The 72,089-nt window shown below is 39.6% G+C and overlaps 4 protein-coding genes across 5 annotated transcripts in view; 3 read left to right on the top strand and 1 right to left on the bottom strand.

Annotated features, from left to right (window-relative positions):
* The window catches only part of LOC120291183 (receptor-like protein kinase 5), a 4,139-nt gene extending 205 nt beyond the window's left edge, over nt 1-3,934 (top strand). Inside the window, exons 1-2 of the mRNA XM_039308222.1 lie at nt 1-2,569; nt 2,699-3,934. The exon at nt 1-2,569 is cut by the window's left edge and continues 205 nt beyond it. Coding sequence (XP_039164156.1) covers nt 1-2,569; nt 2,699-3,129 — 3,000 coding nt within the window. The 3' untranslated portion in view covers nt 3,130-3,934. The remainder of the gene's footprint in view (nt 2,570-2,698) is intronic.
* A 31,183-nt stretch (nt 3,935-35,117) lies between these two features.
* LOC104436227 (receptor-like protein kinase 5) lies at nt 35,118-38,705 on the top strand. The gene is made up of 2 exons (XM_010048952.3): nt 35,118-37,865; nt 38,013-38,705. Exons 1-2 carry the CDS (start codon nt 35,234-35,236, stop codon nt 38,441-38,443), a joined length of 3,063 nt encoding a protein of 1,020 aa, XP_010047254.2. The 5' UTR covers nt 35,118-35,233; the 3' UTR covers nt 38,444-38,705.
* Nucleotides 38,706-45,494: 6,789 nt separating this feature from the next.
* Nucleotides 45,495-49,291, top strand: LOC104436226 (receptor-like protein kinase 5). Its single transcript, XM_010048951.3, has 2 exons — nt 45,495-48,295; nt 48,387-49,291. The coding sequence occupies exons 1-2, from the start codon at nt 45,646-45,648 to the stop codon at nt 48,815-48,817; spliced, it is 3,081 nt and encodes a 1,026-aa protein (XP_010047253.2). The 5' UTR covers nt 45,495-45,645; the 3' UTR covers nt 48,818-49,291.
* A 346-nt stretch (nt 49,292-49,637) lies between these two features.
* On the bottom strand, nt 49,638-54,991 carry LOC104436225 (hexokinase-2). Of its 2 annotated transcripts, none has more exons than XM_010048950.3 (9): nt 54,397-54,987; nt 53,288-53,438; nt 53,007-53,189; nt 52,148-52,222; nt 51,764-51,919; nt 50,987-51,085; nt 50,773-50,900; nt 50,604-50,685; nt 49,638-50,247 (listed from the first exon to the last, which is right to left on the bottom strand). In XM_010048950.3, the coding sequence occupies exons 1-9, from the start codon at nt 54,705-54,707 to the stop codon at nt 49,906-49,908; spliced, it is 1,527 nt and encodes a 508-aa protein (XP_010047252.2). In that variant the 5' UTR covers nt 54,708-54,987; the 3' UTR covers nt 49,638-49,905. The 2 variants fall into 2 exon arrangements, with proteins under 2 accessions (XP_010047252.2, XP_039166336.1); XM_039310402.1 differs by lacking the exon at nt 49,638-50,247 and adding an exon at nt 50,368-50,436 and having other exon boundaries at nt 54,397-54,991.
* Between the last annotated feature and the right edge of the window lie 17,098 nt (nt 54,992-72,089).

Raw genomic sequence — 72,089 nt, 5'->3', positions numbered from 1 at the left:
TTCCTCTGCTCCCTCTCCCATGTTGCAGAGTCTCAAATCCCGGATCAAGAACAGCAAGTCCTCTTGAAGCTGAGGCACACCTGGCAAGACCCATCTTCCCTCGATAACTGGGTCCCCTCCAATTCAACCTCCCACTGCACATGGCCCGAGGTCAACTGCCAAGACGGTTCAATCACCGAGCTCAAGCTTGCCAACCTGAACATAAATTATCCGATCCCCCCATTCATCTGCGACCTCAACAATCTGACCAGGCTCGATCTCTCCAACAACAATATTCCTGGAGAGTTTCCCACAGTTCTCTACAACTGTTCCAAGCTCCTGTACCTCGACCTGTCCCAGAATTACTTCGAAGGTCCAATTCCATCTGATATCGATGGCATGGCCAATCTTCAGGTCCTGATTCTCGCCTTCAACAGCTTCTCTTTCGACGTCCCGGCGTCAATCACGAGGCTGCAGAGGCTGAGGATCCTTGACCTTCAGCGGTCTGAGTACAACGGCACTTACCCTGAAGAAATTTTTGGCCTCTCCATTCTTGAAGAACTGCGCCTCGGGTACAATGACAAGTTCGTGCCATCGCAGCTGCCACAGAACTTCACCGCCCTGAAGAAGCTGCGGTTCTTCTCGATGCCGCAGACGAACCTGTTTGGCAGAATCCCGGAGACAGTCAGTGATATGGAGGCTCTCGAGCACTTGGATTTGGGGAGAAATCCACTGACAGGAGAGATCCCGGGCAGCATTTTTGCTCTGAGGAACTTGAGCGAGTTGTACGTGGACCAGACTAATGTGTCTGGGTCGATCCCTCAGGCAGTCAGCGCCACAAACCTGAGCGTGATCGATCTGTCTGCTAATAATTTGATGGGGAACATACCTGAAGTTTTCGGGAAGCTCAAGAATCTATACAGCTTGAATTTACAGTTCAATCAATTGTCAGGCGGAATCCCGGAAGGTATTGGGCGTCTTCCCGCTTTGTCTGATGTCAGGCTGTCCAACAACAATCTATCAGGCACGATCCCCCCGGACTTTGGCAAGTTTTCCCCGCTCAGAAGATTCGAGGTGTCCTTCAACAACTTGACTGGCGCATTGCCAAAACAACTGTGCCATGGCGGCACGCTGTTCGGGTTGGCCGCTATGGACAACGATCTCAATGGGGAGTTGCCGGAGTCACTTGGAAATTGCAGTACTTTGTCCGTAGCCATGTTGAACAACAATGGATTCACCGGCAATGTCCCTGGAGGACTCTGGATGTCACGGAACTTGACAGCTTTGATCTTGAGTGGTAATAGATTAACCGGCGAGCTTCCCCAGGAGCTGTCCCCTAACCTCACTCGGATCGAGATGAGCAACAACAAATTCTTTGGCAAGATTCCGAGCACGGTGTCTTCGTGGAGGAACATGGTGGTGTTGGATGCCAGTAATAACCTCCTCAGTGGCACGGTTCCAACTGAATTGACCGAGCTTCCTAAGCTGACGATGCTTTTGCTCGGTCAGAACGAGCTCTCCGGGATTCTTCCCACAGACATCGTTTCATGGAAATCCTTGACCACTCTGAATCTTAGTCACAATAAGATCTCGGGACCGATTCCAAGTGAAATCGGTCTTCTACCCGTACTCACGCAGTTGGATCTGTCTGACAACCAACTGTCCGGCTTGATTCCTCCTGAAATCGGCCAACTGAATGTGAACCGTCTCAATTTATCATCCAATCGCCTCAGTGGACCAATCCCGGCCAAGTTAGAGAACGCCGCATATGACGCCAGTTTCCTGAACAACCCCAGGCTCTGTGCATCCAATTCGTTCATGAGAATCAATGTCTGCAACGCCCAATCCCATAGATTGAGCAAGACCAATCTCACCTTGATCGTGATCTTGGCCATTGCGGCAGCGATATGTGTTTTGTTGGTGGTGCTATTCACGATCAGAGCTTCCAGAAAGAACAGGGATTGGTTTGATTCAACTCCGAAACTGACTTCATTCCAAAGTTTGAATTTTGCAGAATCGAATATTCTGTCGGGATTGAAGGAGGATAATGTGATTGGAAGTGGTGGATCAGGAAAAGTATATCACATTATTGTGAATCCTTCTGGTGACGCCGTCGCTGTGAAAAGGATTTCAAATAACCAAAAGTTAAATGAGAAACTGGAGAAGCAATTCGTAGCAGAAGTGGAGATACTTGGGAACATTAAGCATCGGCACATTGTCAAATTGTTGTGCTGTATTTCTTGCGAGAAGTCGAAACTCCTAGTGTACGAGTACATGGAAAATAGCAGCTTGGACCGTTGGCTTCACAAGAAGAAACGATCATCGCCCATCTCGGGTGTCTCCAACAATATGATCTTGGATTGGCCCAAAAGGTTGCAGATTGCGCTCGGAGCAGCTAAAGGACTTTGCTATATGCATAATGATTGTTCATCACCCATCATCCACCGAGACGTGAAATCGAGCAACATTCTCTTAGACTCAGAGTTCAACGCAAAGATTGCTGACTTCGGCCTTGCAAGGATGTTGGCCGAGCCTGGGGAAGCTGTTAGCATGACAGCCGTTGCTGGTTCTTTCGGCTATTTGGCACCAGGTTCGTCTATTTACTTAAACGTGAGTTCATTTCAGCTTTGCCAGTTTGCTTCCTCATACTTTACATATCCTACCAGCAGAAATATTTAGCTTTGTCTTGCCTTTTTTTTTTTTTTTTTTTGAACAACAGAGTATGCTCATACAACAAGAGTCAATGAGAAGATCGATGTCTATAGCTTTGGGGTGGTTCTCTTGGAACTAACCACTGGGAGAGAGGCTAATGACGAGGACGAAGACATGTGCCTCGCTGATTGGGCATGGCGTCACATCCAAGATGGTAACCTGATATCTGACGCATTAGATGAGGAGATCAAGGACGACTCAAACGTAGATGAAATAAGCAATGTTTTCAAGCTCGGGATCTTTTGCACTGCTACTCTGCCTTCCACGAGGCCTACTATGAAGGAGGTACTGCAAGTGCTGCTCAAATGTAGCGATCCACTGTACAATGTCGAGAAGAAATCCAGACACAAGTTTGATGTCGTCCCACTGCTTGAAAATTCCAAGCACGAGGAAACGCCACGCAGTGATTTTCATGTTCTTGAGTGCAACACTTACTGACTGTTAGCACTAGAACAGTTGCAAGGGCTTAGTGTAGGGCTTTGGACTCCCAACTTTTGGGAAACTTTTCCAACTTGTCCTACAGAGAGACAAGCATCAAACGATTTGTCTAACTATGTATTAGTGATCCATGCCTAAGACTAGTTTCCGAATGTATCCTATAAAATGTATATAATATAAGAGATGGATATGTCAATTTGAGCTAGATACATGGACTTCCAAGGAGATAGTCACTTCAGCAACAAAGTATGGTACAACGAGACCCAAAGAGACCCAAATTATATGCTCAGAAAAGGGTCACTTTGTCTCGAGGAATTGTGAATGAGAGGCCATGAGAACGGCAGCTCCAATGCCCGAGTGATCATTCGACTGCACAATAATTGTGTTCACAGAAACTTCACACTTCAGGTCCCAGCAACTCCCTGCGAGTGGCCTCCGCGCAGCTCCACAATTTGGTGTAGTGCTCTTACAGCCCTCCATTTAATGCTATAACTGATCTCTGCTTGTCCCCGTCCCCAAGGGTATCTCTTCCCAGCTTCTTCAAGATGCCAGATATCCTGGCAGCAGCAAGACGAGAACCTCGAGAGGCAACTATGTCGCATAGATCGACTACAACTTTACTCATTCTCAAGGAGGTGTCGGATATCCAAGGACGGACAAATGAGCATTAACTATAGGGGGGCTCAGCAATTCCTAAAGTTGGGCACTGAATTTAGGAAAGTGAAGCATTAAATAGGGATTTATGGATTCAGCTTTAGATAATTGCAGATAAGAGAAAACAGAACTATCTTTCATTGTTCCAGAAACATGGGCCATCAGATTTGCATTTGAACTCTCCGAATATCCAATCGTCAGAATCAATCCACGCTGTAAAAGTAGAATTTACTGCACAACTGATTAAATTAGAGAATACTTTTTCATTAGTACTAGTCAGAACGGGAGGGAAAAAGCGATGCTATTAGACACCACAGGTATACTATTAAGCTGCAGATGGACTGATACCTCCGAGGAGTCCTGCAAATTTGGGATGGAAGTTTGAGGAAACCCAACCATCTCGTTTTCATATGTAGAAAGCGAGGATTAAATTTATAATTGTCCCCTAGTATGCAAGGAATTTTCAGCTTCATTGGAACGATATCACCCAAAAATGCCGACTCCTCAGCCATTCTCAACAAAGCTATCTGGACAATTTCTCCGAAGTACATGTCAGAAATCAGCTTCTTATAGAGTCTACCGATAAACAACAAAATGACGTGGGACATCTTTCTTAAACTATTTTTCCTTCCATTGTATCTTTGAGCAATACAAGTAATCACTTTTTAAAAATATTTTTCAAATTATTTATTTTTCATGAACCAAATAGAACCTTGCTTTGTCCACTGGTGAGTTGGATAATACATGAAAACTGCATTAACCAAAACAAACTGGTTTTCCTGCCTTGCAACTCCTGAGCTGTGTTTTTAGCCTTTGTTAGGATTTGGATTGTCATGAGTCCACTTTCTGTCCGGAGAACTGAAAAAATTTTCAGGTTCTCTGCAGTCAGAATCATTGTGTGCAGTGTTTAAAGGTTTCTTTTGGTCCACTATTGAAGGAATCGATCCTTGTCCTGTCGAATGTCCAGCTGAACCGGCTTATATCTTCCATCATTGGTCAGTCCACACGACGCTTCTCTCTGTGGCCTAGTCCGTATCAATTCTTAATCAGCGCCGAGGTTAATAGACATCTTTGACTACAATATTTTCACAAGTTTTACAACTTCATTATATAAAACAAAACAACAAAAGAAAATTGGAACTTAATTACATCTCATTCATCGATTTTATAATTTTGGTGTGTTTATCTTATCGTTTTTTCCTTAACATATCCTTTGGGTTCTTAGAGTTTCCTTGCATATAGGAATTTATTAGATGGTCTTACTCAGCTCCAATTCCAAAAAAGAGCTACCTGAGCTGGTGACCGAATTAGAACTTAATCCGTTGGAAAACGTTTAGAGCTTATTTAATAATCATTTTGTTTCTAAGAATAATTTATGCTTAAAAATGTTTTTTTTTTTTAATTATGTTCCATGAAAAAGTTTTTGAACATTTGAATGTATTTGGTAACTATCCAAAATTTATATTCCTAAGATAGAAATGTATTTGGTAGTACCTCAAATTTTTTTATGAATTAGAATTTTTTATTTTCTTAATAATTTTATTATATTTTTCTCTTCTTTCCTTTTATTCTTCCTCTTCTTTCTCTTTGGCTAACAACCTCATTGAAGTGTTGTTGGCCCCCAACAAGGCTGAGTCTCATTGGTCGAGCATCCCTGGTGGTTAGGTGAGGCTTGGCTGGGTGAGTTGGGTCTTGCTAGATCTAGGTGAGGCTCGCCCAACCAAGGCAAGGCCGGGCCTACTCTAGCTACCAACAAGGCTTGCCCTCGTTGAGCCACCGCGAGGTGGTGTCGCCCGGCCTTGGTGAGGCCGACCTCACGGTGGCGAGGTTGAGCCTTGCTAGGGCTGGGCGAGCTCATTCTTGCTACATCTTAGTGAGGCCAAGATCATCTAGCCGAGTGGGGAGGGCCGGCCTCACCGGGGGCCGGCGACACTCGACAAGGTTGCCGGCCCTCATCTAGCCGACCACCAATGACAACTAGGTTGGCAACCAACCAAAGAGAAAGTAGGGGGAGAAGAAAAGGAAAAAAGAAAAGAAGAAAACAAAAAAAAGGAAAAAAGGAAAATGAACTTGATACTAGAGTTGTTCTCGGATAAAAAAATAATTTTTCTACTTTTTGATTTTGTTCCAAATCTATTCTCGGGAACAAATTTGATATGGGAACAAAAAAAAGCTACTAAACGGATTTCCGTTCTTTTTTCGAATAATAAAAAAATAGAATCATATACTATTTGGCAATTAACAAATACACCTTAATATCCCAACATAAATTTCACAGTAAGACTTAATCATGAGAAAGCCATTCTTAAGAATATCTAATCTCAGTTAGTTTCAATGCAAGACCTAATCATGAGAAAAATAATTCATAAAAATCAGGGAGATATGATTAGCAAAACCATTTTACCGGGGAAAAAAGGAAGGGAGGGAGAAAAACATAATTTAAATATCTAAGGATGCGTTTGTGGGAGCATTTCCAAAGTCCCTTAGGCCTAGTTGAGGCGTTGATTGACAAAATCGCAGAAGCCTTCAGGCGAAAGTTCAGCTTCATAATTGCCGAAAAGCCCAATCCAACTTGGGACTAGCATGGTCTTTCGTCTTTTTAAAATGCCGCTTTCAGGGATTAATGGATTTTTTTTTCCCCGTTCTTGCCTTCATTAAATCTCGTATGCATGTATTGCCTCTAGTTACAGTCTCTCCTTCTCACAGGCATTGTTTCGCTCCATATCTGTTCGTCGATCGACAAGGGTGGACAGTCACCGGTCGCGAGGCTCGCCAAAGCTCCAGATCTATACTAAAAGTGTTCATTTGTAGGGCCAGGGACCATCTCTCTATAGAGTCTATACGCTCCACGTGTGTGCGGTTAGGATCAGATTTCTATTGCCCAATTTAATCGAAGCATGTAATTGCCAATAATTTAGACTATTACGATCATGCGAAATCTTATCATTTTTCCGATAGTATGCTGATAGTTTGAGAGACGAGAATTTCGGTAAACATCATTAAGTATCCACTACTTGTTCGGTGTATGGGTGATTAAAGATCCTACTAATAGGATTGCATATAGATAAGCTCTATTTTTGTAGACTTACGTTTATCTTGTTGTACTATTTTCCAATATCCCTCCAGAAAAACAAATAATAAATATGCGAAATACATGATTGTAACTTTATGGATGGATGGATGGGGTTTTGCCTGTGCCGACAAATAGTATTCAATTTTCAGCCACACTACTACCTAATAATGGAATGATTCGCAAAGTTCTATAGCTACTTCATTTAACAATAACGTAACTGCAAGGAGCTCCGTATATTTTGTTTTCAATTTTAAGTTGCAAGTAACTTATCTTAAATTTTAAATTCAGATTTCAAAAGAAGATAATGAGAGTAGGCAATGAATACTCATATTTAGATTTCAAACCACCGCTGTGAACTTGATTGACTTCTTGTTGTAGCTCAAGCATCTTTTTCTTCCTTTGCATTTTCCTCTTCTAAGTTATGGACATGTTATCCCTTGGTCCTTGTATCTATCTAGCTTCAAACCAATGCACATCTGGCGAATTTTGAGTTATTTTAAGGTTATGTTTGGTTGTCTGGATTTCTAATCAAGATAGGAGTAGATAAGATATAATATAAAATTCAGGAATTTTGCTATATCCTATCTATTATTTGATGATTGTAATAATAAAATTGGATATATTTAATTCATATTATATACATTATATGGTATAAATGGCATATTAGTATAAATGAACCAAAAATTTTATAAACAAAAATAGTAAAAATCTCTCGTGACACTCTTGCCTACTTTATTTTATTTTGTTTTATTTTTTATTTTCCTCTTTTTTAATTAATTCCTTTTTATTTCTTTCTTCCCCTTCCATCATTCTCTAATAAAATTTTATTGAATAGTAAATAGTAATAATATACCTAAAATACTAAATGACTAAAATATATAATAAATGTACCTACAATTATAATAATATATTTATATTTATATATTGAAATTATATTATAAAATAAAGATTAAATTAAAAGAAGTAAATTTTTATTTTTGTTATTTTGAATTTCTTATATTAAAAATCAATTTTTGAAACATAATTTTAATTTTGTTAATTTAAGAAATTTGTTGTTCTAGAAAAGTAACTTTCTTATTATAGATATTATAAATCATATTCACTTTTATACCATCTCTCCTATGAGATAATTTTATCCAGTCTATATTTTCTTTATGTTTAACTTTATATTGTCTTTGAGCATGCACCAAACGTAAGATAAGATAGATTTTATCATATTCTAAATATTATTCTAATTACCAAACGCAGCCTTAGGTTCATTGATGAGAGGGTGTCGACTAACTAGTATCTTTAGGAGATACGTCATCAAACTCTTCACTCCATGTGGTTGGAACAATGCCTTGTGGGTAAGGTGATCAACATGCGTAACTAACATAATACTCAATATTACCACTTGGCTCTCCCATTATGTCAATAGTAGGATCTCTTCTTCAAACCTTTGTTTGAATGACTTCTTCTAAAGTTACCCCCTAGGGAATACAACTCAATCAAATACTTTGGGACGACTTGTTTGACTGATATGATTAGGAGTGTTGGTAGAATTCATTTGACAACTATACCTTATATTTTGGCCAGGGAATCCTCCTTGTGGCATTTTTTCTTTACGCAAGGTATAGTAGCTTCGACCTATTTCCTGCTTGCAACGAGCACACAATTTTGGTTATCGTGGCTTCTTACCTTTTGCTTCACAAACACCACAATCATAAGGGGGAACGGTCAACATCTATCTCCACTGGAGCCTTTTCTTTTTCATCGGTAAACTTAATCTTACCTATTGGAATTACCTCTTTGGATATTCTTTCTAATAATAATGCAATTGGCAATATTATGGCTCCATGAGTGGCGCCATTTACAATATTTCTTGTTTTCAAATTCTTTTCTGCTTCGTATGGTTTGGCCTTCGATCAGTTTTATCAGGCCATCGGCTAGAAGCAAGTAAAAAGTCTCATCCATTTTGTTCACCTGAATTGAATAATACCAAGTATCTTTCGCCTAAAGCATGATGTTCTCCTTCAACTTCTCTTTTAACTCTATGCTGGCCTGAATACTTGACAAATATATGACTTGTCAATAACCATATTAGCTACTGTTATCTTAGCATATTCTCCTTGGTCTAGATCATCCCTAGGTCCATACCTCTCCACGAAGGTCACATCATGTTTGTCCCGCTTCTTATCTTTCTCCTTCAACAAATTTTCATACCTAATTTTCCTTTGTTGCTAATTGGAAAAGGTCATTGTATAGTTGCCCTTCCAATCTGTCCCTTAACATGATTTTCAGGCTACTAAAAGTTATTTCAGCAAAAGATATTTTTTTCAGTGTTATAAGACATCGATTTCTTGCTCTTTTGAATCTAGACGTAAACTAGTTTACCAATTTATTGTTCTGCTATTTGAAGCAGCCAAATCTGCGATAGACACATAGTCAGCATCTTCTATATTTAGTGCTACTTCGTCACTCATGATGAAGCTCGAATTGAAGACACTTGAATCAAAATATTCAGCATCTATGGACTTCCGAAACAATTGCCATTATTCACGCACATGAAGTATTTCATGTGTCTTTTGATATAACTCTTTGGTGAGTCAAAATAAGTTTGCCACAGAAGCATTAGGAGTAGTAAACAAGAGTTCCTCTGTTTCGCGTGTCTCCATGTGCTTGAAGCACGCCATAGGCATTGTTTCTGTCTCTTGTTGAGATCTGTGATAATCTTCTCCATAGGCTATGATGATATCTTCTGTCTGAGTTCCTCTGTTTCGAGTGTCTACATGTGCTTGAAGCACGCCATAGGCATTGTTTCTGTCTCTTGTTGAGATCTGTGATAATCTTCTCCGTTGTCTATGATGATATCCTCTCTCTCTCTCTCTCTCTCTCTCTCTCTCTCTCTCTCTCTCTCTCTCTCTCTCTCTCTCTCTCTCTCTCTCTCTCTCTCTCTCTCTCATCAAGGAGTTAGTGAAATCTTATATTTTCTGGTTAATGATTTGTTTTGACTGTATTTGACACTAAAATCAATTTTCTCAGACTCGTTCTTTACTGCAACCTCTCATAGGAGTTCGTAGTCTAATGTCCAAAAGCACTCTCTTAGTGGAATTACTTATCGTTTTACCCTCATATTGCGATTGAACTAGAGTCTATTGCTGAATACCGAGTTGGATACACAACTGCTGTTTGTGGAGACAAAGGGCTCGTTTGTTTGTGTTTACTGTTCAAAAAAGTGTTTAAGGGAACAAAAAATAGAAAAAATTATTTCTGTTCCAAGGAACAATTTTTTAGGAAAAGACGCGTTTGGTAAACTTGGTTCGGGAATAAAATGAATAAAAACACGTTTGATAAATTTATATTCTTTTTTTGTTTCTTTTAATTTTTAATATTTTTATTTTTATTTTCTTTTTTTTTTTTTTTTTTCTTCTTTTGGCCGGTCGCCGACCATGATGAGGCGGCAGCCAGCCGACGGGGCCAAAAGCCTCGCCCAGCCACGGCGAGGCTCGCCGGCCCCCGGCGAGGCCGAGCCTCGCCGTGGTTGGGCAAGGCTCGGCCTCGCCAATGGCGGGCGAGCTCGGCCTCGCCTTGGCTGGGCGAGCTTGGCCTCGCCAGGATCCGATGAGGCCGAGTGTCGCGGCCCCGGGCAAGGCTCAGCCCGCCGGATTTGGGTGAGGCCGAGCGTCGCCGGTGCGGCGGGCAAGTCGAGCCTCGCCGGGGCCGGTGATGCTGAGGTCGGCGACCGGCCAAAGAAAAAAGAAGAAGAAAATAAGAAGAAAAAAAGAGAAGAAAATAAAGGAGAGAGAAAATTTATTCTTCAAAAGTATTTTGGAACAAAAAAACAACTTTTTGTTGTTTCTTATTTCCATTCCAATTTTGTTCCAGGAACAAAAAATAGATTTTTTTGAAAAACGCAAACAAACGCGTTTGTTCTTTTCTTTTAGTTCGGAACAAAAAAACAAAATTTTGTTGATAAACAAGAAAAAAAGAACATAAACATGCACGCCCAAAGTATCCAATCTCAAATCTGGAATTAGTTCAGATTCCACTGGAAACTTTAGCCAGAGATGGATTTTTTTATGGGAAATCATGTCAGATTATTGGCAACTTTAGACAAACAATAGTATGACCACCCAGCTTTAGCAAAGAATTTGTTGCTGCCGTGTTTGAAATGAGAAGTTCAACACTCCTGTTCTCCGTGACTTTACTGCGATTGGATAATAGAATTCCAACTATCTTGACTAGCACAAGAGCGTGATTGTTGAGCTCCATTACGCATGCTTGGATGACGAGCGCAATAATTAATAGTGCGTGAGTAGATACGTTCTTTGATCTTTGCTGGGTTTTTTCTGCTTTAGTTTACACTAGATGCTCATTGTCTGTAACATGTTAAAATCTTGAAATGCATTTAAGCGTACCTGTGTTGACACAGGTAACATATTTACATGTTTAACTAAGCATGTCTGAGCATGTCGATGATAGTTACTTGTGTAATATGCCTTGGCAAGATTCCTAGATGTGTTGGCAACTTTGCTCTGACAACTCCTATTGAATTAGTAAGTGTGCACTGCATAGAAGGGAAGCGTATGATATGGTCCGAGATGAATTCCTTCCGTGCATCGGGCTCATTGGGACCATCAATCACAGACCTCACGATGCGCTGGAACTAGCGATGAGGATTTTTTTAGTTCAATGATGTGGGCTCGATGTCACCAAGTTTTATCTTCCTTACTCATCTAGAAGGCTCGATCTGTCATTGCTGGGTCATCCTGTGGAAAATTTGCCCATGCACTCAACTCCACCAAACGACCAATTACATCAGGAAACTAATCAGAAGCTGTACCATTGGAGAATAGGAGGGCACGGCGAACATTCATTGTCTGTCACGTACGAAAAGTGAGGGCGTTGCAACAACTCTAAGCACAAACGTTAGTGTGTTGCAACGACTCCAAGCACAACACGCTAATCTATACAACAAAGACTTCTTTTTCATGAAGACTAACGAACAGAGACTTGTTTTTTCTGCTCGAGTAGAAGTAATAGTCAAGATAGAAATGAGTAAAAAATAATCATGCGATCACTCAGGACACACGGACTTAAAAAACACCCTTGACTACATAAATTTCAGCTAGTTTTAGAGCCTCATTTTATTAATCATAATACAAGAGACACAATGAAGAGAGAGTAGGGAGTGAGCAAGCTTGAGATCGAGTAAGGGCAAGAGAGAATAAAGAGAGAGTTATAGATTGGGTCTAAATAAGTTGTAAACCCATTTATGAATATTTTAATATCCAAACTATGTTTAAGTTCATTTATAACTCATTTACTAAATATGACTTAACTATGTAACAACTCATCCCATCTATATGAGTTTATGACTTATTTTGATAGGTATAATATTATGCAACAATATCTGCAACCCAATCACATCTCTTTTATTAAATTTTAAGATTTTTGCTGAATTTTATCTTTCTTTTCTTTTCTTTTTTTGGCTAAACATTCCTTTTCGCTCCAAGAATGTCCTTGTCCATAGAATTTTATTAGACAGACTTGCTCAGCATTGATTCCGAAAGTGAGCCAACTTGAGTTGGGGAAGGAAGGGTTTTGCAATAAGGAAGGATTATAACCATTAAAAATTCCAAATTGATGCCTTATGACATATTTATTTTCAAACTAAATTATGTTTCACAAATACTCCTAAATTGAAACTTATGACATATTTACCTTAAGCTAATTTTTCGTTACAAAAATGAATTCATATTGGTACCCTAACTCAAATCTACCATTGGCTAATATTTTATTCAATATCCCGTTAATATGCATACATGCTAACACACGTCATTTGCGATTGCAAGATGGATCTCATGTGGCAAACAACATTAAGACAGTTCCGACATGGAAATCAACAAGTGTGTTAACAATTATGTATTTTAACAAAATGTAAATTTGGGCCAATGGTATCGATTCGGGATTTTTTATTAGGCAAAAATTAGTTTGGATTAAATGTATCATGGAGTACCCACTTAAAGATTTTTGTGAAACGAAAATAAATTTAAGGTGAATGTCTCATGGAGATACCGGTTAAAAAATTTCAATGATATTAACCCGTAAAAGAATTAGAACCTCACGCCTCTCAAAACATCAGCATCGGGATAAATTTCACAGCCATACTTAATCATGAGAAAAAAAATGCTTAGGAATCTCTAATCTCAATTTCAATGCAAAACCTAATTATAAGAAAGCAATTTCTAGATATTTGTAAATACCTCACGGACATCCTTGGTTGATGTCATCCTCAATAAAACCTACTAGCTAAGGATGACACTGATGATGACGCCCCCATGGGGCAGTGAGGAAGGGAGAAACACATAACCAGAACACAGTAAGTCAAGTCGTGGATGTTTGGCTTAACTCGATTAAAAGCGGGTCTCCGCTTTCATGATTGACTCTCTTTTTTACTCCTCTTCTTTTCCGCAAGTGGAGTTTCAGATCGTTTACCGTACTTTGTGTCCTTTTGTTGGACTGGGGGATCATCTCTTTCCACACGGTCAAGAAACACGTGTGTTACGGATGGGACATATGGTTCGCCCCATGTTTTTGAAGCATGTAAACTCCGGTAATTTATACTATCGTGTCAACGCAAAAATCTCAATAATCAAGTGGTGATGATCTGTTCAAAAAAAAAAAAGTTGTGATGATAATTTAAGAGAAAATAGTTGAAGATGCTTGAAAAGAGTCTTTCGTTAGACACTATTAAGTCGTCATTACTACTTGACTGTATGCACAATAGAAAATCTTGGCATATCATTTAACGTGATCACGGATAAATTAAATATATTTGGTTAGACCTACTTACGTGTTGTTGTCTTAATTTTATAATTTACACCGCCATAAACAATTAGTAAAAGTGCTGAATACCTATTCATGACTCTATAGATGAATAAAATTCAAAGAGCTTGATGAATAGTTCTCATTTGTCGCCCATACTACCATTCAATAATGGATTGGTTTGTAAAATTCTTGATAAAAATTATTTCATCTTAACATAGACTTATTATATTTTATAATTTTGAATCACATATCCTAAAATTAAAATTAGAGTTTAATCCTAATTTATTGATGGCATGGGAAGTCGAAGATCACAAAATAGAAATCACGGTTGTTAGCCAATCTACATTGTGTGGCGTGAAGGGAGGGGCAAGTCAAGTCAAAGTCTTCCACTTGTTTTATCAAGTTTCTCCAAAGTCTTTGTCCCCAGCTAAAAGCAAGGGACAAGGCAAAAGCTGACACAAAACCCTACATAAAAAGCCAAAAAGCCAAAAAGTCTACAGTCAACATTCAACGTTGGAAGGATTCCACCTGTCCTCCGGCATTTTCCCCGAAGGCGCGTGTAGTGGAGGCACATCCCCGTTTTTCGTGGTTTTCAAAGTACCAACATCTCACGTGGTGATGGGTCCTATAGTTGCTCCCTCAGGCTTTGCTCGCCAACTATCAACGTACGGGTTCCTGGGTTATCAAAAAAAAAAAAATCTCACGTGGTGGTGTATTCCTCTCTCTGTGGGCGATCGAGGTTACAAGCACATGGATTATTATGAGGGTGGGACAAGAGACCAGTATATACCGTGAAAATTGTGTGGACATTTAAATTTACGATTAAAATTATAAAAAAAAAAAAAATCTTTAAATAGTATATTTATGACAAATTTATCTTAAATTAATTTTTAATTATCAAAAATCTCAAATCGGTATATATGAGACAAATTTACTTAAAGCTAATTTTTTAATCACAAAAATTCTAAATTGATACATTTGTAATAAATCTAATTTTTGTTAGTTTTCGTTAAATTAGATTAATATTACAAAAATTACAAATAGGTACACTTATGACAAACGGTGGGTAAAACCCCAACCGATACGGCTTGTCAACCTATAAGTGTGTTATCCAACTCAACAATTTGATAATAAAATTTCATGAAATTAATTAATAATAAATTTGTCACGTGCATATTAATTTTAGGGCTTTTGTGATCAAAAAATTGATTTGGTTCAAGGATAAATTTATTAAAGATGTATCAATTAGGGAATTATCGTGATATTGACGCTTCAATTTGTAAGTGACGCCATGGTCAAAACTAATCATGACATAATTATTGTGTGTAAACTTGTGTTTTTGAGTTGGTTCGATGTGGGGTCTCCTAATTTCTCTTATATTTTTTAAGAAATGTTAATATCTGACAACGTTGTGGAAATTCACACAAATGATGTATATTATACTTTATAATTTGTCTGTGACTCTAAATAATTATGGTTGATCTAATAGCATATGTTGTAATAGTTATTGTTATGTGACTACTCTTCCTTTTCTCTTTTTAAAATGAAAAACAAAGGTGATCCAAAAGAGGTCATGATCCATAAATGTGAATGCAAATATATACGAAATGTTGTTACAAATGTTTGAGGACAATTAAAATTGCATAGGCAAGATTGACCACCACCTACTAAAAGTCTGTCTTTCGACCAAAAAATAAGTAAATAAATTATGTCAAATTTCCATCTTTGCCCCCCAATTTCTTCTCCCCTGCTTGCTGTGCTCATGCTGCTGTTGAAAGGAGGAACATATACTCCTAACAACATTTTTGTCTTCTCCAGAGGAACAAACTTGTCGTTTTCTGGCTTGCCGTTAAATTGATCTAGAACATCTGGTTTTGTTGGCTTTTATCGATTATAGAACCATAGATGTCGAAGTGATGTGAATCATTGCGGAAGGATCGTTCTACGAAGGCCTAGATAGTGCGAATTGCAAACCTCAACCTCCAATCAAACATATGATTGGCAACCTCGGTATGAACGTAACCTGTTGACGAACGTGTGTCAACCAACCAACGTTATAGACTCCACGAGTGAAAGAATTCGCTATCTCGCTCGATAAGTCGAATCAACCACCGCAAGGGAACCTTGATTAGGTCAAGTCCTCAAAAGAACAATAGAAGATAATCTCTCAACTTTTTCCTCAAAAATAAAATATATCTATTTGTCCCAAAGAAATTCAGTCAGTCTTTAATATATAGGCCTTCTAGCAGCCACACAAACCCTAAAAATCTAATGCGTCATATTCTAGAATATTCCTATTCTAAAATATTCCTAGACAAGAAGAATATTCTTATTTGACTTGGTCAAATATTTGGTGACCAGATAATCAAATTGTGCAAAGATTTCCAAGATTCTTCAAGATCTAATCCAAGGTCATCTCCATGCCAAAGATCACAAACCATGACACCAACAGCTTGCCTAAATTGCTTGGCTTACACTCAAGTGATCAAACCAGTAGGAATAAATAATGAGTCCTTAGCACCTCCTCCTCAATATCGCTCGATGTCCACATCATTCCCTCCCCCGTACAAAGGATTTGCCCTCAAATCATCACTAGCATAAAAAAGAGTCAAATCAAAAACATTAAACGTGGCACTAAAGTCATACTTACCTGGAAGGTCAAGCTTGTAGGCATTATTGTTAACTCTTTCCAAAACCATGAATGGTCCATCCCCTCACGGTAATAACTTAGAATGTTGCTTCTTAGGAAATCTCTCTTTGTGCATATGAACCCAAACCCAATCGCCGGGTTCAAACACCACTTCCTTGCGCCCTTTGTTAGCTTGCCTTGCATATTGCTCAATCTTGCGCTCAATATTTGCGCACGTCTTCTCATGCAACGCCTTGACAAATTCAGCTTTTTTTGCTCCATCTAAATCCACACGCTCATTAACAGGTAAAGGGGTTAAATCTAACGGAGTTAACGGATTAAGACCATAGACAACCTCAAATGGTGTAAATTTACTAGCAGAATGCATACTCCTATTATATGCAAACTCAACATGTGACAAACAATCTTCCCAAGATTTTATGTTTTTTTTTAATAGTAGCACGCAACAATACCCCTAAAGTTCTATTAACTATCTCGGTTTGACCATCAGTTTGTGGATGACAAGTAGTAGAAAATAACAACCGTGTTCCTAGTTTTTTCCACAATGTTTTCCAAAAGTAGCTAAGAAATTTAGAATCTCAATTTGAAACAATCAATCTAGGCATGCCATGCAAACGTACAACCTCCCTAAAGAACAAATCAACAACATAAGATGCATCATCAGTTTTATGACAAGGTATAAAATGAGCCATCTTTGAAAACTGATCAACAACCACATAAATAGAATCTCTACCATTCTTAGACCTAGGCAATCCTAACACAAAATCCGTAGAAATATCAGTCCAATGATGTGTTGGATAAGTAATGGTGTATACAAGCCATGTTGTTTATTTGTAGACTTCAATTGCATACAAGCAATGCATCTCTCACAGACACGTGTGACATCTCTCTTCATATGTGGCCAATAAAATGTTAATGCAGCACTTCACAAGTCTTATTAATACCAAAATGCCCCATTAAATCACCACTATGCGCTTCTCTCACCAACAATTCACACAAAGAACACTTAGGCAAACATAATTTGTTTTCACGGAAAAGATAACCTTCATGCTTATGGAATTTATCAAATGTAGCATGTTCACATGCTTCATATACTCTCCCAAAGTCATCATCATCAATATATAAGTCCTTGATATGCTCAAAACCTAAACACTTTGTTTCTAAAGTAATTAGAATCGCATACCTTCGAGAAAGTGCATCAGCTACCACATTCTCCTTACCTTTCTTGTACTTGATCACATATGGAAAAGTCTCGATGAACTCCATCCATTTAGCATGTCTTTTATTCAACTTTTGCTGCCCTTTCAAGTACTTTAAGGTCTCATGATCGGTGTGGATCACAAACTCCTTCAGCCATAAATAATGTTCCCAAGTCTCTAAAGCTCACACTAAAGCGTACATCTCCTTATCATAGGTAGGATAATTCAATGTTGCTCCACTCAATTTTTCACTAAAATAAGCTATGGGACGCCCTCCTTGCATCAACACGGCTCCAATTCCTATACCATAAGCATCGCACTCTATCTCAAAAGTAGCACTGAAATTCGGCAAAGATAACAAATGAGCATTAGTTAACTTATCTTTTAGTAGAATAAATGCTTTCTCTTGCTTTTCTCCCCACATGAAACCCACGTGCTTCTTGATAACCTCGGTTAAAGGTGCGGCAATGGTGCTGAACTTTCTCACAAATCGCCAATAAAAACTCGCCAATCCATGAAAGCTACGCACTTGTCCTATGGTCTTAGGCGTTGGCCATTCACGGATTACTTAGACCTTTTCTTCATCAACCTGTATACCATCAGCACTAACAACAAATCCTAAAAATACTAATTTGTTAGTACCAAAAGAGCACTTCTTTAGATTAGCATACAATTGTTCGGCCCTTAAAACCTGCAAGACAGCTCGCACATGCTCAATATGGTCATCAGGACTTCGGCTATAAATCAAAATGTCATCGAAATAGACAACCACAAATCAACCAATAAAAGTACGCAAAACATGATTCATAAGTCGCATAAACGTGCTCGGTGCATTAGTCAATCCAAATGACATGACTAACCACTCATATAATCCATACTTGATCTTAAATGCAATTTTCCATTCATCACATTCTTTCATCCTAATTTGATGATAGCCATCTTTCAAATCGATCTTAGTGAAAATGCAAGAACCATGCAACTCATCCAACATGTCATCTAATCTAGGAATAGGATGTCGATATTTTATAGTAATGTTATTGATTGCTCGGCAATCAACACACATTCACCAAGTTTCATCCTTCTTTGGCACCAACAGAACAGGGATAGCACATGGGCTAATACTCTCTCTCACATATCCTCGCTCCAATAGTTCGCTAACTTGCCGTTAAAGTTCCTTTGTCTCCTCGGGATTGCTTCGATATGCTGGTCGGTTAGGTAATGGTGCACCGGGAATCAAGTCAATTTGATGTTCTATACCTCGAATCGGTGGTATCCCTTCAGAAAGTTCATCAGGAAATACATCTTCAAATTCCTGCAACAAAGACACAATAGGACTAGGCAAACTTGGGTCAAGATCATTAATAGAAAACAAAACCTCATTGTACACAAGTACAAGCATTGGTCGATCTAGAACTAAAGCTCTCCTCACTTCACTTGATTTTGCATAAAAATTATTTTGCCTCTTTTCTTTCCTCTTTTCTTTTCCCTCGGTTTTTACCACAATCTTTCTCTCAGCCTCTCCTTTTCCTTGTGTCTCAGACACGCCACGCAAGCCCTTGGATTTCTCACATTTTCTCTCTCTCTCGGCTTCTCGTTGTAACTTTAACTGATCTTGATACACCTCACTAGGTGTCATTGGTACCAAGGTATAAGTCTTGATTCATCACCAATGAATAACAATTAGTATACCCACCATGATGTACCTTTCGATCATATTGCCATGGTCTTCCAAGTAAGATATGACCCGCTTGCATAGGTACAACATCACACTCTACCTCGTCCTTATATCTTCCTATCTCAAATGGGATCCGAACTTGCTTCGACACTTTCACCTCACCACTATCATTTAAGCATTGAAGTCTATAAGGCCTAGGGTGTTTTGTCGTTTTCAAACCCAATTTATCCACCATAGTACAACTTGCCACATTCGCACAACTACCTCCATTAATTATCATACTACATATCTTACCATTCACCACACATCTTGTATGAAACAAGTTGTCTCTTTGTTGGTGATGCTCCTCCTCCTTTGTTGACACTCGAAATTTTCGTTGACATGTTTTACATCATTTTTACAAACAAAAAAAAAAGCCAAAAAGATATTAAAAAAATTGATTGATGATTGATGAATGAAAACATATATATATATATATATATATATATATATATATTGAAAAGAAAACAAGAAAAGAAAAAAAAAAGAAAAGAAGAAAAATATAAAAGGGGCACTCGTGAAGCAAAGAATGGGGGTCATTGAACGATCGATTTTCTCTCTTCGAAAATATATTCTCTCTCTCTACAACAGTTTTCTCCTGCTCTCTTACACTGGCTCTCTCTAGGGGAAAAACGGATTTCTTTTCATCTCTTTCTCGGCTGAGAGCACACGGAAAAATCGAAAAAAATACCCCAAGGGATCCATCGATCGACTCGGCCATCTTCGGCGAGAGAAACTTGAGGAAGGAGCCGGTTGTCGCCGCCTCCTCGCGGCTGTTGGAGAAATCTTCCAGGAGTATTTTGAAGCTGACAAAATGTTTCTATCGGTCTAGTTTGAAGATTTGCAAACTCTACTACTTAAAGTCTGAAGACCTTCGGATTGCCAGACTCAAGACTCAAAATCTATTCTCATTGACAATTTCTAATCCGTCGAAGAAAGGCTATCTAAGATGGATGTTTCGCTAAGGATTTGACCTCGATCGAGAAGATTTCTTGGCTAGATATGACATAACAGAATCCTTTATTGATTCAAAGATTGAGGATCCGATGATTGGTGAAGTATACTTGAAAGGTTCTACTTATGGAAACCAAGATCCTGATTGTATGGGCGAGCAGGATTGATGGGCTATCGACATGTTCCTTAAATAGCTCAAATGATCTTCCTAATTGATTCTGTCCAACGGGAAGATTGGAAGAATTCCTTTAGTAAGTGCCAACGGGTATGATGGCATAAAAGAGTATAAAAGGAAGACGTTCCAGTTGTTCGAGTGTGTGCGCGATAGAAGAATTCCAAAGTCTGAAGCTCTTTGTTCTTAGTCAATTCATTTTCTAAGTGAAATCTTGTACGCAAAAGAGAGTTCATATTATTGAGAAACCTTGAGGAAGTGTGGTAGAGTATCTACACTTGTGGAATCAAGTGAGAACCTTGCTGTAACATCTCTTTGTTCATAGTGAAATCCAACCGTTGGGTACATCGGTGCGGAAGAGTGGACGTAGGCTTGGAATAAGCCGAACCACTATAATTTCTGTGTTCATTTTCTCTTCCCTACTCTCTGCTTTACTTTGATCATAATTTGTCTTGTTAACGAAAGGAGAACTTCCTATCTATTGTCTACTTAGTATTGCTCTCTTATCTCGAGAAAATATTTTTACACCTATTCACCCCCTTCTAGGTACTTATACTAGCTATCTTAATTGGTATCAGAGCATGTGTACTCACTTTGTTTGAAGTGTTTTACTTCAAAGTTAAAGATCCATGGCTAGTATGTTAGCTCCAGGGCTGGTAGAAGGGCAAAGCAATACTAGACCGCCTTACTTTGATGGAAAGGAATACAACATATGGAAAAACAAGATGAAGGCATTCCTAAGATCAAAGGATCCTATGGAATGGGACGTTGTAGACAAAGGAATCATTCCTAAAGTTGCATCTGTCTCAAAGAGAGGAAAATAAGCTATTGAGTCTAGTGAAATGACTCAGGAAGAGATAACCAAGAGACAAGCTCTTGATGCAAAAGCAATTTATTCTTTATATTGTGCTTTGTCACCTACTAAATATAACATAATATCTTCTTGTGTTACAATAAAGAAGTTTGGGATAGATTACATATTACCTATGAAGGAACCGATCGAGTGAAAGAAACCGAGTCAACATACTCCTCGGTCAATACGAAGCCTTCAAAATGAAATCGGGAGAACCTATAACCGACATGTTTAGTCGTTTTACGAAATTGTGAATGGTCTTGAAAATCAAGGTCAACCAATTTCGATCTCATGAAAGTAAACAAGTTACTGCGTGACTCTCCAAGGATTGGAATCACATAAAGACCTCAATAAATGAGACACAAAGAATTATGCCACTTTCTGTCGCTAAGTTGGTTGGAACTCTTCAGTCTTATGAAGTGGAACGAATCAATGAAGACGAAGATCCTAAAGGTAAGAAATCCATTGCATTAAAATCCAATGATGATTTTGATGTTATAGATTTTGAAGACGATATGGATGATGAGGAGCTTGCTCTCATGATAAGAAGATTCAGAAAAGTGAACAAAAAGGAAGAAGATTCAATCAAAAGAAACAAAGTTTTCAAAAGCAACAGACTAAGTCTCATGTTGAGGATGATGAATCAAATAGTGATGTAGTCTTATTTGAATGTAAGAAAAAGGGACACATCAAACCCAACTGTCCTCTTCTGAGGAAGAAGAAAGGAAAAGCTGAAAAGTATCGAAAGGCTCTTAAAGCAGAAACCTGGAGTGATGCTGAGTGTGAAGACAATGATGATGATTATGCCAATATATGTCTAATGGCACAATCGGATTCAGATTCAAACTCCGAGACAGACTCATTCGTATCATGAATTTGAATTTGAGGTAAGTAACTCTAAAATCCCTATTAAAGTCTCTAAATACATTGATGAGTTGTGTTTTAGTCTTAAGACTTCTCTTAAAAGGATTTCCGAACTTAAAAAGAAAATTCTGCATTGAAACAACAGGAAAATATTTTGAAAGAAAATGTGAAATGTTTAGACATGAATGTTTCTACTCTTAAAGAAAGAGAAGACATCCTTTCAAAACAAAATGTATTTTTAAAAAAATGACATATCAAATATTTCCAAAAGATTTTCAATTGGATCTAAGAAACTTGAGAAAATTCTTTCAAAGACAAAGACCATATTTCAATAAATCTAGTTTGGGAATGACTGTGGAAACCATTCCTTTAATTGATTTTCCTAAAGTGAAGGAAAGAATTAAGCAAAGACCCACAAGAGATGCTTACAAAAATCATTTTAAAAGGTCTTTGTAAAACCCAGGTTGCAATGCTCTCGAGATGTTCAAAGTGCAATAGTTCGATCACTTTGAGAAAGAATGTCTTATGGTTTGGAAACCTGTTAAGAAAGTATGGGCAAAAATCGCATATCATACTAACACCAATGGACCCAAGAAAATATGGGTACCAAAGAAAGTTTGAGTCTCTTTTTTAAATGCAGGTCACTATCAAGAAAAAGGTAAAATGGTATCGGATAGTGGATGCTTTCATGACATATGACGGGGAGATTCAAATTGCTTCATAAAGCTCATTCAAGTGAATGGTGAAAAAGTCTCTTTTGGAGGAAACAACAAAGGAAGAATTGTGGGATTCGGAACTGTAAATATTGGAAACCTCACAATCAGTAATGTTTCATTATTGAAAGGACTCAACTACACCGCTTCGTATCAATCAGCTTTGCGATACCGGTTTCAAAATCAACTTTCAAGAAGGAATATGTTCAGGAACCAGTAAAGATTCTACTCAGTCATTCATGGGTTGAAGACATGGAAATATCTATCTCTTGGACGTGAAACCAGATGAATCACAATGTTTAATCTCAATTCAAGACGAAGCGAACTTATGGCACAGAAAACTTGGGCACATCAATATGAAGCAAATAGCCAAAATTTCAGCAAAGAAGCTAGTTCGTGGTCTACCCAATTTGTCATACCAAAAGTCTGATCTATGTACACCATGTGTATTGGGAAAGCAGGTAAGAAATTCCTTTAAACCAATAAATCAAGTTTCCACTAATCGTGTAATCGCAGCCTTCGCATATGGATCACTTTGGACCAACCAGAACTCAAAGCATCAGAGGTAAGAAATATTGCCTAGTAATTGTGGATGACTACTCACGATTTACTTGGGTATATTTCCTGACAAGTAAGTCTAAAACATTTTCTTACTTTGAAAAGTTTGCTAAGAAGATTAAAAATGAAAAAGGCTATGTTATTTTAAGTATAAGAACGGACCATGGAGGTGAATTTGAAAATCAAGATTTTACAAGATTCTCGTGATGAATCGGCTTTCAGCTTGTGTTCTCCTCTCCATATACTCCGAGCAAAACGAGTTGTGGAAAGAAAGAATAGGTCACTTCAAGAAATGGCTAGAACACTTTTAATTGAAAGTAACATCTCTTCATGTTTTTTGGCCGACAGCTTTCTCAAAGACATGTTATATTATTAATAGAGTTTTTAAGACCAACTGGAAAAAACCCCTATGAGTTATTCAAAGAAAAGAAGCCTATTGTTTCATAATTTCATGTGTTTGGATGTAAATGCTTTATATTGAAAAATGCAAATGATCGAGTTGGCAAGTTGGAAGAAAAATCAGACGAAGGCATCTTTCTTGGATATTCTACCTCAAGCAAAGCCTACAGAGTCTACAACAAGAAGTCTCAATCTGTGGAGGAATCAATGAATGTCAAATTCCAAGATTCTATGCAAAATGAATCTATTCAGACTCATCTTGAAGAATCTGAATCTGCTCTAGACTCTACAAAGTCTAATTCTCAAGAAGCAGCTCAGACTTCGAAAGACTAGCATCAAATGATTGTTGAAGATTCAAATGAAGAAAGTGATCATCAACTTGACAAATCAACCAAGAATCGGAAGCATAAGTCCAGTCATCCCAAAGATCTCATTATAGGCGACATTAATTAAGGAATTCGCATAAGATCCAAAAGACGCGAAGAGTCTAGTGCCATGGCTCTTATTTCTGAAATAGAACCCAAAAGCATAGAAGAAGCTTTATCTAATGAAAGCTGGATTGAAGCTATGCAAGAAGAACTCAGGCAATTCAATATTAATGATGTCTGGGAATTGACTCCTAAACCGAAAGGTAAATCTATTATTAGAGCTAAATGGGTTTTCAAGAACAAGATGAACGAGAAAGGAAAGGTCGTAAGAAACAAAGCAAGACTCGTGGCCAAAGGATATACGCAAGAAGAAGGAATAGACTATGATGAGACTTACGCACCAGTAGCAAGGTTAGAAGCAATTAGATTATTATTTGCTTTGCTTGTTATAAAAATTTCAGGTTATTCCAAATTGACGTCAAAAGTGCTTTCCTGAATGGATTTATCCATGAGGAAGTCTATGTGGAACAACCACTTGGGTTTGAAGACCCACGGAAACCAGACTCGGTATTCAAACTGAAAAAAAGCCTTATATGGTTTAAAGCAAACACCTCAAGCTTGGTACGACAGGCTGAGTAATTTTTTAATTCAAAACGGCTTTGTCAAAGATTTCAAGCAAATCCTAAAGAATCTCATCTAAGTACTGCAAAGCGTATTATAAAATACATTGCATCAACTTCAAGCCTTGGTCTTTGGTATCCTAAAAATGGAGACTTTACTCTTTTTGGATACTCAGACGCAGATCTAGCCGGATGCAGAGTTGATAGAAAGAGCACATCGGGTACCTGTCAACTACTTGGAAGCAGGACAATATCTTGGTTTTCAAGGAAGCAAAATATAATGGCTCTTTCTACAGCGAAGGCAGAGTATGTAGCTCTTGGAAGTTGTTGTTCACAAATTCTGTGGATAAAACAACAGTTAAGAAACTTTGGAATTGAAGATTCATGCACGGACATTAACTGTGACAACACCAGTGCAATCAATCTCACCCAAGAATCCAATTCTTCACTCAAGACCAAAGCATATAGAGATTCGGCATCACTTCATTAGAGATCATGTTCAGAATGGAGAAGTTTCAATTCTGTTTGTTGACTCAAAGAACCAACTTGCGGATATATTTACAAAGCCTTTGGAGAAAAATCAATTTGAAATTATTCGTACCAAACTCAACATCTTGAGGTTTGAAGAAGTAAAAGTCTAGAGTCTCTCAGACTTAGATAATCAAGATTTTTGATTGTAAGTTATTTTATTCTCTCTCAGATTAAATCTTGAAAAGGTACGATCATCTGTCCATAATTGATTTTTGCTTCTTTCAATTTCCGTGATTAGTGCAATCTTTCTTTTCGAAAATGGAGTTAATTTTTAAATGGCGGTTATCTAATTTTTGAAAAAGGCAGTTATTTTTTAAAGGGCATCTTTTTACTTTCCATTATGACGTTTTGTATGCCTCTTCGATCGACCTATATACGCCGGTTCCCTTCGTTTAACTCAAAACCCTAAAAAAAGCATCAATCTTCCACTTCGTCTTCTTCTCTTGTTTAATCTTTGAAAAGTTGTCATCTTTCTTGGGAAAGTCAAAGTTTGGAATCTTTCAAAGACTGTGAAAGATGTCGTCTCAAAGGAAGTCTTCGAGGATCGCGAACAGGGGACCGTAGCAAATGCGTGAGGGGCCTACGCACTTTGATCTCACCGAGGAAGAAGAGTTTCCTAGTTAGCAGCAGAGCCCACAACATTCTCAAGCGTCCATCTTCTCCATCTAGACCTCGTAATGTTGCTCGTTAAGAAGAAGAAGAAATAATTTAAGATGCAGAACCCGTAAGAACTCTTAAGCCCTCTTTTACCTACAAGCTTTATCGTGCTTTGAAAAGGGGTGGAACTCCTTTGAACTACATTGACGAATTTCTAAAAGACAAAGGGTTCAAAAATGAAACCTTCTTTTTACGCACAATGGAACGGTTGGGAATTGCCCATGCTGGGTCGGCAGAAGAGGCAATGGCAAACATTCCAATCGATCCACGTGTTCGAGGGCTGAATAAGCCAGATGGGAAAGATGATGACAAGTTGTACAGTCAGTTTCAACCGAGAATGGGTGTTGCGTCAAAAATTCGGGGCAAAAGGACAGACTTGTTTCGTTCAGAAGAACACAAGTATCTATACTCTAAGTTGTTGAAGCGTGGGGTCATAAACCCAAGAAGTGTGGATTTTGATTTCCTTGACGCTGTGAACGTTAATTTAAGGGAAAAATTCAGTATTCTTCAACTTGAACAATTCTGTTCTGAATCTACAGAAGCCTATGCTGAACTCACTGCATATTTCTATTCAAATCTCAGTTTCTTAGATGCAAATAAATTCTCTTTTAGTGTCCGAGATCAGGACTATGTGGTGGATGTAAATATGTTGGCTGATGTGATTGGGGTTGAGAGAGGAAGATATCAACCTTTCAATGTCTCTATTGCTCGTACTACGTTGGAACTTGTTAAGGATAGAAGGACAGAGGGAAATGTTTCCTACTCAAGGATGAGTGCGTTCAACATTTTGCTTCACAAGATTGTGATCAATTGCCTCAGACCGAAGTCTACTTCAAAAACCGATGTTTCAAACTCAGAGGCAAAGCTAATGTATGCCATCAATGCTGTAAAAAAGTTCTCTCTTCCTCACACTATTATATTCCACATGTATAGAGCAGTAGTGAAGGACAAGGGTCAACTTCCTTATCCAGCTCTTGTGACAAAGTTATTCAGACATTTGAATGTTCGGCCTCCCCAGATTCTTTGTGTTCGAACCTGTGATCAAATGGTAGTGGGATTGAAAATGGTGTTTAAAATGCATCGAAGGAACTTAACAAGGCATTGGAGAAATTCAAGGAGAAAACCCCTGTCAAATCTCATCAAATCTCTTCGGCAGCAAAAAGAAAAGGGAAGGAGCCCATGGTTGCTTCATCCAAGAAAAGAAGAGCTCTCATTTTTTAGGATGAAGAAGATGAGGAAGACATCACCATTACTACAATGGCATTGAAGAATCTAAGTCGTTCTATTCCAGAATCAACGGAACAACAAGAGAAAGACTCTGAACAGAGGATTGGAGAAAGAGAAGATTTGGAAGTAGAAGAGAAAGAAACAGAGGAGAGAAAAGCTGAAGAAAGAAATGCAGAGGAGGAAAGAATTGAAGAAGAAGAGGAAAGAGGAGATCAAGAGGAAGGAGACCATGAGGAAGTCTTCTCCACTTGAAGGCATGGAAACAGGGGGAGATCGTGAGAAAAGAGGAATGTCCTCATATCGCTACTAGTGAAGGAGTCAGCCGCTCTCCAGCAGATCCAGAGGACATCTATGCTTCTCAATTTCCTGAGGAGGGACATGATATTTCATCACCCAATCTGCGTGGCTATGCTGATTTGCCATCGTCTGCCTTTACTCCATCTAATCGTGTAGAAGACGTCTGTGATCGATAATTTAGTAGATTTTCGCAGAATTCTTGATGTTCTCCTAGAAATGCGGGGTTAGATATATGCTCTGGGATGCGAAGTACAGAATTTGCAGAATACAAGTCAAGCTTCTTCAGTTTCTTTGAATGATCAGATCCAAGCCCTTACTCTTCATATTCAAGCAAATGCTAAGAGTGAAGGTGACTTAACTGAAGGAAGATTTGACAAAGTTTGAAAGGCATTGTCCAAGTAATGGGAGATTTCCGGCTTGTTTGTATTCCCAAGCATTCTTGATTCCATCTCAACCTTTTTTATGATGACAAAAAGGAGGAGAGATGTGATTCGAACTTTGAACTTGAACTTTTGATTTGTTTTGATGTTTGACTTGACTTTTGTGTCTGGTTATGGACTGGATTTGGGATTTTGGATTGACTGCTTATATTAAGTACTATTGATATCTTATGGATGGCTTTACTTATACGCAAGACTAACCTATCTTTTGTGGTTGCAGATTCTAGTGTTATCAATAAGCCATTTATCTTTATGAGATATCCATATTTGCTTGAGTAATGTTTTGCAGATCAAAGTTATCCAAATCGTAGAAAAGTTTTGTCACCATCAAAAAGGGGAGATTGTTGGAGAAATCTTCCTGGAGTATTTTGAAGCTCGACAAAACGTTTCCATCGCCCTAGTCTCGAAGATTTGAGACTCTACTACTGTCTGAAGACCTCCGGATTGCCAGACTCAAGACTCAAAGTCTATTCTCATTGACGGTTTCTAATCCGTCGAAGAAGGGCTATCCAAGACTGAATGTTTCGCTAAGGATTTGACCTTATCGACTAGAGAAGATCTCTTGGCTAGATATGACATAACAGAATCCTTTATTGATTCAAAGATTGAGGATCCGATGATTGGCGAAGTATACTTGGAAGGTTCTACTTATGGAAACCAAGATCCTGATTGTATGGGCGAGCTGGATTGATGGGCTATCGACATGTTCCTTAAATAGCTCGAATGATCTTCTTAATTGATTCTGTCCAACGGGAAGATTGGAAGAATTCCTTTAGTAAGTGCCAACGGGTATGATGGCATAAAGGAGTATAAAAGGAAGACGTTCCAGTTGTTCGAGTGTGTGCTCGATAGAAGAATTCCAAAGTCTGAAGCTCTTTGTTCTTAGTCAATTCATTTTCTGAGCGAAATCTTGTACGCAAAAGAAAGTTCATATTATTGAGAAACCTTGTGGAAGTGTGGTAAAGTATCTACACTATGGAATCAAGGGAGAACCTTTGTAACATCTCTTTTGTTCATAGTGAAATCCAGCCGGTGGGCTGTCGGTGCGGAAGAGTGGACGTAGGCTTGGAATAAGCCGAACCACTATAATTTCGTATTCATTTTCTCTTCCCCACTCTCTGCTTTACTTTGATCATAATTCACCTTGTTAACGAAAGGAGAACTTCCTATCTATTGTCTGCTTAGTATTGCTCTCTTATCTCGAGAAAATATTTTTACACCTATTCACCCCCCTCTAGGTGCTTATACTAGCTATCTCAGCGGCAATCACTGTCCTCGCGATTGCCTCTCTCTCGATCGGTGTCGGATCTGAGGCCTCGACCACCGTTTCTTTGATTTTCTGTTTTGTCCTCCAACTCTCGGGAATCTCGAGCTCTTCCTCCGCATTTCTTCGAGCCCTAAAATGATGCAGCAACTAGTAGAGGAGCTCGAATCACGAAGCTCTGCCTCGAGGATAGAAATCCGAAGCTCAATTGATGGTGGTTGCGGCAGCGGTTTCCGATCACCTTCTTGTTCATCAACTACCGCCAGGGACTTTCTCTCGACTTTGTCTTTGAGGATCGGAATCTCTCGATCTAGCTGGCTTGAGCAACTGCCGGTTGAGGAGTTGGAGGTGCGAGGTTCGAATCCGCACTGAGTTCGAAGAAGGTTCAACAACGATTTCCCTCTAGATCGAGACACTTCTGAGGATTTTCCCCCCAGATCTCGGCAAGTCTCGTTCAAATTACTAATTTGTTTTCTCTAGTAAAGTTTTTTTTCTAAAGTCATCTCAATCCTCCATCTCTTGCCGTTTTCTTTTGTTGGTGCCGAGCATGTATTCCCTTTTGCTGATTCAACCATTGAAATCGCCAGCTATCCATTGAAGTCGCCGATTCAATCAAAATCTCACAAGGTGTTTGGATCAGTCATTACTCGAAGAACAACTTCAACAATCGGAAGACAGACGCAGCAAAGCAGAGCCGATCTTTTTAGAATCCTTGAAGAGAATAACTGACAAAGCTGTTGAGGTAAGAATGTTTGTGCTTGAATATATCAAGAACCTCCTGCATGAAATCCAATGACGTTCGAGCCTCTGTGATAAGTTTGGATATGACTTCTCTCTTATTTCCGCATCTAGATCCTTTGGCCGAAGTGTCTAGCACCTATTCGATAAAATTCCTGAACTAGATCAGTGTATGTTTTGATTCAGATTCTAACATAGGGCTTTCCACCGCTTAATCAATTCATTTTATATGTCGTATAAAATTTACTTTTGTTTTGTTTCTTTTCATTTCAAATTTAGTAGCTATACATTTGGGGATTTGTTCTTGAAATTTTCAGATTAGACATATATCCAGTGATGCTGCATTTGATCCTTGTGATAGTTTTTCAGCCAATCAATTGTGGGTTTGTTGGTGGGTAGAAGAAAAGAGTAATGACTTTTCACGTGTGAACAGGATTTGTATGTGTGCTTCTATTTCTTGTTTCGCTCTCACTGTACATGTACAGAGTGCTTGGTCAACTTCTGCTAAGCATATTTGAATTTGATTCATCCCTATTCTGCTTCAGCAGTCCGCATGTTTAGTCAATGAGAGGGAACTCATGTTGTTCGTTGTTTTTTATTGAGGGAATGGTTATTGAAAAAAGTGAAGGGTCTCATGAGCTCGGTCTTGTTATCCTCTGATGATAAGGCATTGGAAGCTGAGGCTACTCATGAGACTGTACCTCATCATCTTCGTTTACATCAGAAGGATCAAGAAACTAGTACCAATAGCATTGTTTCTATATTTCCATGGACAAGAGGATTACAACATAGGTGCATTCTGATACTTTAATTTGTTAATTACCCTCTTGTTCATCTTTGTCTATAATGGGTTCTATTAGTTACTTGCTATGTCGCTGGAAGTATTGCCATGTTGTTTTTGTGATCTATGTCCTATGGAATACTTCAAATATATTGGTTGAGCCATGCTGCAATTGTTTTTCTTGACATTGAATGGAACGAATAGTGCCAATACCAAAACTATTCCTTTTTCACAGGTAGAGTTAGCAAAGTTATCGGTGATATGCATTTTTGTAAATGTTTGTTCAGAAAGGATGCATGGCCTACATCATTTGAGCTTTGATTTGATATGTTGCACGCCTTGAACAGACATCATTTGGTCATTGAAAATACCGACAAAGTCTGTCAATTCTGCTGTAGTTTTTAGGTTGATTTGCTGTTTTCACTTACTGCAATTTTCTGTTTTAACTGGAACGAGCTGGTAGATGATATTATTAGGACTTAATGTCTTCTAGAGATTTGTAATAGACTTCTCAAGCTTTCCATTGACATATTATATGTGTGATTTGGTCATCATTTGCCCTGCCTTTTTTTTTTAAAATCGAGCTTTGAAATCTGGAATTTGTCTTGAACTGCAATGCTGTTTTTTTTCTGTGGCTAGTTGCTGTTAGTCTTGAAACGAAATAGTAGATGTGTTCAATTACTTTCAATATGTTGTAGAATGCCTATGTTACATATTGCCCTGTTCTATTATAGACTGATTAGTTCATGTTCTAGTATTTTTAGAAATTCATGTGTTGATATGATGATAGTGTCTCTATGAGATTTAATTGGGATATCATCTAGAATTTGATCTAAAGACTTTGTGACTTTAGTCACTCTTTTTTAATACAAAAAATGTCTTGCTTTTGATTGTTTTGATACGTGATGATTGTTTATTTCATTTGTATGCATCTAGTCATCCAGATTTCTTAGATTAGGTTTAGATTAGGGCCCCAAAGATGGACCTTTGCGTGAAGATGGTGGAGGTCGATGTCCACTCCGACCGTTGTCATGTACTATTTGTTTTCCCGACATATGTCTCGGGTCTTATGCATTGTATAAAACCCGACGAGTTGCGGGTTCTCTTTCTTTCCCAATTGTTTTCTCTTTTATTTTTATTTTTAGAATTGCATGATTAGGTTTAATTGCTTTCCTTGATTGTCTACTTAATGTCCTGCAATTTCATTTTCATTGATTGTTTTCCTTTCATTTCTTAGGAATAGAATAGAATAGAATAGAATGAAAGTAATCCACCACGCATGATCACTTAGTCTAGAAATAATGATCCTGAAAATATAAAAAAAAAAAAAAAAAAAAATGCATGGACATATTAGGAAAAAACATAACATACTGTTTAGGTACCGAAAGGGCGTTAATAGCAATATTAGCGTAACCCAAGTCCCTGAACCTAGATATTTGGTTGCGTAGGAATCGAGGGAACTCTCCTGATCCTTGATTGGATTTTCTAGCCAACCCCCAAAGAATGAGGCTAGTGGCGACTCCTATATATTCTTAGGTTGTTAAACAATTAGACTGCATAAATAAACCCGTTGTTGCGCGGGGTAAGAGCTTGGGAGAGCTCGCGATCTCGTGAGGGAACTCTCATGATCAAGTACCCATAAACTCGACCTTTCCCACCTTGGACATTTAGAAGGGGCAGCGAGATCGGGTCACGACATCCTTTACTTGAACACTCAGAGAATGCCTAATCACCAATAAGTCTCCTTTTATAGCCACTTCTCCATTACTACAATCCTCCAATGGTGACATCTCATCATCCTCTTCATCCCTATCACTTTCGGACTCAATAACACCATGTCTAGTCGTGATCATCACCCTCGTATTAGGGCATTGATTCGCCATATGACCCCTGTCCAAACACTTAAAACATTTAATCTCACGAGTTCTAGTGTTAGGGTTTTCGATTTTACCTGAAACCGGATTTGTTCTAATTTTACCGTCCCTCTCCTTCTCCTTTGAGGTTTCGGTTTTGGTATTGTTTCTTCTCCAATTTGGCTTCTCATCTCTCTTCCAATTGGATCTCCAATTCTGATTTGAACCTCCTCCACTCTTGTGATTTCAGTCCAACTTCAATTGCCGCTCAACTTTGAAGGCTCTATCCACCAATTCCTCCAATTCAACATAGTGTTGCAGCTCCACCACCCTTGCTATGTCTCGGCTCAAACCACTCAAAAATCTTGACATTGTGGCCTTATGATCCTCCACCACATTAGCACGGATCATGGCAATCTCTATATCCTTGTGTGAGATTTTGTAACTTTTGAAACAAATATTGGTGGTAATGACTAAGTACAAAACGCCTCATCATCACCGCTTTCATCTCATCTCACGTCTCTATCGATCTTTCACCATTGCGCCTCCTACTAGTCACAAGTTGATCCCACCAAATTATAGCATAATCAGTAAATTCAACAGCTGCAATTTTTACCTTTTTGAGTTCGGAATATCGTTAGCAATCAAATATCATATCCATGCATTTCTCACATTCTAGATACGCATCAGGATCATTCTTTCCTTGGAAAGAAGGAATCTTCATCTTGATATTGCCAAGTTCATTATCTTCTCGGTGTCTAAACCCTCGAGTTCCATTCCACCTTCCAAATTGAGCATCCCAATCATCCTCCATGTCGGCCTCATCATCATCATAATGCCGCTGTCTTCTAGGTTGTGTTCTAGAGGCATCTCACTGATGTTGCGGCCTTCCTCGGGGTAGCTCTTGGTCACCATTCCCCATCATTCAGCCCCTAAGCTCCTCCACGATGGCCCTCAATTGCTGGATGCTTTCCACGAGTGCTTCATCTCTTCGTATGGAGTCAACCTCCCTTTGATTCACGCTTTCTTCGCGCGACATATTTTAGACCTGCAAGTAAACATTAGTCACAAAAATCCTCACCAATCGCTCCCTCACATGTTTCTCTCAAGGTGTTTGTCACTCCCCTCGTGTTTAACTCAAGTCTAGGCTTTTTCACCCTCAATTAAGCTTACACACTCTTGCTTTTTCCCTCTCGTATTCTCTTTTTACAAGCTCTTTATTGGACTCAAAACCTATCTCTCAACCCTCTCACAATAATCAATCAAATTAATCAAACAAGATTAGATCACTATTGATTTTGTTTCAGTAAGTAACAATTTCAAACCAACAAGTACAACTTTTGAAATTCCAATTGACACGCAAATCACTATTGATTTTGTTTCAATTCAGTCTACTAACAAACAAGTCACCTTCTTGATTTTTCTTTTGTTTGGCTAATTTTTTTTTTTTTTGCCGAATCTTTTTTTTTTTTCTTTCGCACTTTTTCTTTTGTGTGCGTTTTCTTTCTCTTTTTTTTTTTTTTTTTGACGAACTTTCTTTTGTTTTTTTTTTTTTTGACAAACTCGAGATACAATTTAAAATGCTAGAAAAAAAAAAATTAAAACTAATAGTAAACAACTACGTATGGAAGAGCAAAAGCAATCAGATCCCTAAATCGGCTAGAACCAAAACTCTAACTCAATAAATTTCAAATTGCTGAATGTAAATAGAAAATTAAAGATAAATAGACATTGTAGAAACACGCTCTGATACCAACGATGTGAATCGTTGTGGAAACGTTCTACGAAGGCCCAAATAGTGCGAATTGCAAACCTCGACCTCCAATCAAATCGTGATTGGCAACCTCGGCTCATACCGTGACTGTTGACGAACGCGTGTCAACCAACCAACGATATAGATGCCACAAGCGAAAGAATTCGCTATTTCGCTCAATAAGTCGAATCGACTACCACAAGGAACCTTGATTAAGTCAAGTCCTCAAAAGAACAGTAGAAGAGAATCTCTCAACTTTTTCCTCAAAAATAAAATATATCTATCTGCTCCAAAGAAATTCAATCAGCCTTTAATGTAGGCCTTCTAGCAGCCACACAAACCCTAAAAATCTAATGCGTCATATTCTAGAATATTCTTATTCTAGAATATTCCTAAACAAGAAGAATATTTCTATTTGACTTAGTCAAATATTTGGTGACAAGATAATCAAATGCGCCAAGATTTCCAAGATTCTTCAAGATCTTATCCAATGTCATCTCCACGCCAAAGATCACGAATCATGACACCAACAACTGCTTAAATGCTTGGCCCGCGCTCGAGTGATTGAACCAATAGGAATGACACGATGGATCCTCAAGCACTCTTCCTCGATATGGCTCGATGTCCACATCACGAATGGTGCTCTTCGAAGTGTACTCCAGAGTAGTGTTAAGATAAGGAGATTATCATTGGCTCTTTCACGCTTCCCCTCTTTCATCCGTCCAGTGAGATGAGACATTAGTGGAGGGAAATGGAAAAGAACAAAAAGGAACAAATGCATCCACGCCCATCATCTTAGGACCCATTTAGCACTTTCAAACGAGGTTATAAACCCGGGAGATCTGCCGAGCAATACACAAGCAAACCAACACGTTTTGCTTCATGTTTTGAGCTGATAGATATCTAGCTCCAACACCGGAGAGTCTCTCTAACCAGAAAAGGACTCTGAACCACCTCCAATTATGCCGAGACTAACCTCATCACCTCCTCATATTCACTTCTTCTTCTACATCCCGTGTCTCGTCTTCCTCTGCTCCCTCTCCCATGTTGCAGAGTCTCAAATCCAAGATCAAGAACAGCAAGTCCTGTTGAAGCTGAGGCAATCCTGGCGGGACCCATCTTCCCTCGACCACTGGGTCACCTCCAAATCATCCTCCCACTGCACATGGCCTGAGATCACCTGCCAAGACGGCTCAATCACCGAGCTCAATCTTGTCAACCTGAACATAAATTATTCGATCCCCCCATTCATCTGCGACCTCAAGAACCTGAACAAGCTCGATCTCTCCTACAATAATATTCATGGAGAGTTTCCAACAGTTCTCTATTACTGTTCCGAGCTCATGTACCTTGACCTGTCCCAGAATTACTTCGAAGGTCGTATTCCATCTGATATCGACCGCATGGGCAATCTTCAGGTCCTGATTCTCGCTGGCAACAGCTTCTCGTTCGACATCCCAGTGGCAATCGCTAGGCTGCCAAGGCTGAGGATCCTTGACCTTCATCAGTCCGAGTACAATGGCACTTACCCTGAAGAGATTTTTGGCCTGTCTGATCTCGAAGAACTGAGGCTCGAGTACAACGACAAGTTTGTCCCGTCGCAGCTACCGCAGAACTTCACTGCCCTGAAGAAGCTACGCTTCTTCTCGATGGCACAAACAAACCTGATTGGTGGAATCCCAGAGACTATTGGGAATATGGAGGCTCTTGAGCACTTGGATTTGGGGATGAATCCACTGACAGGAGAGATCCCAGGTAGCATTTTTGCTCTGAGGAACTTGAGCGAGTTGTACGTGTACATGACTAATGTGTCCGGGTCGATCGCTCAGGCAGTCAGTGCCATGAACCTGAGCATGATCGATCTGTCTGAGAATAATTTGATGGGGACCATACCTGAAGTTTTTGGAAAGCTCAAGAATCTATACAGCTTGAATTTAGAGTTCAATCAATTGTCCGGCAGAATCCCGGAAGGTATTGGGCGTCTTCCCGCTTTGTCTGATGTCAGGCTGTCCAACAACAATCTATCAGGCACGATCCCCCCGGACTTTGGTAAGTTTTCCCTGCTCACAAGATTCGAGGTGGCCATCAACAACTTGACTGGCACATTGCCAGAACAACTGTGCCATGGCGGCACGCTGATCGGGCTGGCTGCTCTGGACAACAATCTCAGTGGGGAGTTGCCAGAGTCACTTGGAAATTGCAGTACTTTGTCCGTAGCGATGTTGAACAACAATGAATTCACCGGCAATGTGCCTGGAGGACTCTGGATGTCACGGAGCTTGACGGCTTTGATTTTGAGTGGTAATGGATTAACTGGCGAGCTTCCTGAGGAGCTGTCCCCAAACCTCACTCGGATCGAGATAAGCAACAACAAATTCTTCGGCAAGATTCCGAGCACCGTGTCTTCGTGGAGGAACTTGGGGGTTTTTTATGCTAGTAATAACCTCCTCAGGGGCACGGTTCCGACTGAATTGACTGAGCTTCCTCTTCTGACGCGGCTTGTGCTCGGTCAGAACGAGCTCTCTGGGATTCTTCCCACAGACATCGTTTCATGGAAATCCTTGACCACTCTGAATCTTAGTCACAATAAGATCTCAGGACCAATTCCTAGTGAACTCGGTTTTCTACCTGTACTCACGCAGTTAGACCTGTCTGGCAACCAACTGTCCGGCTTGATTCCTCCTGAAATTGGCCAACTGAATCTGAACCGTCTGAATTTATCATCCAATCGCCTCAGTGGACCAATCCCAGCCAAGTTGGAGAACGCCGCATATGACACCAGTTTCCTGAACAACCCTGGGCTCTGTGCATCCAATTCGTTCATGAGGATCAATGTCTGCAACGCCCAACCCCATAGGTTGAGCAAAACCAATCCCACCTTGATTGTGATCTTGGCCATCGTGGCGGCGATGTGTGTTTTGTTGGTGGTGCTATTCACGATCAGAGCTTCCAGAAAGAACAGGAGTTCGTTTGATTCAACTCCGAAACTGACTTCATTCCAAAGTTTGAATTTTACGGAATCAAATATTCTGTCGGGATTGAAGGAGCATAATGTGATTGGAAGTGGCGGATCAGGAAAAGTATATCGCATTATTGTGAATCCTTCTGGTGATGCCGTTGCTGTGAAAAGGATTTCAAATAACCAAAAGTTAAACGAGAAGCTGGAAAAGCAATTCGTAGCAGAAGTGGAGATACTTGGGAATATTAAGCATCGGCACATTGTCAAATTGTTGTGCTGTATTTCTTGCGAGAACTCGAAACTCCTAGTGTATGAGTACATGGAAAATAGCAGCTTGGACCATTGGCTTCACAAGAAGAAAAGATTGTCGCCCATCTTGGGTGTCACCAACAATATGATCTTGGATTGGCCCAAAAGGTTGCAGATTGCGCTAGGAGCAGCTAAAGGACTTTGCTATATGCATAATGATTTTTCATCACCCATCATCCACCGAGATGTGAAATCGAGCAACATTCTCTTAGACTCAGAGATCAACGCAAAAATTGCCGACTTCGGCCTTGCAAGGATGTTGGCCAAGCCTGGAGAAGCTGTTAGCATGACAGCCGTTGCAGGTTCTTTCGGCTATTTGGCACCAGGTTCGTCCATTTACTTAACATGAGTTCATTTCAGCTATCCCAGTTCGCCTTCCTCATACTTTACATATTTTACCAGCAGGAATATTTAGCTTTGTCTTGCCTCTTTTTTTTTTTTTTTTTTTTTTTTTTTTTGGTGATGTACAACAGAGTATGCTCATACGACAAGAGTGAATGAGAAGATTGATGTCTATAGCTTTGGGGTGGTTCTCTTGGAACTAACCACTGGGAGGGAGGCTAACGACAGGGACGAAGACATGTGCCTTGCTGATTGGGCATGGCGTCACATCCAAGATGGCAACCCGATATCTGACGCATTAGATGAGGAGATCAAGGACGACTCAAACGTAGATGAAATAAGCAATGTTTTCAAGCTCGGGATCTTTTGCACTGCTACTCTGCCTTCCACGAGGCCTACAATGAAGGAGGTACTGCAAGTGCTGCTCAAATGTAGCGATCTACTGTACAATGTTGAAAAGAAATCCCGACACAAGTTCGATGTCGTCCCACTCCTCGAAAATTCCAAGCATGACGAAATGCCACGCAGCAATTTTCATGATTTCGAGCGCAACACTTACTGACCGTTAGCACTAGATTGCAGAAGCTTAGTGTAGGGCTTTGGTCTTCCAACTTTTGCAAAACTTTTCCAACTTGTCCTACAGAGAGACAAGCATCAAACGATTTGTCTAACTATGTATTAGTCATCCATACCTAAGACTAGTTTCTGAATTCATCCTTCAGAATGTACAGAATATGAGAGATGGATATGTCAATTCAAGCTAGATAGATAGACTTCCAAGGAGATAGCCACTTCAGCAATGAAAGATGTTGCTGTTCCGCAAATATCGCCATTGAATGTCTGATTTTTTGCCGCATTTGCATCTCAATAAAATTGGCAAATCCATTGATGGCTTGGAAATAAATTCCTTAACTCAGACGGTTCTCATAATTGATATTAAATGATGCTGACACAAAAGGAACCAAGAAATAAGACCCGTTTTCTTGATACAATTGAGTTATTTAGAATTATTCTCAAGTAAACTAAAATGCAGACAGTTCGTCACAATGATTTGCCGACTCACCATTATTGCCTTTGAATTATAAAGGCAATATTTCCTTGAGCCATCTATTATTGATCATTCCTAGTGGAAACATCCACAAAACAGGAATCCTTGAGGTTCCAGCTAAAATAGTTCCCGCTTTATTGGGAGAGTGATAAAGGGCTCAAAAGGAGCTTTCTAAAGAGTCCTGATGTGAGCCTGATCATTTATTCACAGAGTTAATAAATTTGCATCTCTTCCTCCTCGGATACTTGAGCTATCTAGGCTAAAGTTGCTCGCTGGACCATCGCTGGTCCCCTACCTCAGTATGATACAACAAGACCCAAAGAGACCCAAATTATATCCTGAGAAAAGGGTCACTTCGTCTCGAGATATTGTGAATGAGAGGCCACGAGAAGGGCAGCCCCACTGCCTGAGCAGTCATTCGACTGCAAAATCACCGTGTTCACAGCAACTTCACACTTCAGGTTCCAGCAACTCCCCGAGAGTTGCCTCCACGCAGTTCCAGAATTTGGTGCAGTGCTCCTACAAACTTTATTTAACGCTATAACTGATCTCTGTTTCTCCCCGTCCCCGAGGGTATCTCTTCCCAGCTTCTTCAGGATGCCAAATATCCTGGCGGCAGCAAGACAAGCATTTCGTGTGGCAACCATGTCGCATAGATCGACTACTACTTTCCTCACTCTCGAGGAGTTGTCAGATATCTGAGGACAGACAGATCAGCATTAACTATAGGGGGACTCAGCAATTCCTAAAGTTGGGAACTGAATTTAGCAAAGTGAAGCATTAAATAATTTATGGATTCAGCTGTAGAAAATTGTAGATAAGAGAAAACAGAACTATCTTTCATTGTTCCAGAAACATGGGCCATCATATTTGCATTTGAACTCCCCGAATATCCAATCGTCACAGTCAATCCACGCTGTAATAGTAGAATTTACTGCACAACTGATTTAATTAGAGATTACTTTTTACTTAGTACTAGTCAGAACGGGAGTGAAAAAGCGAGGCTACTAGAGACGCCACAGGTATAATATTAAGATGCGAGGCTACTAGAGACGCCACAGGTATAATATTATACCTCCGAGAAGTCCTGCAAATTTGGGATGGAAGTTTGAGGAAACCCAACCATCTCGTGTTCATAAGTAGAAGCAGCGAGGATTAAATTTACAATTGTACCTTAGTATGCAAGGAATTTTCAGCTTCATTGGAACGACGTCACCAAAAAATGCCGACTCCTCAGCCATTCTCAACAAAGCTATCTGGACAATTTCTCCAAGGTACATGCCAGAAATCAGCTTCTCATAAAGCCTACCGATAAACAACAAAATGACGTCGGACATCTTTCTTAAATTATATTTCCTTCATTCGTTTTTTTTAAGTAGTATAAGTACTCATTTCTTAAAAAATATTTTTCATGAACTAAACATAGCCTTGCTTTGTCCACCGGTGAGTTGGATGATACATAAAAACTGCATTAACCAAAACAAACTGGTTTTCCTGCCTTGCAACTCCTGAGCTGCGTTTTTACCCTTTGTTAGGATTTGGATTGTCATGAGTCCACTTTCTGTCCGGAGCACTGAAAATTTTTTCAGGTTCTATGTAGTCAGAATCATTGTGTGCAGTATTTAAAGGTTGCTTTTGGTCCACTGTTCAAGGAATCGATTCTTGTCCTGTCGAATTTCCAGCTGAACAGGCTTTTCTCTTCTCATCAATTCTTAATCGGCACCGACGTTTGTAGACATCTTTGACTACATTATTTTCACAAGTTTTACAACTTAATTATATAAAACAAAAAAATAAAAGAAAATTGAAACTTAATTACATCTCGTTCATCGATTTTATAATTTTTGTGTGTTTATCTTATCTTTTTTTCTTAACATTTCCTTTGGGTTCTTAGAGTTTCCTTGTATACAGGAATTTATCAGATGGTCTTACTCGGCTCCAATTCTAAAAAGAGCTGCTTGAGACGGTGACAAAATTAGGACTTAACCCATCGAAAAACATTTAGGATTTATTAAGTAACTCTTCTATTTTCGGAAATAATTTCTACTTAGAAATGATTTTTTTTTCCTTTTTATATCTTAGAAGATTTTTGAGCATTTGAATACATTTGATAACTACCCAAAATTTATATTCTTAAGAGAGAAATGCATTTGGTAAGATCTTAAATTTTTTTGTAACTTAATAATTTTATTATATTTTTCTTTTTTTTTTTCTTTACCTTTTTCCTTTTATTCTTCCCCTTTTTCCTCTTTGGCCAACAATCTCGCCGGATTGTCGTTAGCCCCTAGTGAGGCTGAGCCTTGTTGGCCAAGCCTCCCTAGCGAATGGGTGACGCTTGGCTAGACAAGGTTGGCCTCGCCAGATCAGGGCAAGACTCACCCAACCAAGGTGAGGCCAAGCCTCGTCTAGCCGCTGCGGAGCCACCACAAGGGTAGTGTTGCCCAGCCTTGGTGAGGCAACCTCATGGTGGCTCGGAAAGGTGGAGCCTCGCTAGGGCTAGGCGAGCTCATCTTGGGATAATTTTATTTAGTCTATATTCGCATTATATCTTACTTTACCTTGTTTTTGAGTAGGCACCAAACGAAGGATATGATAAATTTTATCATATCCTTAATTTTATCCTAATTGTCAAATGCAACCTTAAATTCATCGATGAGAGGGTGTCGACTAACTAGTATCTTCAGGAGATATGTCATCAAGCTCTTCACTCCATGTGGTTAGAACAATGCCATGTGGGTAAGGTGAGCAACATGCGTAACTAACATAATACTCAAACTTACCACTTGGCTCTCCCAATATGCCAATAGTAGGATCTCTTTCCTCAAACCTTTGTTTGAATGACTTCTTCTAAATTTGCCCCCTAGCGAATACGACTCGATCAAATACTTTGGGGCGACTCGTTTGACCGATATGATTAGGACTGTTGATAGAATTCATTTGACAACTATACCTCATATTTTGGCCAGGAAATCCTCCTTGTGGCATAGTAGCTTCGACCTATTTCTCGCTTGCATCGAGCACACAATTTTGGTTACCGTGGCTTCTTACCTTTTAGCTTCACAAACACCACAATCATAAGAGGGAATGGGTCAACATCTATCTCCACTGGAGCCTTTTCTTTTTCATCGGTAAACTTTATCTTACCTATTGGAATTACCTCTTTGGATATTCTTTCCGATAATAATGCAATCGGCAATATTATGGCTCCATGAGTGGCGCCATTTAAAATATTTCTTGTTTCCAAATTCTTTTCTGCTCCGTATGGTTTGGCCTTCGATCAGTTTTATCAGGCCATCGGCTAGAAGCAAGTAAAAACTCTCATCCATTTTGTTCACATGAATTGAATAATACCAAGTATCTTTCGCCTAAAGCATGATGTTCTCCTTCAACTTCTCTTTAACTCTATGCTGGCCTGGATACTTGACATATATATGACTTGTCAATAACCGTTTTAGCTACTGTTATCTTAGCATATTCTCCTTGGTCTAGATCACCCTTAGGTCCATACCTCTCCACGAAGGTCACATCATGTTTGTCCGGCTTCGTATCTTTTTCCTTCAACAAAATTTCCATGCCTAATTAAGCCTTTGTTGCTAATTGGAAAAGGTCATTGTACAGTTGCCCTTCCAATCTGTCCCTTAACATGATTTTCAGGCTACTAAAAGTTATTTCAGCAAAATATATCGATTTCTCGCTCTTTTGAATCTAGACGTAAACTAGTTTACCAATTTATTGTTCTGCTATTTAAAGCGGCCAAATCCACAATAGACACATAAGGAACTGGCCTACAGAACTGGTTATGAAATTAAGTCTCCATTTGCTCCCAAGAGTGAACAGCATTAGATGGTAAAGCAACATACCATGTAAAGGTACCGTTGGACTGTGAGGGAAACAACCTTAATTTTCAATAGTTGGCATGAGATGTGTCACCACTTTGCACAGTGAATAGGTTAATATGTTCTGCCGTGGATCGTCATCTTCGCCAGGCAAAAAGTTAAAATCAAGTATTTTAAAACCTTGGATAAAGTACAGCCTCTATCTAATCCGGATGCGGCTTTCTGTACATGGGTAAGATATTCACCGGATCACACCCTAGACGTCGCATTGCTTAGTCTAGCATCGGCCGGACATTCTAGGGATCTTGCCTAGGGACCACTTGAGCAGGCTGCCCTCCGAGCAAATGTGGTGGTCTAACTTGGTCGTCGACTACCAGATTTGGTCTTTGAGGAGCATACACTGATTTAGGTATTACCACTGCTTCACTTCGAACGACATTGTACAAACACAACCTGCCGGAATTCAATCATCCACAATGTTTGGAGAATACAATCACCTTACAAATAATGAAAACAAACTGTGCTAGAATTTAATCCTTGACAAAACTTGAGAATGTGAAAAATACTATGCTAGAATTTAACCAACAAGCAACACCTAAGATAGAGACGTACGCTGGAATTTGATTGACAACTCGAGTGTGGAACCTAGAAGTATAGTGCAAGAATATAAAGATAATTGAAATATTGTTTTTTTGTTTGTTTTTGCGGGGGAGTCTCCAATAGATGAACAACAGTATTGATAGAGGTCATGTCATAACCATCTTTGAGTAGTTCTCAGGGGTTGTAGCCATATTCTTTTACCTCCGAAAATTTTGTATCCATACTCTCATGATGCAATGATTTTATTCCAGAGCGATTGTTCCTTTAAAGTCATACGTTGATTGCTCCACGACCTCCATTGCTTGATCGTCCGTGACTTCAAATTTGTAACTGCTCCTTGACTTCCTCTCGATGGCTTGATTGGTAATATGTTGCCCTCGCTGTCCTTATTGATCGTTAACCATTCGTCATCGTATATCAACAGATAATCAATAATGCTCTCCGATGTATGCTAATATCGATAACAATCCATATGGTCATCGAGATTGATCACGTGCTCAGTAATACTCCATCCTATAGTCACATGCTCATTCATGCCAATGACTTGATTACTTTGTGGTGCAAACATATTGACTCTAATTTTAATTTTAAGGGTAGGCGATGCATAATCATGCATACATATATATGGTGAGAGATGCATAATTATATGGGAAAAAGCAATCAAAATTCCTAAACTATGCCTACAATAACACATTTATCTCAATTTTTTTGTGACATAAAAAGCCCCAAATCTTTTTATGACACCGAAAACCTTAATCTTCTATTTGTGCAACGCATTTATCTCATAAATGTGAGGCATCATAAAAATAATTTGGAATAAACGTGTCACACGGATTTAAATTTATGATTTTTTGTGTAAAAAAAAAAAAACTTGAAGTAAATGTGCCACTGTAAATATAATCTAAGTTTTTGGTGGCTTTTTTCCTAATTATATTTAAATCGATCCTAATTGGTTGATTATATGGAAAGCTCACATCCTACAAATCATGGTTAAAAGCTAAATCAAATTCAAAGCACGAGATAGCGGATTCAAAACGAAATCATCCAGCATCTTGCTTGCTTGCTGGTTTCAAATGTTCCAATTTCTTTTTCCCAACCTACTCCAAAGAAAAAAAAAAAGCCTTGGGTCAACGTTCAACGTTCAACGTTGGACGGCTTCTAGTTGTTCCCCTGAGTTTTCTCGAAGGTGTTTGCAGGTCAGTTAAACACGTCCTCGCCGTATTTAAAGGTTTCCGCTGGGTCAACAGCCCACGTGGCAGGATACCATTCTCTGTAGGTTATGAGGTTGTAAGCTCGTCGTCCTTTGGAGGAGATAGGGACACGGGTGTTTATCCTAAAAATGTTGTATAGACAATAGACGCAACGAATAAAATTAATTACAACACAATAATTATACGAAAACTTGCGTTTCCGATGGGAGTTGATATGGGGTTCTTATAATTTCTCTTAATTCTAAAAGTCCGACGACTTTGTATAAATTCAACTCAATAATTTACATCGAATTTTTCAATTTATCTGTGACTTTCAAAAACTTTTATTGATCTGATAACGTACATTATAATAATTACTGTGATGTAACTACACTTTCTTTTTTCTTTTTGAAATGAAAAATGGTGAACCTAATAATTATATTCGATACAATTAATTATGAGGAGAGTAGAAATTGCTATGTGGAAACAATGTGTTGCTTAGAAATTTATAATCCAAGTTTGGCCACCAAATGAAGACCATCGAATTGCGGTCTTTGCCATGACTCATAACATGCATTTTCTTCTCCCTACTTGCTCTGCTTATCTGCTGATGTTGAAGGAAGGAACATGTAAAACTAGCTGACACTGCAGAGGAACAAACTCATAGTTTTCTGGCTTGCCGTTAAACTACCTGGAAAATCTGGTTTAGCCGGCTTTTATTGGTTATAAAACCACATGAATCAAAGGTATCTGGTTGCTTTCTGGAGGGTATTCCAAAGCAACGATAAAACAAGGGGAACATGGTTGGCTCTTTGACTCTTCCCTCTTTCATCCGTTGACTGACACGAGAGATTGGTGGAGCGAAACGAGAAAGTACAAAGGAATAAATTCGTTCACACCCATCATGCTAGGACCCACCGAATTTTAGCGCTTTGGAACGAGGTTAAAACCAATGGGGGAGGGGGGTTTTCTGCGGAGCAATAAACAAAAGCAAACTACCACGTTTTGCTTCATATAGAGCTGTTGGATCGGTGACTCCAATTCCGGGGAGTCTCTCTAACCGGAAAAACACTCTGAACGACCTCCAAGTATGCCGAGAGTGACCTCATCACCTCCTCGGATTCACAGCTCCTTCTTCCTCTTCTTGTACATCCCCTGTCTCGTCTTCCTCTGCTCCCTCTCCCATGTTGCAGAGTCTCAAATCCAAGATCAAGAACAGCAAGTCCTGTTGAAGCTGAGGCAATCCTGGCAGGACCCATCTTCCCTCGACCACTGGGTCACCTCCAATTCATCCTCCCACTGCACATGGCCGGAGATCACCTGCCAAGACGGCTCAATCACCGAGCTCAATCTTGTCAACCTGAACATAAATTTTTCGATCCCCCCATTCATCTGCGACCTCAAGAATCTGACCAAGCTCAATCTCTCCTACAACAATATTCCTGGAGAGTTTCCCACTGTTCTCTACAACTGTTCCAAGCTCGTGTACCTCGACCTGTCCCAGAATTACTTCGAAGGTCCTATTCCATCCGACATCGACCATATGGCCGATCTTCAGGTCCTGATTCTTGCCGCCAACAGCTTCTCATTCGATGTCCCAGCGTCAATTGCGAGACTGCGGAGGCTGAGGATCCTTCACCTTTACCAGTCCGAGTACAATGGCACTTACCCTGAAGAGATTTTTGGCCTGTCTGATCTCGAAGAACTGAGGCTCGAGTACAACGACAAGTTTGTGCCGTTGCAGCTACCACAGAACTTAACTGCCCTGAAGAAGCTGCGGTTCTTCTCGATGGCGCAGACTAACCTGTTTGGTGGAATCCCAGAGACAGTCGGTGATATGGAGGCTCTCGAGTACTTAAATTTGGCGATGAATCTACTGACAGGAGAGATCCCAGGTAGCATTTTCACTCTGAGGAACTTGAGCGAGTTGTACGTGTTCACGACCAATGTGTCCGGGTCAATCCCTCAGGCAGTGAGTGCCGTGAACCTGAGAGTGATCGATCTGTCATTTAATAATTTGACGGGGAACATACCTGAAGATTTTGGGAAGCTCAAGAATCTATCCAGCTTGAATTTAATATTCAATCAATTGTCCGGTAGAATCCCAGAAGGTTTCGGGCGGCTTCCTGCTTTGTCTAAGGTCAGGCTGTCCAACAACAATTTGTCAGGCACGATCCCCCAGGACTTCGGCAAGTTTTCCCCACTTGAAAGATTCGAAGTGGCCTTCAACAACTTGACCGGCGCATTGCCAGAACAACTGTGCCATGGTGGCACACTGATCGGGTTGGCTGCTATGCACAACAATCTCAGCGGGGAGTTGCCGGAGTCACTTGGAAATTGCAGTGCTTTGTCCGTAGTGAGGTTGAACAACAATGGATTCACTGGCAATGTGCCTGGAGGACTCTGGATGTTGCGGAACTTGACGACTTTGATCTTGAGTGGTAATGGATTAACTGGCGAGCTTCCTGAGGAGCTGTCCCAGAACCTCACTCGGGTCGAGATGAGCAACAACGGATTCTTCGGCAAGATTCCAAGCACACTGTCTTCGTGGAGGAACTTGGTGGTGTTTGATGCCAGTAATAACCTCCTCAGCGGCACCATTCCGACTGAATTGACCGAGCTTCCTTCACTTACGATGCTTTTGCTAGGTCAGAACGAGCTCTCCGGTAATCTTCCAACAGCTATTGTTTCGTGGAACTCCTTGACCACTCTGAATCTTAGTCACAATCAATTGTCTGGACCGATTCCTAGCAAAATCGGTCTTCTACCGGTACTCAGGCAATTGGACCTGTCTGAAAACCAACTGTCTGGCTCGATTCCTCCTGATTTAGGCCTGAAGCTGAACATTCTCAATTTATCCTCCAATCGCCTCAGTGGACGAATCCCAGACGAGTTAGAGAATGCCGCATATGCCACCAGTTTCCTGAACAACCCAGGCCTCTGTGCATCCAATCCACTCATAAGGCTCAATTCCTGCAATTCCCAATCCCGTAGATCGAGCAAAAGCTTGCCAACCAATCTCGCCTTGATTGTGATCTTGGCCATTGCTGCAGCGATGTTCATTTTTCTGGCAGTGGTATTCACGGTCAGAGCTTCCAGAAAGAAGAGAAACGGGTTTGGTTCAACTCCGAAACTGACCCCATTCCGAAGTTTGAATTTCACAGAATCAAATGTTCTGTCGGGATTGAAGGAAGATAATGTGATTGGAAGTGGCGGATCAGGAAAAGTATACAGAATCATCGTGAATTGTTCTGGTGATGCCATCGCGGTAAAAAGGATTTTTGATAACAGAAAATTGGACGAGAAGCTAGAGAAGCAATTCTTAGCAGAAGTGGAGATACTTGGGAGCATAAGGCATCTGAACATAATCAAATTGCTGTGCTGTATTTCTTGTGAGAACTTGAAACTCATAGCGTACGAGTACATGGAAAATCACAGCTTGGACCATTGGCTTCACAAGATGAGAAGATCATCACCCGTCTCAGGTGGAGCCAACAGTATGTTCTTGGATTGGCCCAAAAGGTTACAGATTGCGCTAGGAACTGCTAAGGGACTTTGCTATATGCATCATGATTGTTCACCACCCATCATCCACCGAGACGTGAAATCGAGCAACATTCTTTTAGACTCGAAGTTCAATGCAAAAATTGCTGACTTTGGCCTTGCAAGGATGTTGGCCAAGCACGGGGAAGCCGTTACAATGACTACTGTTGCCGGTTCTTTTGGCTATCTTGCACCAGGTTTGTCTATTCACTTAACACGAGTTCATTTTAGTTATGAAGGTTCACCCTATTCATATTTATGTCTTGCCCTTTCTTTGTTGAATAACAGAGTATGCTCATACAACAAGAGTTAATGAGAAGATCGACGTTTATAGCTTTGGAGTCGTTCTCTTGGAACTCACCACCGGCAGGGAGGCTAACAATGGGACCGAAGACATGTGCCTTGCTGATTGGGCACGGCATCATGTCCAAGATGGCAAGCCGATATCCAATGCGATAGATGAGAAGATCAAGGGCAACTCGTACCTAGATGAAGTTAGCAATGTCTTTAAGCTCGGGATCTTTTGCACTGCTACTCTGCCTTCCTCGAGGCCAACAATGAAGGAGGTATTGCAATTGCTGCTCAAATGTAGCGATCAGCTTCACAATGTCGAGAAGAAATCCCGACACAACTTCGATGTCGCTCCCCTCCTCGGAAATTCTAAGTACCAGGAAATGCCACACAGCGATTATCATGTTCTCGAGTACAACACTTATTGACCGTTTGCACTAAAACAGTTGCAGAAGCTTCGTGAAGGTATGTGGACAGCCAGCTTCTGTGGGACTTCCTCAACTTATCCTAAAAAAGGACGAGCATCAAGCGTTTTGTCTGTGTATTATTTTCTGAATGTATACTATAGAATTTACAGAACATAAGAGAGACGGATTTGTAAATTTGAGCAAGACAGATTCAGAACAAGGTTGTGCACTTTGTGCAGAAGGTGTAGAGCAAACCTATAATTATAGAGGCAATAAAAGATCGAAGATGAAGAGCACTCCTGCTACTTAAGGCTTCAAAGATGATAGTCACATCAGCAACGAAAGGTGTTGCTGTACAGTGAATATCACCGTGAGATGTCTGATCTTTTGCCGCATTTGCAGCTCACTAAAGCTGGCAAATCCGTCGATGGCTTGAAAGTAAATTCCTGAACTCAGACAATTTTTCGAATCGCTATTATATGATGCTGACACAAAAGGAACCAAGAAATGAGACCCTTTTTCTTGATACGATCGAGTTTTAAAATAGTACAACATCATCTCACGCATGCGCAAACACCATTTACAGCAACTTCCGTCCAACTTATGACAAGAATAATGCAAGAATAATGCAAAATAACAGATCGGTGCTAAGGCAATCGGTAACTTCGAAATGATTTAGCAGCTATAGGAACTTTTTTGAGAATTTACCTCAGTAAACCGAAATGCAGAGACACTTCGTAACAATGACTTGCCGACTCACTATAATTGTCTCTGAGACATAATATCTCCTTGAACCATCAATAATAATGGAAACATCCACAAATAGAAATCCACTGAGAAGTTCCAGCTAAAATAGTTCCCGCTTTATTGGGAGGATCCTTCATTTATTCAGAAGTTGATACATTTACATCTTTTCTTCCTTGGATACTTGAGTTATCTAGGCTAAAGTTACTCAGTTCTTTGCTCGCTAGACTATTGCTGGTACCCCACCTCGAAGTATGATACAACAAGACCTCAGAGAGACCCAAATGATATCCTAATAAAAGGGTGGGGAGGCATACAAAATTTGGGAAACTGAGATTATCATGTCAAACCGAGATACTCCAGGCTCACTGTGTCTCAAGGTATTGTGAATGAGAGGCTGCGAGAAGGGCAGCTCCAATGCCTGAGCCATCATTTGAAAGCACTATCACTGTGTTCTCAGCAACTTCAGGTCCCAGCAACTCCCTAAGGGTGGCCTCCACGCAGTTCCGGAATTTGGCGTAGTGCTCGAATAGACCTCCATCCAATGCTATAACCGATCTCTGCTTCTCCCCATCCCTAAGGGTATCTCTTCCCAGCTTCTTCAGGATGCCGAATATCCCAGCAGCAGCAAGACGAGCAGCTCTTGTGGCGACTATGTTGCATAGATCAACTACAACTTTCCTCGTTCTCAAGGAGGTGTCGGATATCTGAGGATGGACAAATCAGCATTAATTATAGGGGACTCAGCAATTCCTAAAGTTGGAAAATTAATTTAGGAAAGTGAAGCATTAAATAGGGATTTATGGATTCAGATGTAGATAATTGCAGATCAGAGAAAAAAGAACCATCTTTCATTGTTCCAGAAACCTGGGCCATCATATTTGCATTTGAATTCCCTGAATACCCAAATGGCACAATCAATCCACGCTGTAAAAGTAGTATTTACTTACAATTGATATAATTAGAGATTACTTTTCCCTTAGTACTAGACAGAACAGAAGTGAAAAAGCGATGCTATTAGAGACACCGCAGGTACGACATTAAGCTGCAGATAGGCTGATACCTCCAAGACATCGCTCAGTTTTTTCCCCACCACTGTAAGATCAGGAGATGTGTCATGATGCATGGCAGACATGTCAGGAGTCCTGCAAATTTGGGACAGAAGTTTAGGGAAATCCAACCATCTCACATTCACATGAAGAAACAGCGATTGATTAAATTTATAGTTGTACCTTAATATGAAAGGAATTTTCAGCTTCAATGGGATATCACCAAATAGTGCTGATTCCTCCGCCATTCTCAACAAAGCTATACGGACAATTTCTCCAAGGTACATGCCAGAAATCAGCTTCTCATAAGCCTACCGAACAACAAAATGACGTTATACATCTTTGTTAAACTACACATTCATGAGGCACATGAGATAGAAAAAAGAAGTGAAGCCACCTGCTCCCCCGGATTCAAACTCTCGTCATCCAGGGTTTTATCATATTCTGTCAGTGGAAGGTGTGGCGACTGGAAATTGCCCCATTCTGTGTTGATAACCTACAAGGACAAAGATGTTTGATCACCCACCATACATTTGCCATACTCAGTAAGTTCAATCGACCTTCTTTCAAGCAAAGCATTTAATTCTGAAAAGTACTAAACAAATCCAGCAGTATAATGCAACAATCCAGAAATGAGATGAAATCAAGTTTGATAAGTTGATGACAGAAGACCACAACAAGATCACCGGATTGTTTTCACCTTGATTTGCAATAAGGGCATAGAACAGTCTATGCAACATCATGATAACAATAGAGATGAAGTAGGCTTTGTTTGGTAACACAGAAATTAAGGGCCCAAAATTTAAGTAATGGTGACTTCTTTTTTTTCTTTTTTTTTTGGGTCGAACAAGTACTGGTGACTTTGAGTGCTGAAGATTGAAAAGGAATTTGATAATGCCTGACAGGTGAGCGCTGAAAACCGTTAGTTTATAATCAAAAATGGAATCTGAACATTGTTGGTAGGCAATAGCAACATAACTGGGAAGATTTGGACATTTATTGATAAACTTTTTCTTCTTTGAACTCATTCCTTACTTAATATATCAAGTGAAGTTTGGACTTAACTAAACCTATTAGTTTGTTAGTTACTGTTATCGCATAAACCTAATCTCATAAACAGTTGAAATGATCTTCATGCCAACGGCTGAAAGACTTAAGGAGGAAAAGAACTTACCATTTCTCCTGATTTAGGCAGAGGACCATGCCACTTGGGAATGGCATGTATCTGCTCAACATAAGCAGCATTTGTTCCAGTACCCAATATGACAGCAGCAACAACATCCGGGTCATTATATCTACCTCCAGCCATTGTTCCAATTGTATCATTAACCTACATCAATTAAGCCATCTAAGGAATCCTGACTAGAAATCACATTCAAAAACAGTTGACAGAAAATGCTAAGCACGCATTAGTAACACCTAATTCTTCTTCCTTTTTTTCAAATAAATGGTGCCCAGTCCATATTGATGCTGAAGAAATTCAACAGGTAGAACGTATAAAAATCTTAAAAAGATCTCTTTGGTTTCAGCTAAACAATAAAGAAGAAACTACACTTACCAAAGCAGCCACTCGCATGTCAAGGCCCACTCTCTCCATAGCTTTACTCAATTCACTGACAACATCTTCTCCAACCTACTCAGTTATCCATAAAGGAAAGAGAATACCATGGGTCAGATGACAGACATCAGAGTTTGTAAAGGTGTGCGCATAAGAATCTTGGAAAATCAGATGATAAGACAGACTTATTCTTCCAGTCATGCTTCTCGCTTAATAGATCACTTCTATAAATGAACTTGTACAAATCCTTATTATGCTTGCTTTACTAAAAAAATTTCGTCATAGTCAAGGGCAAGTTTAGAGTTGAACTGTACAAAAAAAACAATGGTACAGAGCGCTCCCAGTCATTTCTCTACAATCTCCAGTTAGCTCACCTATTTGGTGATATAAGCAAGATCTAACAGAGACATATATATAACTCATAAAAAGAAATTCTCATATCTCACTGTAATGCAGATTGAAGACTTGAATTCTTACTGAGAACAACTGGGCAATTAACAAATGAACTTCAAGTGGCAGATTCTCATGTGTCTCAAACTTGTTTAACTAAGATTAGAATGGCATGTTTTAGCTACTATCTGGCGTGATTCCTTTTTCTGTCCTATTGAACAGTCTCTAGTATAAACGAGGGCAAACTGTCCTCTCTCGAAAGAGAGAAATTTGAAAACAAGCTCAAAATGAATTTCATTTGAAGGTGGACCCACATGCATAAGTGGCTGGAGGTGGATGGATCTGCCAGCATGCATCCATTTCGGATACCAGGATGTAAGAAACAGGCATAACAGCAGTTAATCAAAAGACAAAGTAATGGAATGAATGTAACAGGCTGTAAAAGACAAGTTAAGATAGTTATTATCACCGCATCTTCTATTGAGAATCCTTTCGTCCATTTAATTAGAGTCCCCGATGCGATTGATGATTGCCTAACTGGAAACGAGAAGGTAAAACCGAGCTCCCTCTGTCTACCAGGGTAAAGATGCGAATCTTCACCTTCTGTAGCAACAAATTTTGCTAACGCCATGGCGATGAAATCAAACAATTCCTGTAAACAATTGGAAATAAAAGAAAAGCCTCAGGGCATAGAACTAACACTAGTACAGGAAAACTAATTAGCAATTATACAGATGGACAGAGACTCACATTCGAACTTCCGGTCATCAAATGAGGTGGTATCGACACTTCTTCATATTCTCGTTTGATGATGCCTTTCTCCTTTCCGCCCAGATGTACACGGAGTATGCGGAAATTTGTGCCACCAAGATCCAAGGCATAATATAACCCTTTCTCGTCCCTTAGAAAGACAAGGATTGGTTTTGGATTCATCATCATGGGAAAAATAAGAAAAAAACAGCAAGCTAAATAGTATGGACTGTCTCTAGGTTCTTGGCAATCGCGCTTGAAGACCCAACCTTTATTCCAAAATATACAAAATGGCCCTCGACCCTGAATGCTGTTTCCAATACCATAAATGTTTTACATAATTTTGCAGGGGAAGCATCAAACACTTGAAGCAGATAATAGCTTCTTTCATCAATTATCATCAGTAAACCAAAATGAGTCTAGACAGCCCAGAATGCCCTGTTTCTTCTCAGAATCAAGCACAAACTGGGTTTCAGTCGACAAATGCACAAAACTGCCTTGACAACTAATCTTCTCATCCCATGTAAGGACTAAGAATCATCTGAACCAAAAGAAAGAAAATCATACTGACTGAATGCAGCAATTCTTGCCTATGCTTTTGGCTCCATCACCACTGCAAATTCAAATGGAACCAGAGACTATAGAGACAGCAAACCGTAATTCAAGTTCGTCCCTTTCGAATTTTTTGTGTCTAAATGATCGCAAAAGCAAGGCCTCTCCACCACTTATATATAATCTCTTCGTCAATCAAACACCTTTAGTCAATCAAATCCCAACAAGTCAAACGAAGAACACACTACATGGGACTTTCTACAAACAGTCACATTTAATAAAAACAGTTAGAAGCAAAGACACGACCGAAACTCACCAAAACTATCTTACTAGCTCATTCAAAATTTCTAGGCACAAGGTAATATAATAATTTTCAACAATTTTAATCATAATTCGTGACATGCACGATTATTTTTTATTATTATTTTTTGAAATTTAATGTTCGTTGAACAACTAGACCCGGGAAAAATTTGCTGTCGCTCTTGAAGTAAATCGTCGGCTCTGCCGCTAAAACCAAATGATGGGCAGAGATGGAAAGAAGAAGGAAACGTGGTTACCCCGTGGGGAGGCTATCGACGTAGCTGATGAGCATCTTGAGCTTGCTGCCGCCGTCGGAGGCGAGGCCGGCGTGCATCTCGACGAGCATCGCTTCCGCCACCTGCCTCAGCTTCCAGACGGGGATCCCGCACTTCTCCTCCAGCTCCTTCACCATCTCCGCCGCCCTCTCCCACTTCCCATCCGACTCCGACCACCCCTCCTCCGCCGCTCCTGTTCTCCTCCTCCTGGTGCACCTCGCCGCCGCCGCCGCCCCCGCCGCGGCCGCCGCCGCCACGGTGGCGCACGCAACAATCGCCGCCTTCTTACCCATCTCCCACCTCCACCGCCACCGCCGCAGCACACAGACCCCAAGCGAGTTGACGGTTCGCTTCCTCGCAAGTTTCGTCCTTTCCGATACAGCACATGCAAGGCTGGTATCGATCTCTCTGGGCGTGCCTAGATGACTCTACTTTCCGATACAGCACATGCAAGTAGATGGTTTTATAATCGCAAATTATCCACTTGGCGTTCCGGGTTTTTGACTTTATCGTGAATGTGATCATTTCAAATAAGGTGGGAATGAAGGACGGCTGAGGTTGGAGAAGACTTTGGCATTTTGCATTCAAGGATTCGGTTCTTTTCAGGACTCCAATGATGACTTGTCGGATCACGGCATTCTTGTTCAAGATAATTCATTTTAGATTTTAATGCAAACTTACAAGAGTCAACTGCTTGATCGAGCTCGCCTCGTAAGAGATGATGGCAATAAGAGTCAAGATGTTATCACGTTCGATGTTGATTTGATTGGATGGACAGATGCATTGCTCGACCTTGCCTCTCTTGTTCCGAGAGCAATTTGGATGTGATCGAATATCTAGTAGTTTCGTAGCTAAGTTGTCTCATTAATATTCCTGTCAATCCTCTAAGTCTAACCGAATACAAAGATAAAGACGCTTTATGTCGGGGGACCGGATTGCGGACAGCAACGTGGGCGGTACAAATTTCGGTCGCCGAGCCCGCAGGAATAGAAAGCTGAAGGGATAGATATTAGATAGCGTTTGCGCTTTCTTTTACGTGTAATTAGCCCAATTCGTGGCGGGGACCCAGGATTAGGCCACTTCCACGACATTCCTCGTCATCAATATTATCATCTAGACGGATGACGTACCAATTCGTTTATCCTTAAATAATAATAATAATAATAATAATAATAATAATAATAATAATAATAATAATAATAATAATAATAATAGAGTTAATCGGGACTTGGATTGTAATATGGGCCATCAGTGGGATCCAATAAAAACACACAGAGAGAGAAAACAAAACAAAAGGAAGGTTGAAAAGTCAAAAAGAGAAGAAAAAAAAGAAAGAGATAAAAAGGAAAAGAAAGCACAGGTTCGGGCAAAAGTTGGGCAGAAGAAAAGAGGAGAAAAGAAGGAAGAAGGAAGAAGAAGAAGAAAAGAAAGACGAGAGAGGGCTGTGTGCCACGCCTCACCAAGCTTATTCACAATACCCGGTAAGAGCTTAAGCTCATTGTTCATCCAATCGAAGTATTTTCCAAATTTAGGGTTCAAATTTGAAATTTTAGGAAAATCGAGTAGCGGACTCTAATTTTTGAGTCGTTGAGCTACGTATTTTTTGTAAAAATGATAGCTTAGGATGTTATGGAGTCATAGAATTTTACGGATCATAATTTGAGCTTATAGTGTGCCCTAAACAAAATTTTGAAATTTTCAACACATGGTCCAACAGCATTGGGCCCATACTTTGTCATTTTTCAGCTTGGTTTTGCAACAGTTAAATTGGGATTCTTAAAGTATGTTCGAAGGGCTTTCTATGTTCGAAATGGGGTCAAGAAGAGAAAGCTATGGCATAACCAAGTTTTGGGCTCAAATTCAGCACTACGAATGGCTTGAATAATCGTTCAAAATATGTGATTTGTTAGTGCGTAGGAATCATTTTTATTAGCATTAAGGCATAATTTAGTCATTTCGTAATTTGATTGACTGTGAGTACGATGATATGAGTATTGTTTATGGTTTGATTATAAATAACGATGTGAGTGGTATTATGTCTTCTTTGGATTTGTAAAACCATGCCTTAATATATATATAGACACACACACACATATTGAATTGAGAAGAGCATTTTTATTACATAAAAGCTGGATCGAGCAATTGTTACTCTTTGATTAATTATGAATGTTTCAAAAGAATGTTATACATAGTACATGAAGTAATATATATGAAAATTACTTTGCGACTAATTTATGGAAAGATTTATGACGATTGGAGAAATGGATATGAAATGGCAAATGGCCTTGTTGTAAAAATTTATTTGCTTGATTTATGATATTGACTTATGGATTGGATTTCTAGTATTGGAGGATAAATGTTTATGCTTAATAGGACTTTGAACCTAGTGAGGGATTATGAGGTATGCACACTAAGTTTAGGATATCTTTCTAGGCCAAGCTATCGGCTTTGTAGGTAAAGATCTTGCAAGAGGGGAATGTTGGTCGCCTTGTCACAAGGTGTCATGTCGTGACCATAGTTTGATCTTGAGCGAAAGAGCAATCAATAGATGGATCATTGACATGTGTTTTAATATGAGATGGATCAATGGATAGACCATTAACGTGGTTTTTGATAGAGATTATCCAATGGATTTGAGCATTGATACTTTAATTATGAAGATGACTTAAATAAGTATTTTATGAATTGTATAAAGTTTGTTCAAATGAAACAACTCTTTATTATTTGATATGTATATTAAAGAGTTGAATTATGGATTTCTAATAGTGCTCTATATTTATATATATGCATAGTGACTATTCAATTTGCTTAGAAGAGATGAATTACTCATTGAACTTGTGGTTGCTCACCTCTTTATTTCTCAACATTTTCAGATTCTTTAGTTAGCAGCTAATAGAGCGAGAGTGCTATCAATGGGGACTTTTAGAGGTGGAATTTGGGTATGGTTTGAGACTATGTCATTCGGGTGGAACGACGGCTATGTCACCCCATCCCTGTGGTTTTCAAGATCTAACATGGATCTTCAGGTCCCAAAAAGTACAAACTAGGGTAGATTTAGACAAATTGGTATGTTTCCAACTTTTTTGGGTACTTTTGAGATATAACAACTCATTTCCAATGAGCCCTCACATCATGTGGATCTCACCGATCTAATTGCTCATTTGAAGTGTGGGTTAGCATAAATAGGTGATGCTTAATGGTTTTCCATTTTCTTCTAACTCCAATATGCCCAATTAGGCCAATTTAGTCTTAAATTAGTTATGTAAATAATTCAACGTTTTCTAAATACTACGCTTGCTATGATAAGGTTCTTGAGGTGTGCCATCTAACCTCACTCCTGCTTAATTTGCCGAGGACCCATCATTAAAGCTTATTATTTTCAAGGTATAATGATATAAATGATCCTTAAATTTTGGCATAATGTGTAATGTGGTCATTATATTTATTCAATATTTTCCCTAAATTTTAACCTAATGTGCAATGTTATATTTGAATTTTTACTTTATTTAATGTGATCATTATACTTTTATTAGAGGTTTGATTTAGTATCTAAACTATACGAAAATGTTCAATAAAATGACAACATTGAGTTAATCGTGACCTAGACCTTTAGGTCCCAAAAAAGTACAAACCGGGAAGACTTGGATGAATTGTTTCCTTTCATTCTTTTTTGGGTATTTTCTATTTATAATAACCAATTTTCAATGAATCGTTAGATCACGTGAATATTATTTGATCTAACTGTTCATGTGAAGTGTGGGTTAACGTAGATCATGGCATATCTCATGATTTTTCATTTTCTTCATGCTCTCGTCCGCCCCAATTAGGCCGAGACAGCGGAAGCACCCGCGGCTGGCGTTTTGTTTGGTTTCGGAAACTGTCTCACGGCGAGTCGGACAATCCCTCAATTCGCATTAACCAAAACAAAAAACGAGTACATTTTCCTACGCTGCAACTCGGGAGCTGTTCTTTAGCCTATTTAGGATTCTGTCCTGGGTCCACTTTTACCAGGTTCTATTCAATCGGGGTGATTTGTGTGCGGTGCGAAAAGGTCGCTTTCGGTCCACCGTTCAAGGAAACAATCCATGTCCTCTGTCGAGCCTGCAGCCGAACAGGCTTTATCTCCTCGTCAGTCCGTGTGCCGCCACTCCCCTCTGTGGGCTTAGGGAAAAGCCCTTACCAGTTCTAAATATTAAACTTTGATTTGAGAATATGTGCAGGGTCCGCGAGCGAGAGAGGTGAGATGATTCAACTTGGAAAAGATCTAGCCGAGTCTCAGTCATCATCAAACTAAATGGAATTTATGACTGGAGCATTTCTTCATTATTTGGAGGAAAGAAGAAAATGAAATTACCTTCTCACATCAAATAACGAATCATACAACCTTTTGATCCACGATTTTTTTAGAAGAAAGTACGAGAGGTTCATGCTGATGCAGCTCGTTTGGGATGCATGCGAGCAAGCGGGTTGGGCAACCGGATGCTGAGGAGGGCGTACGTAGCGAAACATCAGGCTGAGACTTGAAATCGAACTCAATTGAAATTAGTGGAACGGGCTGAAGGGAGCCGCTCCAATAGAAAAAAAAAAAAAAAAAGAACGGCTCAACAACTCATCAATCGGGCCTTCAACTGATTAGAAGAAGACGACTTAATGGGACGGGACGGGTCGGGCCTCCGGGATACATTGGCCCATGATTTTTTAGGATCTTTCTCTGTTCTTGGTCCTGGAAGAAAATTCTCCAGCTCAGAGGCAACTTTCGAACCTCCTTTAGATGGCAAGTTGGGAATGGTTTATCTGTGTCACTTTGGCATGACTATTGGCTGCCTTGTGGCCCTCTCGATGCATTTGTGCCTCCTTCATTTAGAAGCAGCCTTTGTATCCCGGATCATGCTGTGGTTGCGGATCTAAGCACTCCGGTGGGCCAGCCTCTTAAAGAATTTTTGCTCAGTTGGGGTATTCCTTTGCCTGTGCTATCTTCTGAGGCTGATAAGTTTATTTGGTGTGGCTCGTCTGGTTCCTTTTCAGTTGCAGCGGTTTGATTTAATCGGACCAAGGAAAGATCCGGTTAGATGGGCGTCCCTTATATGGGATGGATCCACAGCGCCCGATACCAGTTCATTCTTTGGCTTATTGTGAAGAAGCGTCTCCCCACCAGGTTATGCTTCTATCCTATGGCCGAATTGACTATAGTGTTTGTGCATTCTGCAGCGAGGTACCCGATTCCATAGACCATCTCTTCTTTGGTTGTCGTACCTCGGCTTCTCGGCCTTTTCTGGGCTGCCAAGTGCAACCTACCGTGGAAAAATCGGTGCTGGAATGAGGTGCTTCCTTGGGCTTTGAAGTTCCTTACGGGTAATGATTTCTACCACAAGATAGCTCGGTTTTCATTTGGAGCCCTTTGTCACCTCATATGGAAGAAGAGAAATGCAATACTATTCAGGGGTGAATCCTTGGTGGTCCCTGCACTCAAAAATCACCTCCTTAAGGTGGTAAGAGACAAAGCTGTCACTTATAGCAATGTTTTCTCTTCACCGAGGAACAAAAGACTTCAAAGAGGCTGGGGTTTAGATCCTGGGATTTTCTATAGTGATGCTCTTCCTTAGAAGATTTGTTCCCGTCTTCTTTCTGCTCCCGCATTCTCATTGTAGTCTGGAGGTTTGGCAGGATTAGGAGTCGGTTCTCTAGTTGGTGCTGGTTGTATCTTTCTTGTGGGTTGTTCCCTTGCCCTTTTACAACGGATCCCCTTCACTTTTGCCTTGGCTAAGAGTGTAGGTTATGGATCCATTCTTTGTACTTTGGCTTTCTCTTTTATATTATTATTACCTTTACCAAAAAAAAAAAAAATGGTTGGGTCTATCAAGCCCACTACCAGTTACAAGTGAAATTCCACCTATTGATGATGACGGCCCAACATTTTAAGCATAATAATTTTCTCTTTGTTTAACACCGGACGTAATCTACTTTTTCGTTATAATGAAAAGCGTGACATTTAAAGGGGCTCAGAGACTTTTCCAGGAGCATTTTCCTTGGTGGCCTCACCCGACGTAGATTGCGTAATGCCGAGAATCAAATTTGAGACTTCATCTTTTTAGAGACTTTAATTTGTCGACCGCTGGCTTGCTTGTTGATCTTCCTTGAAGCAATACGGTGAAATCATCGGTGTGTGGTTCACTCAAGTTTAGGAAATCATCATGGCAAATCACCTAGAAAGAAAATGCAAAATAGTATGAACTGTTTCAACTATTAAATCCTTCCAAGCCTTTGTAACCATGGGTCTCTTAAGGATCATTGGTTATTGATTACAAGATGTAACCTCACCAAAAGAGAAGCCAAAGCTCCCAAAGGGGCTTTTGCAGCCTGTCCGTTTGTTATACAGGGATGGTAAGCTCTATGGATACGTTTCTTATTTTAACATGCCAGTATCCCTATTTGATACATTATATTTTTCTTATCATATACCTTCTTGATGTTTTATGTTAGAATATTTAAATAATAAAACACGCTTTTATCTAATAATTTAAACTTTTAGAACAATTGAGAATATTTTCTGAAAAATCTACATGATATTAGAGCTAGTCGATCTTGAGCGTACTAAGTGCACACCCAAGTGTGTTTCTGGATCTCATCGTGTAGCCAACAAACTTTTCTCACATAGTCTGTAGAGCCCTCTCATATGAGGAAGGACATAGTCAAATCCATCCCATGATGGTTGTACTTTGATGCCAATCACACTGGGTGCGTCACCTAGTCGAGCTTTTGCGTAGGTGGCTTTTCTTTTGATGCCAAACATAGAAGCTGCATCGCTTAGTAATTATTTTCCTAAACCAACCACATAGGTTATGTTCGCTTAGTTACTGTTTTGCAAGCCAATCGCATCGCCCGTTTGCTATTTCCCCTCTAATTCTTAACATTTTACATGTCGTTTTGAAAAGCAGCACCACTACTGGACTCATCCCTCTCAAACAAGTTAGATTTGGAAGATTTGCCATGAACAACTGTTGGACGGCACCTCAGCCGCCACTTCTAAGCCATTGGAGACTATTCAGACTTGTTTTCAAACTCAAGTTAACATCTTCAAAGCACCTTGAGTTTGAGGGAGATGTCAGAGATATTTAGGATGATTTTGATGGTTTTTTTTTTTTTTTTTTTTGCATCAGCTCAAGATTATGTGAATATTTCTCTTTGATTGTATGTGTCTTGATTGATATTTATCTTATTCAGTTATTCATAAAGTGTTTAATTAGGTTGATGTAATTTTTGTTACGATACATTGAAATATATAGAAAATTCTCTTTTCCACTCTTCCATAGTGTTCTTAACTTAGGCTCCGTTCATTTCGTGGAAAATAATTTCTGGAAAAATGTTTTCCGGGTTTTCCGGCATTCGTTTCGCGAAAAATGAATTCCTTGGGGAAAATGTTTTCCATCAAAGGAAAAAAGTCTTCAAAAGTAGGGGAAAATGTTTTCCACTTTTCAAAAGTGGAAAACATTTTCCTTACTTGATCTTTCTTATCTCACACCTCTATAAATCCCCACTTCCTCCTCTCCTTTATTCTTCTTCTTTTCTTTTTTTATTCAAATTATTTTCTAATTTTCTTTTTCTTTTCTAATTTGAATTATTTTCAATTTCCTTTTTCTTTTTTTCTTTTTTCTTTCCCATCTTCTTCTTTCTTGGCTAGTCGTCGACTAGGTGAACCTCAAGCTTGTCGATCTCAAACTCGCACTTGTCGATTTAGTGAGCTTCGATTGATGCTCGCGCTTGCCAATCTAGTGAGCGGAAACTATTTTCCTTACCGAACACCAGAAAATGTTTTCCGAAATATTTTCGGGTTTTAGTCGAACACCAGAAAATATTGTCATTTTCCTAGAAAATGACTTATGGGAAAATATTTTTTGGAAATGGCCAATTTTTCGTGAAACGAACGGACTCTTAGTATTAGAAAATAAGGTCTTGAGTTTAAATATTTTCATATCTCATTCAATTCTCCAGTTAAATATGGCTACATTTAATGCTAGGTAAAAAAAACCCCAATAAACGTAAGGGAAAATGTCATAATCAATAACATTTTAATTTAACAGTTTAAAATTTTAAAATAATTAGTACTAATCTCACAAAAATTTCACATTTTATATTTACGTGATCTCGAGATTTGGATGAAAATACTGATAAAAGGATTTATTTAGGTTCAAATCCTTTCAAGCTCTTGACTCTTTCTGTCTTTTTTTTTTTTTTTTCGAGAGAAGAGGATATGATGATTCATGATAGGACAACGAACAATCGAAGTCAATTTCCTGAAAAGAGTCCACTGGAGATTCGTAAAAGCTTGATTCTCTATCATTGTCGCTGTCATTGATAGTTTGACTACGTATTGATTTAACATCATGAGACTCTCCTCAATAATTATTGATCCAGCGTTTATATGGACAACCCCACACCGAGAGCCGTTGTCTTTTCAACACATGATATTCTGAAACTTCATTAATTAATCGCCATATATGTTCGAATGGGGTCTCACTTTTCATAAATTATCTTTCTCTTTCTGAAAGGCCAAAATGTATCTCTCTCCGCTCGCTCTCCGCAACAACAGCGACATCTCTCTTCTCCTCTTCCTCTGGCTCCTCTCTCTCACCTGCACATCCTAGAGGTTCACCAAAAAGCTCTACGCCAACTGCACTCGCTTCTCCCAGCTCGAGGCCTACATCCCTGCAGGGACAAAACCTCCAATTCCTCTCTCCCTCCATCACATACGTCGCCGCCCTAACGGCTGATGACGACTAGGTCTCTCGAGCCATCAACCCTGTTGACACTAGCATGATCATCTCACGGGCCTTGATGGTGCTCAACGTTAACGGCTTCATTGTCGCCCTCGGGCTGCTAACGCTGGTTGTTATTCCTTTCAATGGCCATAGAGAAGTTGTCCAACTCGACGCTATGTTCTCCAATGTCAGCCTCAGGTTCCTTTTTCTTAAAAAACCCATCCGCCATCTCCATCCGTCAGCGCCCAAACTCCGCAAATCCCCTATCGGCGCCACCAGCGAAGTCACTGATGCTAAGAGGGTCACACGCCCGACTCTTACAAGTACAAGAGAATGGCACGACATAGTCTCAAATAGAAACCAACATAAACGTGCTATCAAAATATATACTATAATAAAGTGGCGTGTTATTACAACATTATAGTTTTTATAATCCACAAAAGAATTATACATTTCAAAACTCAACTGAACATAACAATTATCATCAAACATATATAAAACTATTTCAAACCATATCCAAAATCCAACAACAAAAATTATCGTCAATCTTGTTCTATTTTCCGCTAACCAAGGATGCACATGATAACCATTATGTTTAACTTTTTTTTTTTTTCATTCTCAAGAATAAGTTTGGAATAGAAATCCGTTTGACAACGTAATTTCATTTTCTATTTATGAAATAAAAAATTTTGTTCAAAAATGGGTTTGGAATAAAAATCGAAGTGAAAGTTTTAGCTTTTGTATTTTTAGAATAAAAGTAAGAAACAAAAACTCTTCTTATCGTTCATTCTCGTTATTGCCTAATGCCCACCTGCCACTTGTTGCCGGACGCCCATCCTCCGGACTCCCACCATCAACTATTAGACGTCGGACGCTTGCTAGCTAGCGGGCAGACCCTTGGCCCGGCCAAGACCCTTGCCAGATTTGGGGGAAGGCCGCCACCCTCGCCCCAAATTTGGGCGAGGGCTCATAGGCCCTCCCCATCAATTGGCCAAGGTCGTTGAGCCCTAGCCATTGTGACCCTCACCCCAAATTTGGAAGAGGGCTCGTAGGCCCCCCCGCCGGTCGGCTGGGGTTCTTTGGCCCTTGGCTAAGGCTCGGCGACCCTAGCTAACCCTCCCCCCACCTTCATGGCAATAGTGGGGAGATGGCAGCAGTGAGGGCTCAACCCTTAGTCACCAGCCGAATCTCCTTCTTTTTTATTAAAATAAAAAACATACATTTTTATTTTATTTTTTAAATTTTGGTTTTAAATTAGATTTAATTAATTTTTATATTAATTATATACTCACGTCAGCAACAAAATGACGTCATTTTGGCACTTGTCTAGCCATGTGAGTGTGCAAATCAACGTCGTTTTGCACTTGACTTGCTGGAAAATCGCTACATCGGCATTTGGCTGGATTTTCTCACCGTTGGCATTTAATTTATCCATTTTGCTCCGATTTTGACATTTAAGTGTCATTTTCATAACTTTTGGCACTTAAATATTCCTTCGCACCAAGTTTTGACATTCCATGTGTCCCGGACTTGTTTTTGTGGATCTCACATGATATAATTGCTCATTTGGAGTGTGGGTTAGCGTAGATAGGGGTATCTAATGGTTTTCCAATTTCTCACGACTCAGTCCACCTAATTAGGCTGATTTAGTCTAAAATTAGTTATGTAAATAATTCGACATTTTCTAGATAACGCTTGCTATGATAAGGTTCCCTAGGCATGCCATCCAACCTCGACTTCTGCTTAATTTGTCGAGGACCCATCATTCTTTGATGAAAGCTCATTATTTTCAAGGGATAATGACATAAATAGTTCTTGAATTTTGGTCTAATATGTAATGTGTTCCTTATTTTATTATATGTAGTCCCTAAATTTTAACTCAATGTACAATGTCACATTTGGACTTTTAATTTATTCAATGTGGTCTTTATACTTTTAGTATATGTTCGATTTAGTACATAAACTGTATAAAAATATTCAATTAAAGGACAAAATTGAGTTAATCATGACCTAGACCTTTAGGTACCAAAAAAGTACAAACTGGGCAAATTTAGACGAATTGTTTCCTTTCTTACTTTTTTGGGTACTTTCTATTCATAATAACCCATTTCCAATGAACTTTTAGATTACATGGATCTCGTGTCAATCTCATTTGATGAAATGTGAGCTAATGTAGATCATGGCATATCTCAGGATTTTTCATTTTCTTCACGCTCCAGTCCGCCCCAATTGGGCCGAGACAGCAGAAGCATCCGGGTGGGTGATTTGCTTGGTTTCGTAAACTCCGTCTCCCGCGAGATGGATAATCCCCACAATTCGCATTAACCGAAAAAAAAAAAAAAACGAGCATCTTCCTACGTTGCGACTTGTGAGCTGTTCTTTAGCCTATTTTAGGATTGAGTCCTGAGTCTACTTTCTGTCCCGACCGAGCACTGGAAAGTTTTTACCAGGTTCTATTCAGTCGGAATGATTTGCGTGCGGTGCGAAAAGGTCGCTTTTGGTCCACTGTTCAAGGAATCGATCCATCTCCTCTGTCGAACCTCCAGCCGAACAGGCTTTATCTCGTCTCGTCAGTCCGTGTGCCACCACTCCTCTCTGTGGGCTTAGGAAAAAGCCAGTATCAGTTCTAAATATTCAACTTCGAGTTGAGAATATGTGCGGGGGGACAGCGAGTGAAAGACGTGAGATGATACAACTAGGTAAGATCTAGCCAAGTCTCAGTCATCATCAAACTAAATGGAAATTTCTTTATCCCTTGAAAGAAAGAAGCAAATCAAATTGCTTCCTCGCATCAGACAATGAATCATACGACTGTTTGACTCGCGATCTCTTGAGAAGAAATTACGAGAGATTCACGCCTATGCAGTTTAAGTGGGATGCATGTGAGCAAGCGGGTCAGGTGACTGGATGCTGAGGAGGGCATATGTAGGGAAACTTCAGGCTGAGACATGAAATTGAATTCAATGAAAGTTAGTCGAAAGGGTAAAAAAATCCACTCGAATAAGAAAAAAAAAAATGGTTCAACAACTCATCAATAGGGCCTTCAACTGATGGCAAGATGAGGACTTAATGGGACGGACCAGGCCTTCAGGATGCAGTGGCGCATGATTTTTTAGGATCCTGCTCCGTAGAAATCGTTGGCCTTATCAAGCCCACTAACACTGTACAAGTGACAGTCCTCCGATTGACGATGACGGCCCGACATTTTAAGCATCATAATTTTCCTCTTCGTGTTACACCAGACTCAAACTACTTTTTCGTTCTAATGCAAAGAATAACATTTAAATTAAAGGAGCTCAAATATTTTTCCAGGAGCACTTTCATTGCGGCCGCACCCCGCCAAGGGGTACCAGGCTGTAAAGGGACTCAGATATTTTTTCCAGGAGCACTTTCCTTGGTGGCCCCGCTCGACCAAGAGATATCAGGTTGACACGTCGGTAAGGGGGCTCAAATATTTTTCTAGGACTATTTTCCTTGGTGGCCCCACACGAAGTAGACTGTGCGTGCCGAGAATCGAATGTTTTAATTTGTGGACCACCGGCGTGCCTGTTAATCTTTCTCGAAGCAATAAGGTCAAATTGTCGGTGCGTGGTTCACTCGAGCTTATAAAATCATCATGGCAAATTACCAAAAATGCGACAATCAGCATGAGTAAATTCAACTATCGAATCTTTTTAAGTGTAATTTGTCGACGATTTTAAAGATGTGTATGGACCCCTAATTTGATTAGATCCAAACCCTTTTTAATTTCTTTGGTGCACCTTATTTGCAAAAATGGGAAAAAGAAATGTTCGAGTGATTTTTAAAAACAACCATCTAACCTATACCACGGACTTGAAGCAAGAAAGGAGAAGAGCGTTCATGAATTAAGAACATCTACTTACGATGGATAGTGCAAAACAATTTCTCATGTATGATAAACTTAGGCAGCTAATTGGGTCATGTTAAGGCACTATTGCGAGACGATTAAGCAAAGCTAGGAACACATTTACCTTAAGTGCATTATCACCTTTAACATATAAAAGCACTATTTTTCATTTGGAAACAATTTACCAATCGCATAAATTTTTTACAGTCTATTCATTAGCAGTCTCCTTTCCTGCAAACTTCATAATACATATGCTTAAGTTTTTTCGTTTGTTTCTAACTAAAACTGCAAATCCCAAACTCTTTCTAGGAAAGATTAACTTTTCTAGCCTAGCTCAGTCAAATGTTCCTCCTAAGAACCAAAGCATAAACCCTCTAAATGGATATTCTCCTGGCCTATGAGAGCTTCTATTTTAACTTATCATAATTTGGTGCAATCTAACTATAAGATTACATGAATTCAATCAAAGTATAAATCTGAAATACGAACTACACACGTGGATTTGAGACGATCATGACATGAGGGTTAAAACTTCGTGTTCCAAATTGGAAATCGGCGGTCAAGCATTGCATCAAAAGAGAATAAATTTCTATTGACAATCGAAGAGAACTCTAGAAAAACTTGGAACTGATCATCTTTAGCCAAAGATCAAAGGAAAGAAACGTCAAGGACATCTGTTGACTTCCGCCGCTAAGGTTTGGACCAATCTTAAGAGCGCACGACAGAGTAATTTCATTAAATATATATATGGGAAAATTAGTCTTGTTGGAATCTTAGGCCTAGTTGTAAAGAAACTTTTATCATAGGGGACTCAGGTGGGGCCGTGTGTCTTTAGTGGAGATTTTGGGCCCCACCAGATGGCGATTTTTTGCCGTGTGGAGAGGTGCACGAATTGAAGTCCTAACTGTCGAGAGAAAAAAAGAATGGAAGTCCTTACCAGCATGGCTACCTTATCCTCATAGAGTCGAGCTTCGTGTCATTTACAAAAATGTGCATTTGTATGTCCCGGGGATCATCCCTTTCTACACGATAGTTATATCTTAATTAAATTTCTTTTTTTTTAGGGGTAAATGTACTAAAACTTGTCATGAAAGTCAAATTAAGTGTTAAAACTTTCAAAAGTACAATTAATCCTAAAACTTATCATGAACGTGCGATTGAATATTAAAACTTTCAAAAAATACAATCAAATCATAAAATTTGTCAAATTGATCAATTGAATCTTTTTATTTATTGTATTTTTGAAAATTTTAGAATTCGAATATACTTTCGTGACAAGTTTTTTTCTACTTGGTTTTTTGTTCTCTGTGACTTTATTGCAATTGGATAGTAGAATTCCAAACTATCTTGACCAGTAGAAGAGCATGATTGTGAGGCTCCGTGACATTAGTTGATACTATGTGCGAGTAGTAGGTGCTCTTTTTTTTTTTTATTGCCGGGTTTTTCTGCTTCGGCATATACTAAATGCTCATTATCTGTCATATATTAATATCTCAAACTACATTTATATGTGCTGTATGACAGGGTAACACATTTGCATGTTTAACTAAGCATGTCTAGGCATGTTGATGATAATAACTTATATAATACGCATTGGCAAAATCCTAGAAGTGTTGGCAACTTTGCGTCGATAACTTCTACTATCAAACTAGTAAGTTTTCAAAGCATAGAAGCAAAGCGTCTGATATGGTCTGAGATGAATTTCTTCCATGCATCAGGCTAATAAGGACCATCAATCACAGACCCCATTTTGTTGTGGAGTACCAGGAATAGTCAATTGTCGTACAATTCCCTTTTCATCACAAAGAGTATTGAATTGATCCGATAGATACTCACGTCCATGATCAGTTGTCAATGCCTTTATTGATTTGTTTAACTAATTTTCTACTATCAATATATATTGTCTAAAGCAGTCCAATGCTTCTCTTATGGGAGATTAGAAAGACATAACCGAAACGTGTGAAGTCATCTATGAAAGTGATGAAATATGAGGCTCTATGCCTCGCCCTCACATTCAAAGGACCACAAATGTTAGAATGTATGAGATGCAATGGAAATTCAGCTCTAGTCCCTTTACCGAATGGTTTTCTGGTTGTTTTTCCCGCCAAACAATATTCACATACGGATAGACTAACATTAGTGAGTGACCCTAAAAGGCCTTCTCTAGCTAATCTTTGCATTCTTTGCAATCCAATGTGACCTAATCTAGCATGCCAAGTACTTGTATCAATCTCAACGTTATTAGAAGACGCAATTAAAGAAAAACAACTATCAACATTAACATTGTACTGATCATAGTCATTGTCTAACACCATAAAACCATTCGATACATGACTTGAACCATAATAAACTGTTCCATACAAAATGTCAACACAATCACCATGAAAATTCAATACATAACCTAAGCTAAGAAGAACAACTACAAAGACCAAGTTTTGTTGAATATCTGGAGCATAAAGGACATCATGCAGGAATAGGTTTCGACCACCACACAAGATTAATTTACATGTGTCGATACCCTTCACTTCAACTCTTGAGTTATTCCCAACATATATCCATCTTCTTCCAGGCGGTGTCCGACGATACTCCACAAATGCTTCTCGGTCTCTAGCTACATGGTATGTTGCTCCTAAGTCTACAGTTTACATTGGATGAGATTCAGCAAGCATTACAGTACTAGAAACAAAAGCATTACTCAAAGTAATGGAGTAATAGGGTACATTTTTCGGCTTAGTGCATTCACGAGCAATGTGACCCATCTTGCCACAATTGTGCCACTCCATCTTGGCCTTGTCCTTCTTCCCACCACGCTTCTTGCGTCAAAAGATCTTAGCCCTCTTTGGTCCCTAATCAGTCATCTTCCCTTTGTTGTTGAACTGAAGATTCCTCTTGCGCTTGAAGCTCGAAGCCTTGCGCGAACTCGATTCAGCAACGTAAGCATGGGTAGAGGATCTTGCAACCTCTAGGCACTCATCCTCTAATTCCAAATGACGCGCAATATCATCAAAAGTGACGATGTTCTCATTATGCGTCATATTGATCTTCATATGCTCCCAATTATGAAGAAGAGACCTTATTACAGCTTGAACTTGCTATTCATCAGTAAGAGAGTGACCTGCCGACTTCAGCTCACGGAGCATGTTTGACATCTCCCGAAGATACTGCCTCATCGTTACATTTGGGCGCTTTTGGAATGTGTCAAAATTGATGGTGAGTCTCCTCAGCTTAGTGGCAGATGTACCCCCAAACTTATCTTTCAAGGTAATCCACATAGCTTGAGCTTTGTCATAACTCTCAAACTCACACATAAGATCATTTTGCATACAGCTCAGCAACGTGATGCGAGCAATGCTATTTTTCTTTTTCCAAGCTTGATAAGCTTCCAGATCTTTCCTGCATTGAGCTGAAGTTCCATGTTCAGGTTCATCCATAGTATGGTTGGGGGTTTCCAAAACCTCTTGCTCCTCAATGATATACTGAACCTTTCGGTGCCAAATATCATAATTGTCACCGTTCAGCTTCTCACCCTTATTGAGGTCAGCCACAATGGTCTTGGATGCCGATGGCATAATCAATTACTATAACACATTGACATAATAAACGCAGAATCAATACTAGCACACTTTACATAGTAACACACATATTTGATTTGCAGCAAAAACAAACTAAATTAATGATAATTCAACAAAAGACACAAAAGCAAAAGTTCACTATGTTCCTAATCAACTTATATGTACAATTGTTCTATTATCATTAATTAGTTTAATTTGTGCAAATGTTAAGTTCTAGGTGAGAACTATTTCAAATTCTACCAACCTACGAACTCCTACTAGGAAAAAATAATTACACGACCTTATGTAATTTCTACATTTTTCCTTAACACAAAAACATAGCATGATAATAATCAACGTATAAATAACAATCATGCTTCAACTATGCAATTCAACATGTAATGAATTTCCTACAATTGTTCTAATTTTCTAGCAGCTAGAAAATTGCAAGTATATTAAAATATATACATCATATCATTGAACCAAGCTCTACACAGCATGTATAACATCATTTGCACACAAGCTAGCTACTGTATTTCCTAAATCACAAGAAAATACTAGCCACAAATGAATAAGCTGCATTAAAACCCAAAAAATTATGCGTACATAGGGTTTCCAAAGCATTTTCATACATTTATAAAATTCAAAAGTATAACATAATTATATCACTGTGTAGAGAACACTCATACGAACCAAACGCCACCAACCACGCTCCAATCGGAGCTCACACGTGCCCCCACGCGCCGCCTGAGTGTGTGGCGCGTGTGGCGTACGCGCTAGCGAGCCAAACGGCTCCTGGCTGGTTTGACCGGTCCGACCGGTTTGATCGCCAGACCGGTTGACTGGTCCGACTGTTGACCGATCAACAGTCGGGTCGGGTCGGGTCGGGTCAACGGGTCTAATCTCGGGTCGAGTCGCCGGCTAGTGATCGGCCGGCCAACTGTCGCCGGCACTGACGTCATCGATGACGTCATCCCAGCGGTTACCGACCGTTTGGTGACATCATGGTGACGTCATCACGTGCCGGTTCGCCGATCGGCGCATGTAGCGGACGCACTGGTTGTGCCACCGCTTGAGGCGAGTGGCGCCCACGAGCAGCGGCTTCTGGCCGTGCGTGTGGGCGTGTCCGGCGTCTCCCGACGGCGCTCAATCCACTTCCGGACTCATCTCGACGAGCTCTTTCACCCTATATATTCAAAAATTAATTTTGACCAAAAAATCATTTCGAAAAATGGCCAAAACCTCATGGATCACGCGACCTCGAACCCGTTCTTCGCTCCAGTTCAATTTCGAGTTTTTCATATGGCAATTCCGACTATCAGAGATCCAAACAGTGTAGAATACAATCTCTTGATCTCAATATTAAATAGTAAATGAGAAAACTCGATGAAAAACAAGGCAGAAATCACTATCGGGCTCTAAAACCAATGTTGGAATTCAAGTCAGCGGAAGACGACTTACTTGATTCTGATGCACAAACAGCAAATAGCCCCGGAACGA

Source organism: Eucalyptus grandis, chromosome 3, assembly GCF_016545825.1.
Source record: "Eucalyptus grandis isolate ANBG69807.140 chromosome 3, ASM1654582v1, whole genome shotgun sequence".
Taxonomy (NCBI): Eukaryota; Viridiplantae; Streptophyta; class Magnoliopsida; order Myrtales; family Myrtaceae; genus Eucalyptus; species Eucalyptus grandis.
This window is presented reverse-complemented; position numbering and strand designations above follow the sequence as displayed.

What these genes read in the sequence shown, in the direction of transcription:
- LOC104436227 (XM_010048952.3), top strand. Translation starts at nt 35,234, where the DNA reads ATGCCGAGACTAACCTCATCACCTCCTCATATTCACTTCTTCTTCTAC. An exon ending in TTTCGGCTATTTGGCACCAG is followed by an intron (nt 37,866 to 38,012) that starts GTTCGTCCATTT and finishes GATGTACAACAG; the next exon opens with AGTATGCTCATACGACAAGA.
- LOC104436226 (XM_010048951.3), top strand. Translation starts at nt 45,646, where the DNA reads ATGCCGAGAGTGACCTCATCACCTCCTCGGATTCACAGCTCCTTCTTC. An exon ending in TTTTGGCTATCTTGCACCAG is followed by an intron (nt 48,296 to 48,386) that starts GTTTGTCTATTC and finishes GTTGAATAACAG; the next exon opens with AGTATGCTCATACAACAAGA.
- LOC104436225 (XM_010048950.3), bottom strand. Translation starts at nt 54,707, where the DNA reads ATGGGTAAGAAGGCGGCGATTGTTGCGTGCGCCACCGTGGCGGCGGCG. An exon ending in TGCCTAAATCAGGAGAAATG is followed by an intron (nt 51,086 to 51,763) that starts GTAAGTTCTTTT and finishes TTGTCCTTGTAG; the next exon opens with GTTATCAACACAGAATGGGG. An exon ending in GTTTGAATCCGGGGGAGCAG is followed by an intron (nt 50,901 to 50,986) that starts GTGGCTTCACTT and finishes GTTGTTCGGTAG; the next exon opens with GCTTATGAGAAGCTGATTTC.